Here is a 65,424-nt window from a genome sequence, read left to right on the forward strand (position 1 = left end):
CATGATCTCTGCTAGCCTGTTACAAACAAGCCCTCTGAGGCCAGGCCTGCCTCAGTTCTTGGCCCCTTTATCCACTTATGACTCTTTGAGCCACAGTTTTCTTATCCATGAACAAGGAAGGACACTTCTGGCCTCATATGGCTGGTACAATCCAATGACAAGTAGGACAGCATATAAACCTGGGTGCCCAGAAGGCAGACATGATCTTCTGTCTTGTCTGTTCCCTTCTCCACTATTTTGGGTCTGCCCATATAGGACTCCCCATACCTTTGTGACTCACAGTTTCTTCACAGAGAAAGCTACAGATGGCTCCCTGCAGAGCGAGGACTGGGCCCTCAACATGGAGATCTGTGACATCATCAACGAGACCGAGGAAGGGTAAGGGCCCTGAAGGGGAGGGGTATGGGAGGTGGTACAGGCTGTGACAGCCAACTATAACAGTACACAACAGCACTGATTCATACCTATGTCCCACCAGATGATCCTCCCTAGCCCTCCACTGTTGTGGTCACAAAGTCTAACCCTGCTGTGCAGTATCCTGCTCCCATGCTAAACAACAGCATGGCATTTTAAACATCTTTAGACCATAATCCAGTCTACTGCCTCCATCAGGTGGATGAAAAGCTCAGAAATGTGAAGTTCAAAGACACAGTGTGAGCCAGGTAGTGGTGACCCACGATTTTAATCCCAGCACTTGGGAGGCAGAAGCAGACAAATCTCTTGAGTTCAAGGCCAGCCAGGTCAACAGAACGAATTCCAGGATGACCAGGGCCACATAGAGAAACCTTGTCTCGAAAAAACAAAAAAACAAAGGTACAGTGTGTGGCCAACTGGCCCCTAGGTGCTGTGATACACACAGTGTCTTTGAACAGCAGCCCAGATGGCACACAGATCTTGAGCCCCTGCCTTGGTGCATCACCTCCCTGGAACAAACAAAGCCAGCTGAAGATTCACAGTGCCTTTCTGCATGCTGAGAGCTGGAGTCCTAGGACAGCCAGATTTTCTCAAAGAGCAAGAACATACTTTCTCTTCCCTAAGATTAGTAACCAGCAGGGCCACCAGGGAGTTCACAGAGGGCAGTCAGTGAAGCAGAGCAGAGCTGTAGATCAGAGTGGGTGCCTTCAGGCAACCAGGTATGGGGCCCTGGCGTTTGCTCAGAATGCTGAGCCCAGTCAAAGCACATGGTATGCGAGAGGTATTGGAGTCCTGTCTTCCTCTGCCTAATGCATGCAGGCCAACTGTGTGATGGGACCATGGACAAGTTGCATTACCTCGCCAGGACTTCTTCCTCAAAGGCAGAGATCTGTTAAATCCTGCCAAAACTCTAGCCTAAGTCCTTGAGTGGAGCAGAAAGTAGGGTGAGGTGCAGGGTGGTTAGTCGTGGCAGGCAGGGAGTGCAGCCAGATGAGGACATCCTCCCAGTCAAGTGCAGACTGAAGCAAAGGGGCAGGAGGCACGGAGTGCAGGGAAAACTGGGGGGAGACCTCCGTTGTGCTGTGTGACTCACACATCTACATCTAGATTCGTAGTGAGGGTGGGATGCAACTGGACAGATGTCAGTACCACCAGGAAAGAAGACAGGCAGACATGCTTACTGAGCCTCTGGAAAGGCCTGGCAGCTTTATGGATGGTGTGCCGTAAGTCACTGCAGTATTTTTGCAGACAGTGTTCCTGTCTCCGTGGTGAACTTGGGATGCACTGTGTTCAGAGTTTATTGGCTGTGTAGCTGTTCATTTGAGCACTTTAAATGTTCCAGACACTGCACAAGCATCGAGGAGCCAGCAGTCGGCAAGGACAGGCATGACTCTTAGCCTCACCAATCTTATTTAAACTTCCGTGTCTTTGGTGGATTCATACCATTGCCATACCCTTTATCTGTGTCATTGTGCACTGGTCCACTACCAGTGCTGTTCCCTTTTCTCCAGGCTACTCCATAAGTAGGAGTAAGTAACTTTCAAGCACTAAAATGGTCCACAGGTCAGCAACTGTGTCAGTCAGCTTTTCATAACTATAACAATGTTCTTGAGATGATTCGCTTATAAAGCAAAAATGTTTATCTCAGTCTTGATTTGGTTTGGTTTTTGTTTGTTTGTTTTTGAGACAGAATCTCACTGGCCTCAAATTCACTATGGAGCTGAAGCAGAAGTTTTTATTTTGCCTCACAGTCTTGATGTTGCACATCATGAGAAGTGTGTGATGAGCTACAACTACTCATGGCCAGGAAACAAAAGAAGAGTGACAGGGACCAGGGTTCCATGGTGTCCTTTAAAGTCACATATCTGATGATAAAAAGACCACTCAGCAGGTTCTAGCTTCCCCACCCCCCATTTATGTACCACACTTGGGATGGAACCCAGGGCCTTACACATGCCTTGCACATGCTAGACAAGCACTGCCCCTAGCCTAGGCCCCACCTCAAAGTTTCTGTAGTGTCTCAGCAGTGCTGCTGTGAGGATGAAAGCATTTTTTAAACATGTGGGTCTTTGGGGGACACTCAGGATCCAAACAATATAGCAGTGCTGACATCAAGGACTGAAGCCAGCTGCCCGTGGAACTGGCCAGGGAAAGTCAGGGAGCTGTCCGAGGTTCTCAGTACAGGTTGTTCTCACCCTTCTGGACAGGCTCCTATACCTGCCCTGGCCTCTCCACTGTAACACTGACCACCTGCACAGCTTTGCCTCCATGTGGGATCCCATCCTGGAGGCCTCTGCCTTTACTTCTGCTAAGGATCTTACCCAGGATTCCATACTGCCCCAATGTGGCCCTTAAAGGTCAGCACTGACAAGACAAGCAGAGTCAGAATAAACTTCAAAGCCTCTCTGCCTGGGCACCTGCAGTGGGCCCACTCTGCTGAAAGTCAGTGTTTAAAGGATACTGTCGGCTTGCTCTCTAGGAGCTGTCTTCTCTGCCTGGATAGGTTAGTGTTTCCAGACAGGACGCACTGGAGGGGAAAGCCCCTTGGAAGTTTCACGGATCATTAGGCCTTCCCTTGGGTTTGGAGCACAGGCAGGGTCCAACAAAAGCCTTCAGGGCAGAGCAGCTCTGGCAGTGCTAGGAAAGGGTTAGTCAGCAGGTGGGACAGAGAGGAGAGGTGACCCCAGGCTCTCTGTGGCCACCTGCTGTATGTAGGCACATCCAGGCTCCTGGCCCTCCATCTCCTCTACACTGTTGTCTCCTCTCTGTCCTTCCAAAGCAGCTTCTCCCCACCAAGCTCTCCCTGCACCTAAACCCACTCTCTCTGGCTGTCCTCCAACTTGTCCTCCCCATCCTTTATGGTTGGCTACCTCCTTGAGTGTCTTTTAGACCTACTCCATTCTCCTTCAAGACTACTTCTTCCTTCAGTTATCCCAGAATCCTTAGAAGTAGTGTATGTGCACACATGTACACATACACACATATACACGTACACACAGGTGCTTGGTTAGACTTGACTGGAAGATGGATAGTGGAACTGTCTAAAATGTGGCATTAGAACACTCTGCCTGTAGTTCATTTGTTCTTAGCATCAATACCCAGAAGGCCCTGGGAGCTGTGGGATACATGAGAAGTAGCAAATTCTGGAACTGCCCTACTTGTTGGATTCTGATACTGTCAACTAAGGAAGGCCTGGGATTCTGTATTTTTGACAAGCACTCACACCTTGCCCAACATGAGTCTGTGATGGGAGGCCCAGGGTCTATCTACCTAGTGCTTGGACTGAGAAGGCCGTGGTGGCAGCAGTATCCTGGTGTGATCAGAACCTGGCACACAGGTCAGGCACAGGGAGGAGGGAAGATCCTACCCAGCCTTCCAGCTTTGCAGAGCCTCCTGAAGTTGGGCCCTTAGCCTTCTGTGTTAGGGAAGAGGATTCTATGCCTGAGCCCATCATTCTTTTTGTCCTTTTTACCAGCCCCAAAGATGCGTTCCGAGCAGTAAAGAAGCGAATTTTGGGGAATAAGAATTTCCATGAGGTCATGTTGGCCCTCACGGTGAGTCTGTCTGTCATCCCTCCGTGATTGCTCCCATGGCTAGACCATGGTCTGCTGAAAGTTGCTTCTCCTTAGTTAGGTCCAGTGGGACTCCCATCCATGCTTGAATTTCTCCTCTGAGGACTAGGAAGAAAAGCACCATGGGGAAATTGTTTTCCCATCCATGCTGCTGGTGGAAGTAGATGACAAAGCAAGGGAGCTGGCAAGGAGTTCCTAACCTTAGTTAGGGGAGTAGACATACTGGGGCCACTTCCCTCTAAAACTGCACTCTGAAAAATGAACATAAAGCAAATGCCAGTATCTAAAAACAGCATTGGCCACAGTACTGAGCCAGGCCAACATGGGCCAAGCACCAGGCATCCATCCTGTCTTTAGGACAGCCTGGCTGGGTAGTAGGTGGGAGAACACCCTGTCCATGCCTCTACCATGTGGTGCTTAGATCCAGATGGTCCTGATCCCTGCAAAGCATAGGCAGCTCCTGCTAGGTCATGGGGAGAGAAGGTTGGTGCTTGGTCCTTGAGTCATAATGTTACCTACCAATAGGGGAAGCTCAAGTTGTCTCCGATTCCTCTTGGAGGACATCTGACACTCTAGGCCAGTGTTTCTCAACCTGTGACTCATGGCTCCTTGGGAGTGAATGAACCTTTCACAGGGGTCACATATCAGATATCCCGAGTATCAGATATTTACAATACAATTCATAAAACAGCAAAATTACAGTTATGGAGTAGCAACAAAAAAATTTTTATAGTTGAGAGTCACCACAACATGAGGAATTGTATTCAATGGTGGTAGCAGCATTAGGAAATTGAAAAACACTGCTCTAGATCATGTGATCTAAAAAGTAGGGTTATATTATAACAGGCCCTGGTCTAGCAGAAAGGGAGTCCTGTCTGTCACATCATTCTGTATGTCCCAGTGCAAGAGGAGGCAAGTCCCCAGATCTAGCACTGCTCCCATCCCCATGCCCTAGAAGATCCCTTCTGGAAGCCTCCTCTCCTCTGCTCAGCTTCCCTCTGGGGTAGAAGAGGAGCCTCACTGGAGTGGCAGCCCATTTCCTCTCCTCTGATAGAGTACTCTCTTGGCACCTTGACCTACAGGTCTTGGAAACATGTGTTAAGAACTGCGGGCACCGCTTCCATGTACTGGTGGCCAGCCAGGACTTTGTAGAGAGTGTGCTGGTGAGGACCATCCTGCCAAAGAACAATCCACCCACCATCGTGCATGACAAGGTGTTGAACCTCATCCAGGTGCGCTCTTCTCTTTGACAGGGTGGGGTGGCTTAGTGACCTCAAGGGGTTGGGGAGTGCCAGGGCTGTTGTTCCTCTGTCTGCTAGTAGACTGCTTCTGTGTGCAGCAGGACTTATCACTGTCTACTGATCCTGGTGCAGAAGGACAAGGAGGGAAGCATTTTTGTCCTCTGCCTAGGTGCCAGGGTGGGGAAGGCTCACAGAAAAGAAGGTGAGCAGTAGTTACCGGCCATGTCCCCTTGTCCCCTCTCAGTCCTGGGCTGACGCGTTCCGCAGCTCGCCTGATTTGACAGGTGTTGTTGCTGTCTACGAGGACCTGCGAAGGAAGGGCCTGGAGTTCCCCATGACTGACCTGGACATGCTGTCACCCATCCACACACCCCAGAGGGTGAGGAGAACTTTGAGTGGGGCAGGAGTTATCCTGAGGGACCTATAGTGCCCTTCCAGGAGGGCCTCACTTACCCTGTCTTTTGTCCCCTAGACTGTGTTTAACTCAGAGACACCATCCGGACAGAACTCTGTAGGCTCTGACACCAGTCAGCGAGGAGACCTGAGCCAGCATACCACCCCTCTGCCCACTCCAGCTGTTCTCCCCGGTGACTCACCCATCATGCCAACTCCTGAGCAGGTACACAGACAAGGTCCAGGGAGGCAGTGGATATCACCATCATGCCAACTCCTGAGCAGGTACACAGACAAGGTCCAGGGAGGCAGTGGATATCACCATCACACCAACTCCTGAGCAGGTACACAGACAAGGTCCAGGGAGGCAGTGGATATCACCATCATGCCAACTCCTGAGCAGGTACACAGACAAGGTCCAGGGAGGCAGTGGATATGGCCCTTAGCACTGGAAATTCCTTTGTCCTCCCAGAAGCCTACAGATGTATACTATTCTTCCTGTGTTCAGGATAAGATTTAGATAGATAAATCCATTCACTCAGGGGCTGGGGAAATGGCTCAGAGGTTAGGAGCACCGACTGCTCTTCCAGAGGTCCTGAGTTCAATTCCCAGCACCCACATGGTGGCTCACAACCATCTGTAATGAGATCTGGTGCCCTCTTCTGTGTATATAATAAATAAATAAATCTCTAATAAATAAATAAATAAATAAATAAAATAAAAAATCCCCTCAAAATCACATGGCTCATCGGAATCAGCCGAGATTCCAGTTCCAACCTGTCTGTACTAGAATGCAGTCCAGTACCTCTGTCATTTTCCAAACTCTTCCTTCCATGGAGCCCACTGTGCAGCACCACGGAGAGGAAATGGCCAGCAGGTAAGCAGTCCCTTTCACTTGGGCCACTCCACTTGTGGTAATAGGCTCACATAGAATTTCATCTGAATTGAGATTCTGGTTGAGGACACCTTAAAGGATCTATGTGCTTGCTGGGGTTGGTGACACACCTTCAATCCCAGCACTTGGGAGATAGAGGTAGATGGATCTGTGTGAGTTCATGGCTTCATAGTAAAACCCTGTCTCAGAAAGAGAAGGTGGGAGAGTAGAAGGAAGAGAGGAAGGGAGGGAGAGAGGGAAGGAGTAAGAGAGAGAAAGAGAGAAGAGAAGACAGGAGAAAGAGATGCACAAAATGAGAAAGTACATGTGTACTACACTGAGGCCTCCCACATGCCTCATGAAGAAGCTTGGAGGCCTAGCATAAGATTCTGGGGAAGTTTCCCTAGCCTGGGGCTAGCTCTAGAGAGTTACCTGCCCCAGACCAGGTGGCTATAATCTAGATCATCGGTCACTTGAGATGTGGTACTGGGCTGACTTGAGGCCTTCACAGACCTTAGCCCATCATCAGTGAAGCATACTTCACTTAGCTGCTGAGTGTGCTGGAGGTAAAGATTCACAAACATGATGCAGATGAGAAAAGCTTCATTCCAAAGAACTGTCTCCTGACCACTTGTATGCAGTGCACAGTCTCAGCCCCACAAAGAGAAACGTCCATGATATCTTATAGCAAGTTATGAAACCAAGCACCACAGCAAACATGACTAGAGAAGGTTGGCATGCTAAGCAAGTAATTAAAGCTGACAAAACTGTAAAACTACCCTCCTATCCAAAGCAATTATCTGCCTTGCTTCTGGTTTTAACTAGTTTTCCTAATGTCTGTGTATTAAGACTGATTGATTACTTTAGTGCTCTTAGAAGATTCTTGCTAAACAAAACTGAATATTTTTGTTTGATTTCATAGCCCCTTTTCCCTCTTGGGGCATGTTAAGATGTTGTAGTGTAGTGATGTAACTCCTAGGCTCCTTTGTGGTTAGGTCCCTTTGGGTTTGGATGTGGCAAATTGGTGATGAACAGCTTGTCCACTCACACCGAGAAAGTTATTAAACAAGTCATCCTGCCTGGCACTGTGGGGTATGCTGTTGGTCAACTTCAGTGGATATAGTACTTGTCTCTGCATGCCTGTTTCTTCATCCTCAAGCTCTTTAAAGGTGGCTGAGCCTACTTGTGATGGTATGTGTTCAGTGCTTGGCACTTATTAACTAGTCAGTAAATGGTAGCTGCTGTCATAATCATGAAATTAATTGTCACTCAGTCACACAATTTAGAATATACCAGTATTTCCTAAAATGTACTCTTCTAGCCACTAGACTCATGAGCTATCCCGTTATAAGGGAGTCTTGATCCACATACATTTGGGGGAGCCTTCATATGATTCTCAGCATTCAAAGTGGACACAGTGTCATGAGCATATAAAGTCCCTTGGGGTTCACAAAAGATACTACACAGTGCTCCTCACAATTTAATCTGTTTGAGGACACTGACCACCTTTATTGTTATGTGTCCCCAGGCCTGGAACCTTGACTACTGGTACAAGTACTGGATCTGAGTTTCATGTTCAAGTGGATAGCAGGCCTGGAACATTTTTTTGGATGAGCCTGGGCCCAAACATGGACCAGAGACAAGAAAGAACCCCAGTTCTCTTAATGGAGGGAAAGACATAGAGCCCACTCTGTCTTCCCAGACATAAGGGGCCTACAACTTTCCCACTCCCTTGGGAGAACTGCCACTCCCTAGAGCCTCATTAATTGCCATCTTGGCCCCAAGAGATGCTGGCACTCTTCCAACCACACTCACTGGCTTATTCCTCTCCGATTGTCACACTTCTTCCAACCTCCTCCCTGCACCTGGCTCCTGGTTTGGAGATGGCAGCGGTTGGTAGCACCCCTCTGAGGGGGCTGTGTGGTGGGATGCACCCTCTGCAGGCTCTTGAGTGCAGACCGTCCCCAGAAGTCAGGAGAGAAACTGCAGAGAAAGTGTTGGTGGGGCAGTTCTTGGGCTACACGTCTGTTCGAGCAGCACGGGCTCTAGATTCTGGCTTCTCTCCCCTTATTATGCTGCATTTCAGATTGGGAAGCTGCGTAGTGAGCTGGAGATGGTGAGTGGAAACGTGCGAGTGATGTCGGAGATGCTGACAGAGTTGGTACCCACCCAGATAGAGCCTGCAGACCTAGAACTACTACAGGTGAGCAAACAGCCTGCCTACAGGTTCAGCCCCCACCCAGGTGCCCCTGTGTGCATCTATACCCGCTTCTTCCCTGCCCACACTGCAATCTTTTAGTTTTGCTGGGAGCCCTGAGGCAACAGAAAATATTACAGAGAGGAACCTTGGATTTGCATCAGATGGGAATTCAGATCTTAATTCTGCTGCTTTCCAGCTTGAACAAAATAGACCCCCATTTTCTCCATCTGTATGGCTGCTTTGATACAAGTGGGAGATGATAATTAAATGAGATAGTACATGTGAAACGTAGTCCTACACCCAGTACTGATAGCATGAACAGCACTGCGAAAAGCTGGAAGGGCTGATTTCCACCTTTCACAGTGTTTGAGGGAGCAAGCAGAGGGACAGAGAGGTGTGAGCTTTGAGAGGAGTGAGCATCTGATCTTGGGGAGCTGAGGCAAGTGGGAAATGCTGGATTTTGCTCCCAGGTGTCATGTGATATTCACCTGATCCTGTCCCACATATGGGGTGGGGTACTGGAGTGAAGGGAGCTAGGCTGCCTTCTTCCTGTGGAGGACACTCAGGGAAGCAACCACCAAAGCTTAGGAGTCTCCAGAGTGCATGGAGGGACAAAATGTGTGTGCAGAATGCTCAGTGTGCTGTTCATGCACCGCCCTCCTACTAGCCTGGTCTTTATGTCCCTGTGACTGCTAAGAGATCCTTATACTTGGTAGGATGGGAGGATGGAGGAGGGTACACTAGGACTATCTTAGCTGAGTGGACTCTTGAATGTGAGAACTAGATGAAGAAAAGGGTTGATGAAGGGTTGTTGTTAGTTTTATTTGTCCCAGGCCACGTCCATCTGGATATGTGCAGTCTGAGATACTCAGAAGGCTGGAGCCAGCTGACAGGGTGACACAGAGTCAGTGCCTACATGATTGGTGCTCTGCATGTGTCAAGCTCAATGTAGGTACTTGATATACATTCACTCATAGCCCTGACCACACCCATTCACCAGATCAGGAAACTAAGGCAAAGAGAGGTCATGTAACATGCCTAGGGTCATGTGGCTGATAGGTAGCAAAGCTGGGATTTGTGACTTGGAGCAGCAGCTTCAAGCTGTGTTCTTCTGCTGTCCGGAGGGGCCCGTTAGGAAGCAGAGACTAATCCTCAGGTGTGCTTCATCATGGGAGGAAGAGAAGGGAGCCCAGGGATGTTGAAAGTCACCCTGAGCAGATGAAAAAAATGTAGGAGGCCTGACTTGGGAGTGGGTAGGGAACAAGGTCCACAGGAAGCCAAAGATTGGTGCAGAGCCTCATCTTTGATCACCACAAGAGAAAGTATGCTGGCATGTGGCTAGGGTCTATGGTCACGTGACAGGTACTGGGGGAAGAAGTGACCAGCCTTTCCAGTTGTCTATAAACCAAAGGAGGTTTTATCTTTTTCTTTATTTTTGAGTCAAGGTCTCATTATGCAGCCAAAGCTAGTCTTGAGTGTTCTCCATCCCCCTGCCTCAGCCACTGACTGCCAGGGTTACTAGCCTCACACCTAGCCTTTTAATATTTTTCTTTTTCCAAAGCAAATTTAACTGTGATTGAAAGCCAGTCAGTAACATGATGACTAAATGCAGTGTAGGATCCAGAAACAGAGAAAAGATGTTAGTAGAAAAAGTGATAAAACATGAACACGCAGTTTAGTCAATGCCGGTGTTGATGCCTTAATTTGGATCAATGTCTAACTGGGTGAAGACACATGGGGCCTCGGTGCCATCACTGCAGCTCTGCAATACACCTGAAAAATTGTCCCAAAACAAGTTTATCAAAAGGAAAAACAAAGTCAGTCAATGAGAATAATGAGGCAAAAACTCCAAATCAGGATATGTGGGGCAACAGAAATCACGACTTGTTCATACACCCCAGCCCCATTCTCAGGCCTGTCTTATCATCACCCTCTTTTGTTCTTCCCTTTGGTGAGCGTTTTTTGTGCATGATGTGTGTAAGAGGGAGGACGTGTGAATACCGTGGCATGCATATAGAAGTCAGAGAACAGCTGCAGAGAGTTGGTCCTCTCTTCCACTCTGTCTGAGACTGTCTCTCTTGTTTGTGCTGCTTCACCACATGTGCCAGACTAGCTGGTCCAGGAGTCTGAGGTTTGTTTGGTTTTTGTTGTTTCGGTTTTCGAGACAGGGTTTTTCTGTGTAACAGCCCTGGCTGTCCTGGAACTGGCTTTGTAGACCAGGCTGGCCTCGAACTCACAGAGATCTGCCTGCCTCTGCCTCCCAAGTGCTGGGATAAAAGGCGTGTGCCACCACGCCCAGAAAGTCTGAAGTTTTTTTTTAAGGAAGCAAACATGTTGACAGAAACGTGACTCTTCAGTCTGCATGCACTCTCATTAAACTGGCAGAATCATTAACATGGTGAGTTCCTATACTTTAAATGTTAGTGTGAAACTTCCAGAAGCTATGGATCACTTGAGGCCAGGAGCTCCAGACCAGCCTAGGCAACATAGTAAGATCCCATCTCACAATTAAAGAATGTAGTTACTCTGTAACACCCTCAGAAGTGATCTTGAAAACAGGTTTGTAGAACCCCAAAAGCTGTTCTGTGGTGCCTTGAAGACCTTCCTCCAGGACAGGCCCAGACTGAAATACCATCCATGAGGGAGAGCCTTGTCCTGTAGTGTGGCCTCAATGTCCCACTTCTCCCTGCAGGAACTGAACCGCACCTGCCGCGCCATGCAGCAGCGGGTCCTGGAGCTCATCCCACGCATCTCCAATGAGCAGCTGACCGAGGAGCTTCTCATGGTCAATGACAACCTCAACAATGTGTTTCTGCGCCATGAACGGTAGTCCTACCCCCACCCTGGGCCTGGCCTTGGCTTGTCCACAGTCATTTTCCCTGTTCAGGCACCAGCAGGCTACCAGGGGCATGTGCCTCCAGCTCCCTGCCCATCACTGAGACACCTGGGTAGTAAGGAGTCATGAAAGCAGGCAGCAAAGCTCTCTGCTTGCCTGGAAACAGGGTTTATTATCTCTCTGCCTCCCACTCTGTGTGCCTCTTTTCTGTCTTTCCCCACTTGCCCTGTGGTTTGCAATCAGTTGAGAGAGGCCTGGGCCCCTGAGACCAACAACTGGCCAGCTTCTCCTGTTCATTAGCCCAGTAGAATGTAGGACCTCCTCCTTGCCATCTTGTGTGGTAGACCCCCAATACCCTAGCATTAAGCCCCTAATTCACCAGTTTGTTCCAGTGCCAGCCACTGCTACTCCGTTTCTCAACTAAGTCATCACCTGAGCTGGCAGGCAGGTAACATTAGACCAGAAGATGAATTCAGAAGTGATGTCCTTTACACAAGACCACAACTCCAACAGAGTGCACACTAAGGTCTTCTCCATCCATCTCCTCAGCCCCTTGGTAGTCAGGGTTAGAGACAAGGGGCCACCTTGGAGAGCTACCCACACATTCCCCAAGTGTAGAGTAGGTGGATAACTGAGACAGTTGACAAAGCAGCACTCCCCTCTGCTTGCTGAGTGTCCCTTTCTTTTCTCTGTGTTCTTGTCAATTGTTTCTTGCTGACACTTACAGGGTGGCCCTATAACTGATCATATCCAACCATATCCAGTTGTTCAAGTGAAAGAAGGGTTCTGCTGGAGGTGATGGGGGCACAGTAAGGATGCACTGGATGTGTTAGGGAGGACGAGTATATCTCATCACCCTGGTAGCAACCTGTAATTTCAAAACCTCCTAGGGGTTTTCTGGGGACTGTGTCAATTTGACCTTTTGACTGGGGTCTTTTGTGTCATGTAGGTTTGAACGGTTCCGAACAGGCCAGACTGCCAAGGTAAGAGGCATGTCTTCTGGGACTAGGTCGCGCTGTATTGATAGGAAATGAGAGGGAAGTTCTCACCCTCTCCCTGAAGCCCTGCACAGGGAACTGGTGCTTTTTAGGCTCATAGAGAAGTTTCTTCTGACTTCTTATACCACTGTCCCTTTAAGGGAAATAAGGCTCTGCCACCACCAGCTGGTACCTCAGGGCCTTCCCAGTCTCCCAGGGGTATAGCCAAGCTGGAGCCCAAGTGGAGGGGGAGAATCTCCCCAGCTCCCATTCAGAGATGCCAGGGCCTGGAGGCAGAATCACTGCATCCAGAAAGGATCATCCAGGCATCTCCCTTCATCTCAGGCCTCCAGTGAAGCCGAGCCAGCCGCTGACCTGATTGACATGGGTCCTGACCCTGCAGCCACCAGCAACCTCTCATCCCAACTGGCAGGAATGAGTAAGTATGCTGAGGGCTCCAGCCAAGGGTATGTTACAATGCATGTGTAACCTCAAAGTTCTGAGGGTGCCTTCCTGTACTCCCCAGCAGTAGTTCATTGGTCCAGGTCTCACTTTGCTGGGATCCCAAGCCAAATCATGCTGCAGGGTTGGGCACTTGAGAAAAAACTTGTGAGAATGCCCTGGGAGCACCAATGCTTCCGAACCCCTTGGATCTAATAAATCCCACTGTGCTCTGACCATACCTCTGCACTGATATCCTCCCCAGGCCCCCACCTGAACAACCTGGGGCATCAGGACAGTCTGCTGCTCAGCCTCTGGAATTAGTTCCTCCTTGAAGAAAGAGTGGGAGGGAGAACAAGAGACTGCCAGAAACAAGCTTCCATCAGGGCTGAGCCAGAAGGCACTCTGTTTTGATGGTACTTGGGGGATAAAATCCAAGGCCTTGCACATGCTAGACAAGTATTCTGCCTCTGAGCTATACTCCCAGCTCATTTATTGATTTCTTTTGGTGTTTTGTTTTGAGAAGAGTAGATAGTTTAGGTTTTATTTGATTTTGGTGGCTTTTGATCATTTGTTTGTTTGTTTGCTTGTTTTTCAAAACAGGGTTTCTCTATGTAGCTTTGTCTGTCCTAGAACTCGCTCTGTAGACCAGGCTGGCCTCAAACTCACAGAGATCCGCCTGCCTCTGCCTCCTAAGTGCTGGGATTAAAGGTGTGCCACCACCGCCCAGTTTGACCCAGGTTGTTGCTAAATGTTTAGTGGCCCGTCTAGGTTAGCCTTGAACTTTCTCCATCTTCCTGCCTCAGTCCCCTGAATGCTGAGATTACAGGTGAGTGCACCTCCCTGTACTCTTGATAAATGTGAGCAGTTATCTCCCTGATCTTTTTGTTGTTATTTTTTTCCTTTGGTGTTTTGTCTTGTTTTGTGCAGTGCTGGGGATTAAGCCTAAGGCCTGAAGTATGCTAAGCAAATACTCTACCACTGAACTGTATTCCAACCCTTTAATTTTGAGAAAGAGCCTCACAAGATTCCTCAAACTGTCCTTGAATATGCTTCATTGTAACCCAGGCTAGCCTCAGTTTCTCCTGGGGCTGGGATTACAGACCTGCACCACCAGACCTGCTTCAGATTGTAATGTTACTTTAGGGTGTAATATTGACTGCTTGCTCCAAGCCAAGCCCCACTTTGAATAACTGATACTACACTTGTGAACAGTCGGATCTCATCACTGTCATGCTGACCAGCCTCTTCCACTAGTGCAGTGGTGATTCCCAACCAGACAATTATTTCATTGCTACTTTATAATTGTAATTTTGCTACAGTTATGAATCATAATATAAATATCTGATATGCGACCCCTGTGAAAGTGTTCAGCCCCTAGAGGGGTCACAACCCACAGGTTGAGAACTGCTGTTCTATGTCACAGGCAGCGGTTTTTCCTGTTCTCTAATCCTCACCACAGCCAGGAGAAGGTGATTGTACAACCACCTTAGAGATGAGTACACTCAACAGAAAGGAAGTCCAACTCCCACCACCTAACCCCTAATACTCTTCCAACAGATAGCCCTAGACCCAGATGGGACATGGAAAGAGCAGGTGGATATCTCACCTGGTCTTTCTGTCTCTGCAGACCTTGGCTCCAGCAGTGTGAGAGCTGGCCTGCAGTCTCTGGAGACCTCGGGTCGCCTGGAAGATGACTTTGACATGTTTGCTCTGACTCGGGGCAGCTCTCTGGCCGACCAACGGAAAGGGTAAGTTTCCTGTTCCATCCTGCTCTCCTGCAAACGGGGGCTCTCCATTGGTGAGAGCATCGTTCAGGATCCCTGAATCTGGATTGGAAGTGGGCATGCAGGAGAAAAGACACACAGTCCCTAAGTTCAGTCCAGCATGGCCTGGCGAGCACTGTGATCCATAGACAGAAAGGGATGAGCAGGAAAAGGATGCCAGCATCTGACCAAAACCAGAACCAAGGCTGGCCATAAGCCATGGGACAAGTGGCTAGCATTTGGCAGCACCAGTTTGGGAACCTTTGGCCATTTGTCCAAAACATTGTGTCTGGCTGGCCCACCATCTTATGTAATATGCAGCCAGTCCCAAGCCCCCAGGGGCAAGGAAGGCCCCTAGCAAAGCCTTAGGGGCTTCCAGGTCTGGACTGTCCCATAGCCACCCCTATCCCCAGAGGAGACTCTGGCTCCACTGGTGTATGTCTTTCAGTATGAGCTATCCATTTTCAGAGAGGTGCTGTCATCAGTCAGAGCCTATAATGGAGCTACTTTGCAAATGCCACTCCCTGCTTTGGCTGATCTCATGCTGGCTCCACACGTGCTTGTCAAAGGAAATAGTTTAGCTACTATTTTCTTATCCCTTTGCTTATGACCCCCTTGGCTGAGCTGTAGGCATCCATGGTTCTTACAACCAAGAAAAGTTCTAGATTAAAGAAGCCTCCTAAGTATTCCCACATGACTCCTTAGTGACCATTCCATCTTTGGAGGCACTGGCCAGAGGGAATTCCCTGTGCACACTGCAGATCCAGGTGAAATCTGACAGTCTGCAGCCAGCAGATCCATACTGAGGCGTGAACCAGGTTTGCCTTTACCCTAAGCAGTCTGGACTCCCAAGCCCAGAGGCTCTGGGACTAGCAGCTTACAATCGCCATGGAGTTAAGGATGCTGCTGAAGCTGCTATGCAGATGAAAGCTAATGAGTCTAGTGGGACCTACACTCAGGAGTGTGGCCTGTCCACATAGGCCCCAGGGTACAAAACAACTGGGCACACTGGAGAGTACCTCGTGTTGAACCGGTCTGCCAGCATGGCTGGGATACGCTGTTGCACCATCATCCCTCCATGGGGAAGGCACACATGCAGCCTGCCCTTCCGGGCAGCAGTCTTCATGTAGTGGTGTGCTTGACTGGTGGGGCAGGTAGCTCTTCAGAGGGCTCAAGGCCAGACAGGTTTAGGGAGCATTTCAGGTTCTAAGAACAGCACGTGCAGATGCTTGGAGGTAAGGTGAAAGGGCTGAGCTCTGGCCCTTCGCTGGGCACAGGTCTGAGAAAGGGAGCAGACACTGAGAGGATTACACAAAAGTTCTTCCTCATGTTGGCAATAGGGGCAACAGGGGCAGGGGAAGCGTTTCCTAGCAGATTTGTGCCTCTGAAGCTCCCTTTGGCCAGCATAGCCATTCCGCACCCTCTCAGGCCTTTGTGTTGCCTGTCCCCCTCACTACACTTGCACCCACCTCCTCTGTGCTACAGAATGCACCCACAGAGACAGGACTGGGCCCTAGCTGTGAAGTCCTTTTTCCTTTGTTCTCTTGCCTGGCTATGATAGATCCTCCCATGTAGTCACCTGGATAACCTTTTCTGCCCAGATAGTTTTCTTACCCTCCCAGCCTTCCTCCCACTCCAGAGTGACCTCTTACTCCCTGTACTTCAGTCACACCACATACTCCTTCCCTGTCTTCATCTTCCAGTAGCCAGGTGCCAGGCCCACCCCTCTCAGCCCTAGCCTTCCACCTGCCTGGCTGCCTGGCCTCCCTTTGGGGATGTGTAGAAGAGCTGTAACCAATCAGAGAGGTAGGGAGCCTTCCTGATGGTGAGCCAATGTCAGATGGGCCTCAGCAGCTTACATACTCATTTTGGCAGTAGAAGGGACTCTTCCATTCAAATGCACCCTCAAACAGAACCACAATTTATGAAATTCAGATGGGAACTGCTCAAAAAGGAACCTATGCAAATTCTCCATGGGCATAGGGTCACAATCTATTTCCTAGTCCCTCATTTCGGCCCGGAGTGGTCACAGCCATGTGTGATCTTGTTCCTGGTCTTTGGTCAAGTGCTGTTCCTAGATTCTCATGCATGATTGATGCAAATCATTATGGGGCACATATCTGAGCATAATCCTCAGTAGCAGAAAATGGAGCCCCTTCTTCCTGTCCCGGGCTTGGAGAGAAGGAGCCTCAGGTTAGGCCATCCTATGACCTGAGCCACTCCTGCCCAGGCCAGCCCAAGTCTAGCTTATCTGGTCCCCTTAATCCTCACGTTGCCTTTCAGGCCTTGTGTGGTCAGGCAGCATCTGATGCCTTGCTGCTTTGTATTTCAGGGTCAAATATGAAGCCCCCCAAACCACAGATGGCCTGGCTGGGGCCCTGGATGCCCGGCAGCAGAACACCGGAGCGGTAAGCATAGAGGTCCTGTTTTACCCAGAGTCTGCCAAAAAGAAGGGACTCTGGGCCCACTAGGAGCTCAGCATTGGCTTGGCACAACCCTTTCCCATTTGTCTTTCAGTTGGCCCTTTGTGGCTAATGTCATTATTCCCAGTTGAGAGCCAAGGAGGCACTTACCCAGCAAGGATTCAGACCCAATCCTGCCTCAGGAGCTGGTGTCCAATGTGGTCCTGGGTTCACATCCTACTTCATCAACTGCCAGCTTTGGGTCATCAAGCAAATTAACCCACTGGCCCTGTTTCATCTTCTTTTTTTTTTTTTTGTTTTTTTGTTTTTTGTTTTTGTTTTTTTTTTGTTTGTTTGTTTTTCGAGACAGGGTTTCTCTGTGTAGCTTTGCGCCTTTCCTGGGACTCACTTGGTAGTCCAGGCTGGCCTCGAACTCACAGAGATCTGCCTGGCTCTGCCTCCCGAGTGCTGGGATTAAAGGCGTGGGCCGCCACCACCACCCGGCCTGTTTCATCTTCTTTACCTGGAACTTTTAACAGCAATAGTAGTTGAGAGAAGCCTGTGAGAGAACAGCACTGTCACTAATAGCAGCATGGGCAGAGGGAATAAAATGGAGACCCTAGGGCTAGAGAGATGGCTCAGAGGTTAAGAGCACTGACTGTTCTTCCAGAGGTCCTGAGTTCAATTCCCAGCAACCACATGGTGGCTCACAACCATCTGTAATGAGATCTGGTGCCCTCTTCTGGCCTGTAGTCATACATGCTGTATACATAATAAATAAATAAATCTTAAAAAAAAAAAAAAATGGAGACCCTAGAACAATAGTCAGAATTCCCAGGCACTCTGTCTATTGTTTGTTGTAGCCTTGGTTGTCCTAGAACTCACTCTGTAGACCAGGCTGGCTTTGACCGCACAGAGATCTGCCTGCCTCTGCCTCCCGAGTGCTGGGATTAAAGGTGTGCACCACCACTGCCCAGGCTCCCAGGCACTCTTTTAAGTCCAATTAATTCCTTGACTGTGTGTTGAGGCCCAGATTGAGCATTCCGTGGCCACCCTCCTCAGTGGTAAGATCTTCAAGTATAATCTATAGTGAGCCAAGTCACCGGGAGTGTGGGGGAGCTAGAAACAGCACACCCCACTTAGGAGATAGAGGAGAGCAAGGAGGTCACAGAGGAGGAGTGTGGCAGATGGACTCTGAGGCCAAGTGGGCCTGAGAAGTGGAAGAAGAGGTCTAAGTGGTGGCTAGGACCATGGGCATTATCTTAGGTGAGGTAAAAGCCATTTGAAAGCCTTGGACACAGGAGAAGGAAACCAGAGCTCCATTAGGAGATCCTGCTCAAATGGGGCAGGATCTTGTGATTCCCAGGAACTCTCCATCTGCATTCATGTGCCTCCTATCTCCTTGCTTGGGGTCCATTTCAAGTCAGAGCACAACAGGCACAAAACACTGGGGCATGCTGGGCGGTGGTGGCACACGCCTTTAATCCCAGCACTCGGGAGGCAGAGGCAGGCGGACCTCTGTGAGTTCAAGGCCAGCCTGGTCTACAGAGCGAGATCCAGGCCAGGCACCAAAACAACACAGAGAAACACTGTCTTGGGGGGAAAAAAAAAACCCACTGGGGCAGGCTTCATGGAGTACGAGGGCCTCCATTGGGTATGACAGAGCACATCTGCACTGGGCCTTAGTGCCTCTGCATGCTTTTGAACCATCACTGTTGAGCCTGTGCTCTGTTTTGGCCCTATGCTAAATCCTCATGTTCCTCTCGTGGGAGTCACTGCACAGTCCACTCTTGCTATCACCCAGAGATGGAGGCATCTTCCCAGGAGAAATACGTCGCCAAAAGCATAACCAGTATTGTGTTTCCAGGCTCCACAGCTGCAGCCACAGTGGGAAACAAGCACAGCTCCACTCACTGACAAGCATGAGCATTCTTACTCTCTCTCCTTTTTACTTGGGCCAGCCATCTGTTGGATGCAATTTTTGAGGACCAAGCCAGCACCCACTCTCAAGGGCTTAAGTCTGACTAGAGGCAAGGCACATAATTCACTGACTACCTGGATGTGATTGCAAGATCAAAGTTCAAACTGGACCTGGTAGGCAGTGCCTTTGTCCAAGACTCAGCAGAACTGACAACTTGTGTGATGTTCATTGTTGCACCAAGGGCCAGATTCTCTCCTTCACTCCCTGGGGTGCAGCAGTGGGCTGGGCCTACTCTGTCTGTGTAGAGTGGACAGGGAGGTCAGTGCATAATGAGCTGGAGCCCCTCCACCACCCACCTGCTCTGGGGCCTAGAAAGCTTTCTCTTTGCTGTTGGTAACTATGAACCCGGTGGACAAAGCAACTTTTCTGTAACTTGGGTGCCCCTCAGAAGACCTTGGCCAGTCACCAGTCTGGCTGATAGCTTCTATTCTTCAGCTTTGAGTTTGCAGGCCACCCTTTGGGATTCCATGGGAATGGCAAGGAGTTTATTGTTGTTGTTGTTTTTGTTTTTAAGATTTATCTATTTATTATGCATATAATGTTCTGTCTGCATGTATCCCTGGAGGCCAGAAGAGGGCACCAGATCTCATTATAGATGGCTGTGAGCCACCATGTGGTTGCTGGGAATTGAACTCAGGACCCCTGGAAGAGCCCTTAACCACACTGAACCATCTTTCCAGCTCTCATTGTTGTTGTTGTTTTTTCTCTTCACATTACCCCAGTCTAGAAGCTCTGGGCTCCTACCACCCTGGTTCTCCCGTAGTGAGGCACCCTGGGTAGCTTCCTTTATCCCCTTGGCTCTGCTGCCATACCTGTGTATACACACACATACACACACAGTCACATATGTGCACATGAACATCTAGGTGGAAGAGGCTGCCAGCCCACCACTGGCCCTGAACTCAACCCTACTGCCTACCGCCCTGGTGAGGCTCTTTGCCTGAAATGAGAGAGTGGTAGTGTAAAGAACCTAATGATCAATGGTCAGACAAAGCATATGAGCAAGGACCAGGCCACAGAATTGGTACCAGGGAGCATGACCCTGAGCAGCCTCAAGAGAGAAGGGCTAAGGCTCCGATCCAAGCACTCCTTCCTCCAGCAGTCAAGGGACAGCAGTTAGCTGAGCAGGCCTGGCCTGCCAAGAGCACCTGCTGCTGGAAGGCTATCCCCCGCCTCTTCCCTGTACTAGGTGATAAGCTTGGGCCCTAAACTGGTTTGGTCAGAAACTCTAGCTCTCCTCTGTCCAAAAGTTGCCAAACAGGAACTTAGAGTTCCCAGCCCTCCTCTGTACAGGCTCTCTGCTGGACTTACCTCCTCCTAACAGCACTCTGGATGGCGGTTGTATTGTCAGGTGAGGAAGACAAATATAAGAACATTATGCAAGATGCCAGGAGTCACTCCAAAGACCATTGTAGACCATGTGTGCTCCTGACCTCCAACCAGATTGCCACTGTAGAAACTGTTAACAGAAAAAGACCCCAACCCCTGTTCCTTTTAGGAGCCATCATGTGAGAGCCCATGTGTTTGGGCCCAGAGTCAAATGTTCCCATCTAGAAAGCTGCCCCTGAGACCACCAGCCTGCCCTTTCTGGAACACTCAGACCCTCCTTCCTCTTGGATCCTACTGTTTCTGCTTCTGCCATTAACTGAATCTACCAAGGTGCCTGGAGACAGAGCCTCTCTGGCATTGCTCTGAGCACAGGTGACCAGGGTTTTCCTTGTCCTGGACCATGGCATAAAACCTCCCTCAGCTGGAACACCTCCCCACACTTCCCGTTGTCGGGACCAGATGTACATTCTCTCCATGTAGGGAATGGCTCCTATTTGCCCCTTGCCTACTCCAGCTGCTGAGAGCACAGTCCCTGCTTATTCTTCTGGATCTGTGTTCCTTCACCTACAGCCTGGCACCACTACAGAGTGGTCCTAGGCAGCTGGAACAGGTAATCCCAGGATGTGTACCCCAGCCGGAGGCAGAGGAAACTCAGGTCAGGGTGGGTGAGTGAATTTCAAGGACCATTCAGTTTCCTTCACGGCAACCAGACTACTGCCCTTCCCTGCCTCACTGCTACCTTCCTTCCAGATCCCTGCCACCCAGGCCCGCATCATGGAGGACATTGAGCAGTGGCTGTCCACAGATGTGGTAAGTTGGGGCTCACTCTTTGCCTAACAAGGAGGGATCCATTTGTCTTGTAGAGGGGCCTGGTATATAACTGGTGAAGAGAGATAAGTATTAATGTCCTCATCTGCTTCCCCAGTGTCTCCCCCAGGCAATAGCCTCCCTGTCCCAGATCACACCTCCAGTGTGAGGTCCCTACACGTGTCAGCCATCATTCGGGAGATGGCATTGGTTATAGACCAAGAGGAGTACTAAACCATGTCCCCACAATAGCCCCTGGAGACCTAAAGCCACTCAGAGGGAGGCATCATTATCACCCCATTTCATATCAAAAAGGCTGGGCTGGAGAGATGGCACAGTGGATAAGAGGATAAGACTATTCTTCCAGAGGTCCTGAGTTCAATTCCCAGCAACCACATGGTGGCTCCCAACCATCTGTAATGAGATCTGGCGCCCTCTTCTGGCATGCAGGCAGAACACTGTATTCATAATAAAATCTTTTAAAAAAAAAAAAAAAAAAAAAAAAAAAAAAAAAAAGGCTGATAACTGCAAGGGACCCAGCTCCTGGCCACCACGTTTCTAAAGGGGCATGACCAGAAGACAGAAGTCCTGAGCCTGGCATCAGGGCTTCTCCCCAGCTTCTGCCACCACCTCTGTGGACATTAAAGACCCAGTGACAGCTTGAGCACTTCCCTTCCAAAGGCTGCCATCCATAAGCAGCAAGACTTTGTTTTTACCCAAATTAGGCCAAGGACTAGGCAGGACTCAGGCCCTACTAACTAGGGCAGAAGCCTCATTCCATCCCCATGCCCCCCGTGTTCAAGTGGTTAATGGGTTATAGCTTAGCTCCAGCCATACTTGAGCACAGCTTTAGCTCAAACAGTGCCAGTGGGTGTCAGCCTTCCATCCATGGAGCTAGACAGTCCCGTCTCTAGATCCTGGAGGAAAGGAATGTGCTACTGGGCACCACACCTGGGCTTGATATTCTGTGCTTAGCTTCCAACAGCTACCAGCTTAGCCTCTGCTGCAGTTCCTTTCTTTCCTTCTTTTCTTTCTTCCTTCCTTCCTTTTCCTTCCTTCCTTTGTTTTTTGTTTTGTTTTGATTTTGTTGTTTTGTTCTTGAGACAGGGTCTCTCTATGTAGTACTGGCTGTCCTGGAACTTGCTGTGTAGACCAGGCTGGCCTTGAACTTACAGAGATCCTCCTGCCTCTGCCTCCTGAGTACTGAGATTAAAGGCATGTGCCACCATGCCCAGCCATCCTTCCTGTTTCTTTAAAAAGATTTAATTTTTTAAGATTTATTAATTTTTACGTGTATGAGTATTTTACCTGCATGTCTATATGTGCATCACATGCATACCTGGTACCTGAACAGGTCAAAAGAGAGGGCATCAGATCCCTTGGAACTAGAGTTACAATTGGTCATGAACTGCCATATCAGTACTGGCAACAAAACCCAGGTCCTCTGCAATAGCAAAAAGTACTCTTAAACACTGAGCTGTCTCTCCAGCCCTAATTTTATGTTTTAATTGTGTGTGTGTGTGTGTGTGTGTGTGTGTGTGTGTGTGTGTGTGTGTGTTCATGTGAGTGCAGTGCCCAGAGGGGCCAAAAGAGGGCATTTGAACCTGGTGTTAAAGACTGTTATGAGTTGCCTGATAGATGTGCTAGGAACTGAACTCTGGTCCTCTGTGGGAATAGTATGAGCTCTTTAACCACTAAGCCTCCAGCCTCCTTGTTTAAAGGAGAAAAAAGTCATGACTCAGAGAAACCGGAACACCTGGAGCCTGAAGCTCAGGAAGGAGTGAACCAAGGCCTGTGTCCTGACACTAGGGTCAGCTTAAGCACAACACCAGCACTGGTCCTGGTCAAGGGCCTGTCTTTGCCCACTGAGTGGGCAGGCTGTACAGCTCCCAGCAGTACTAACCTCTATCTCTTTCCCTCTGCATTCTCAGGGCAACAGTGCTGAAGAGCCCTCTGGTGTCACCAGTGAAGGTAACAGACCACCCCTTCTACCTACTCCTTCCCTGGAAGTGATAGTCCTGTCCCTGTCCCTCCCCAGCTCTAGCCTACAAGACTACTCTTTCCCATTAGAATTTGACAAATTCCTGGAAGAACGGGCCAAAGCTGCCGATCGACTACCCAACCTGGCCAGCCCTTCAGAGGGACCCCCGGGACCTTCTCCTAGCACAGCTCCTCGGAGGAAGACCCAGGAGAAGGATGATGACATGCTGTTTGCCTTATGAATGCAGGGTCTGGCACCCTGCAGCCCAGGGCCTAGCACTCTCATATCCACTGGGGCCCCTCCCTCTCTTGGTGTTAAGGCTGCTTTGGGGTGGTGTGTTAACCCCTTCTCTCCTCCTGGAGCCTGGGTGGCAGTAGGATGAACTGGGGGAACAGGTCAGCCCTCTACTGGGATCCTGACTGGTCCTGCCTCCTCCATCCTGCTACCCACTATGACTTTGCTGAGACCTGGGGCCCCAGACAAGCTGACCTGATGTGACCTGATTGACCTGGTGTGAGACTGCTTCCATGAAATTCCCCTGGTTCCTTCCCCAGGGAAGCCCATGGGAGCCCTCCAGAATCCACACTACCAGTCTAGGTATAGAGGAGACATTACCACAGCCTTGCCCATCCCTGCCCCTGCAGAGCGGGGCCCGATGAAGGCTTTGGCTGGCTGTTGGGGTGGGCTATGGTGGCCCCTGCTGAGCTGCCCACCATCCAGGTACGAAGTTGCACCCAGTGAGGCAAGACCTCACCAGTCCAGGTGTCAAGATGAGACCTCGGGGATTCTGGGTACGCAGAGCCCCCCAGTTCCTCCACTGCCTTTCCCCCATCCTTGCTCTGTTCCTCCAGCAGGGCTCCACCCACCTGAGGCTTACCTGTTGGTTGGTCCTCAGGTACAGGGAGAGATGCCTTTTGTGTCCTCAAATAAAAGTAGAAAGCCACCTGCCAGCGTGATCTGCTTCTGGCAGGAAGCATTTTGACCTCATGGTGGGCAGGGCCTGCTTTAAGCTAGAGGCCATCTGAGAGATGGGCATCCACACTCACAGCACAGCAGGGTGGTGCACACAGCCATACTCACAGATGAAACTCCTGTTTCACCACACAAATCCAGCCTCCATTTGTTCTGCATAGGACAGCCATCTGCCTCTTTGGTTCCTTCACATGTGACTACCCCCATGCTCTGCCCATCCTACAACAGTGGCATGTTGCTCAAGAGAGGGGGCCAAGTATTGGTGGACAGTGTTGGCGTGTTGGGGCAGCAGGCCACAGGGAGAATGCTGGTGCCAGCCATGACCCAGGTGCTCTGCACTGTCTGCACTGCATACTGGTGACTAGAACTTATGGCCACCTTGGCACACAACACTGGGCACTGGGCTGTGCACATCAGGTGTAGGCACCCAGACCTTGCCTGGTTCTACACAGCCCTCAAGAGGACAGAGACTAACAGTGGTCAGCACATAGGGTCTGGTACCTGTACTCTGAGACCTGGCTCAGCCCTCCAGGGACAGTTGGGTAAAGGAACCAGATTAGGGATAGCCTGCATGGGCCCTGGCTGTTCCATCTTCAAGCAGGGGAAGGGCCAAGTGCACATCCAGGCCAAGCCCATTTACCCCTGGCCTGGTCCCACAGCATCCATGGTACAGGTAGATAAGAAGGGCCTTGTTTGATTAATTAACAAGTCATGGAGGACAGAGACCCCAGTCCACTCCTCTGCCTGCTTCCTTCATTCTCTCCATGTCTGAACCCTTTAGGGAAACTGACTTTGTGATGATCAAAGCCAAGGCTGCTGCTTTCCTGTGTAAGCTAGAAAGCCCCAGGAAGTTTCCACAGACCACTCCAGAAGCCCAGGGCCCTACCAATAACTACAGCTACCATCTTGTCTATTACCAGGGTTTGATATTGTCTGAGTGATAGTTGTAGGGCAGACATGGTATTCAGTGCAGGGGATACATATGGGGACTTCCTGCCTGGGGACTTGTAGAAGGGAAGGGACAATAGGATTAGATCTGAGATAAAAGGGCCACTGCACTAAGTGGGAATCAAGGATCAACCAATCAATCCCCAGATTTCCACCAAGACAGGGCAAGGCTGCAGGGGTTCTCTCTCTCTGGAGACCACACAGACAGCAGAGGAGAGGGGATGCTGGCAGGAAACCAGGTACTGCCTGCAGACCTCAGGTCAGTTGGCAGTAACATGGCTTGGAGCACTGCTGTTCTCCTTCCTCAGCACAGCCTGCAGTTTTGCTGCCCAGTTCCAGGTATGTGTCCATTCAGGACAACTGCTGGAGACCTGGAGGGCAGCACCAGTCTCTCCTCCTGCCTTGGATGCCCCTTGCCAAGATCCCAGCAATAGGAGTGAAGCGGGGGCTGACCACAGGGCCTGATGCTAGCCCTGCTACCAAAGCCAGCACTTCATGAAGCCCCTGATAGCTGGAAAGCTGTCCTGCTCTGACGTCTGTGGGCCTGGCTTCAGGATCAGAGTCTCATTGTGACCACAAGATGGCAGCAGTGCTGTATGCACAGGAGTTCTTGCTTCTGTCCCTGCTTAAACACACACACACACACACACACACACACACACACATGCATGTGCTTGTACACACACATACATCCCCACACCTACCCTTGCTTCTCTGACTGGTGAAATAGGGAGATGGAGTCTGAAGAATCTGAAGTTCCTCCTTCAAAACTCAGCTAAGGACTTGATTCCCAGAAGCTTCAGCTCTGACACTGCTTGACTCCTGAGCTATAGGGAAAACACACCAGAGCCAGCAGCAGGCTGTGAGGCTGTGGCGAGGTAGAGCCCATCTCCTGATGGTCCTGGTAAAACCTGGTGTGCAGACTAATTTTTGTACATGTACTAGTTCATGTACAGCTGCAGCTATTTGTACATGCCGGAAGTCAGGAGTGGCACCAGGTACAGCCTAGCACCATTCTCAGAGCCCAGCTTCTCATGCTGTTCCCTTCTCCAGTAAAGAGAAGCAGCCTCACTGCACATTTTAAATTTTTCTTCCTTCCTTCCTTCCTTCCTTCCTTTGGTTTATTTTTTTTTCTTGTTTTTTCAAGAAAGGGTTTCTCTGTGTAAGCCCTAGCTGTCCTGGAATTCACTCTGTAGACCAGGCTGGCCTAGACCTCAGAGATCCACCTGCCTCTGCCTCCCAAGTGCTGGGATTAAAGATGTGCACCACTACTTCCCGGTTTATTTTTCTTTTTTTGAGCAAGCAAACTTCCTAACCTCCCTCCTTAAATTCTGAGTGTTGTGGTCTCAGGCATCATCTCATGCCTGCCTTGGTCCACTCTGACTACTTCTTGCTTAGTCCCATCACCACCAATCTGTTGCTGTCCCTATCTGATATCTTCCTGGCTATTCTCTGCTGGACCCCATGGCCCTGTCCAAACACCACTCCTCTCTCTACTCAAGCTCCTGAGCTCCCTCTGAGCCACTGCCACCCCCTCACTACCAGTGGCAATCTTGTCACTCATCTCACAGCTATAGGACAGGAAGGGAAGAGGAGAAAGGGCAGGTTTCGCTGTAGGCAGATTGATAGAGTGATGTCCACAACGTACTGTCTGGGCTAACTCCTCATCTGGGCAGTTCTGGGATTTGTCCCTGGAGGAGACCTCTCCACTTCCAGCATCAGAAAGCTCCACAGAGATCGTTGGTCCATGCAGTTCCCTTGCATGGTTCCCCAGCAAAGGGCCACAGCTGGCTGAACAACAGACATTTGTTCTAGAAGTCCAAGATCCAGGAGTGGCAGAGATGTTCCCCTTGGTTTGAAGATGGCCGTTTTTACCCTGTGTTGTCACAATGGCCCATGTATCTTCACCTTGATTTCCTCCTCTTAGAAAGTCATCGTTATATTGGATTATCCCCCTATCTAATGACCACATTGAACTTGAATCACTTCTTCAGAGGTGCCTCTCCAAATACAGTCACACCTGAGGACTTTAACATATGCATTTGGAAGTACATATCCTTCCCATGGCTATCACACACAGATTCTTTTCACTGTATAGAGCAGTGGCATGTAATACCTGCCTCCATCCCTGCCCTCATGGAGATTTGCAGTGACTGATAGATCATATTTGGCCCAGCCCCAGAGCCATGGGGACTCACCAAGAACCAGCCATGAGGCCAGAGCAGAGCTGGAATAGGAGACAGAAAGGACTCAAGTCTAGTGAGCCTGGCTAAGGCTTCTACCTGCTCCCTAGGATGGCCTACCCATCCAAAAGCAGCACCTACCAGTCAGCAAGCAAGCTTCACTGCCACCCATCTGGATCCCCATCTTCCCCATTCCTTGCTTAGCCAGTCTGCACTCTGCCCCTGCCAAAGACCGCCCTGCATTCCAATCCCCACAGCTGCATGCTGCAAAGGACTTGGGTTCAATTCCCAGCACCCACATGGTAGCACATAACTATCTCTAGCTCCAGTTCCAGGGAATCTGGAGCTTTCTTTGGGCCTCTGTGGGTACCAGACATGTACATAGTACATGGACATATATGCAAGCAAAAACACTCAGACACATAAAATAAAAATAAATCTGGTTTTAAAAAAGATTAACATGCCAGGGAAAAAAGCCAAGTGACAAAAACTGGAAGCCCTTCCCCACTCGGGCTTCGTATAAGGAGTGGAGCATACTCAAGCCGGTTTGCCGAGGAGACTTGAAGTCTTTTGGGATCATTCTTTTCCTTGCTCACTAGCCCTGCTCTCCTGGAACTCGCTCTGTAGGCCAGGCTGGCCTCAAACTCTGAGAGCCACCTGTCTCCGCCTGCCCAGTGCTGGGATTAAAGGTGTGTACCACCATGCCTGGCTGTTTGTCCTTTCTTAATAAATGGTGTCTGTTTATTTCTAACTATGTGTCCCTGGTGCAATCTTTAGTCGGGAGTGGGGGACACAAAAATCAGGAGGCAGGCAACCTCTGAACTCAGATCTCTACATATAACCCTATCTCAACCTGGCTTAGGGAAGAGACAACTCCCACCCAGGCTGTGAGCACCAGGGAGGCAGTGCAGGGCCAGAGCATGGGGACTCCCAGGCCTACCTTTTTCAAGCAAGTTGCCTTGTGGTTGGAGTCCTCCTGGGAGTCAACAAGTAGGCCCAGCTTCTGCCTCACACATCCATGTATAATACTTTTGGTGTGAGGCAAATCCTTTTTCCTTTCTGGGCTTCAGTTTCCCCATTAGTTAACCCACAGAAGTGTCCCCCACTCTGCTATTCTGCCCAGTCTGCCTTCACACTTCACTACTCACTTCAGGAAAGAATGAAACAGGTGGAAGATCACACCTGTAATCTTCATGTTCAGAAGGTTAAAGCAAGATGGTGGTTGTGAGTTCAAGGCCAGCCTGGGTTATATTATTTCAGGCTAGCCTGTGCTACAGAAGGATACCTGTCTCAAAACACAAGACCGGGGAGAACACAAGGCAAGAAGCCCAAGTCATCTGTGGAGATAGGAAAGCAGTGTTAGACTATGCTGCCCACCAGACCAAGAGAAGAAAATATCTATCAGCAGGCTTGATGGACATGCAGAGGGGAAGAGCCAGCAGGCCCCAAAAGAGAGACCAGCGGGGTGATGGCACATGCCTTTAATCCCAGTACTCAGGAGACAGGGGCAGAAGAATCTCTGAGTGAGTTCCAGGACAGCCAAGGGCTACACAGAGAAACCCTGTCTCAAAAAAAGGGGAAGTGAAATTCAGACTAGGGTACATTTTTTTTTTAAGATTTATTTATTATATATACAGTATTCTGCCTGCATGCCAGAAGTGGGCGCCAGATCTTATTACAGATGGTTGGGAGCCACCATGTGGTTGCTGGGAATTGAACTCAAGACCTCTGGAAGAATAGCCAGTGCTCTTAATCGCTGATCCATCTCTCCAGCCCTAGGGTACATACTTGCACCCTGGTCCCACCCCTAACAAGGGGAAGTAAAATGGACTATGGAGAGGGTTATGGGTAGCTGTTCCTACTGGATGCAGCCCTTACCAGAGCTTTGGGAAATTGCATTTAAAGATAAGTGAGGTCGGTGAGGCTAGCTAGGTCAAGGTCCAGTTTCTGCCTCACTTCAAGAAGGGACACTGGGAGCTGGAGAGATGGCTCAGTGGTTAAGAGCACTGGCTGAGAGACAGTCCGAATTGACCTACTCTGGTGATGGGATGGCCAAACACCCTAATTGTCGTGCTAGAAACCTCATCCAACTACTGAGGGATCTGGATGCAGAGATCCATGACTAGGCCCCAGGTGGATCTCTGGGAGTCCAATTAGCGAGAATGAGGAGGGTTTATATGAGCGAGAATTGTTGAGACCAAGGTCGGATAAAGCACAGAGACAAATAGCCAAACAAACGGAAACACATGAACTATGAACCAATGGCTGAGGGGTCACCAACTGGATCAGGCCCTCTAAGTGGGTGAGACAGTTGATTGGCCTGATCTGTTTGGGAGGCATCCAGGCAGTGGCACTGGGTCCTGTGCTCATTGTATGAGTCGGCTGTTTGAAACCTGGGGCCTATGCAGGGTCGCTTGGCTCGGCCTGGGAGGAGGGGACTGGACCTACCTGGACTGAGTCCACCAGGTTGATCTCAGTCTGTGGGGAAGGCTTTGCCCTGGAGGAGATTGGAATGGGGGGCGAGCTGGGGGGAAGGTGAGGGGAGCGGGAGGGGGGAGAACAAGGGAATCTGTGCCTGTATGTAGAACTTAATTGTATTGCAAAATAAAAAAAAAAAAAAGAGCACTGGCTGCTCTTCTGGAGGACCCAGGTTCAATTCCCAGCACCCACATGGCAGCTCACAATTGTAACTCCAGTTCCAGGGAATCTGGCACCCTCACAAAAACATACATGCAGGCAAGACACCAATGCACATGAAATAAAAACAAATCATTTTTAAAAAAATTTTTAAAGAAGGAACTCTGAGGGCATTGGGCTGGTATGTTCTAAATTCTGGGCCTGTGCCTGTGCATAAGACTGCATGGAGGCTGGGAACATCACTGTGTGCATTCCTGTGCACTTTTGTGTTTTTGTCTACATGATATTTCAATATGTTGAGCAGTTACTGTTTCTCCCTTTGGCAATTCAGTAATCAGACTGGGTCCAGTATTACCCATCAGAGACACTCTGCCTGCCCAGCCTCCATCTGTGCAGCCCTGCTGCCTGAGGCAGAACCCCTGACCCAAAAGGACAGGAATTAAGAATAACCAGACTCACTGGGCTACAGGCTCTGAGACACTCTTGCCAACCTTAACTTCAGCCTCATGAACATGCTCATTCATGAACCCCTAGGCCTACACTGTCCCTGAAGGCTTTGCTCCCAGCTCTGCAAACCGCTGAGCCTATGCCTTTCACTGTCTTCTTGCTTTACTGATATTATCTCTGTTATCCCCTCCTGGTACCCATGCCCTCACCCCTCCTCAGTCACTGCTGTGCCAAGAGCCCTACCCCTAGTCCACCAGCTAGCTACAGGTCAAGAGCAGACACCTATGTTTTCTCTTGTATTACACAAAGTGCAATGACTTGGAGGAGACAGACTGGAGCTGAGGATCAGGGATGCATTCCTGCCTCTGCTCTTCTATCAGGCTCCTCCTCGACCAGCCTTGGCCCATGTGCATGCTGCCATCGTAGATGTGGCACACAGGCACGCAAGCCTGCACGCCCTCTAGTCTCAGCAGCGTGAGGTGCTGCATGAGCACAAGAGGAGGGTATTCATGAGATCTGAGGTTAAATTTTCAAGATTTGACTTTCTTAAAGATTTATTTATTATGTGTGTGGATGTGTGCCTTTGTAAGTTCATGTGCACTATGTGTGCAGGTGCCCATAGAGGCCAGAGGGAATTGAAACTCCTGGAATTGGTTGTGAGCCACTGGTGTGGGTGCTAGGAGCTAAACCTGTAAGAGCAACAAGTACTTTTAACCTCTGAGCCATCTTTCCAGCCTAAAGGCTGAATTTTAAAAATTCATTTATTTCTTATGTGTATGGGTGTTTTTGCCTGCTGTAGGTCTGTGCATTACTTGCATATAGTGCCCATGGAGGCCAGAAGAGGGCTGGTCTTCTGGAACTGGAGTTACAGATGTTAGTGAGCTACCGTGTGCTGTTGAGCCATCTCTCCAGCCCCTGTAATTTTTAAACAGTTTTTAAAATTATTGTCATTACATTAGATGCACGTGCACACACACACACACACACACACACACACACACACACACACACACACTTACCTGAGTGCACATATGCTTAAGTGAGCATGTGGAAGTCAGAAAGGAAGGCTTAGGAGTTGGTCCTCTCTGTTCACTATGTGGGTCCTGAGATCAAACTCAGGATTTCAGGCCTAGTGTCTACAGGCTAAGCCATCTCACATGCCTGGCCATTGTTTGGGGCTTTGTTTGTTTGTTTGTTTTGTTTTTTGTTGTTGTTTTGTTTTGTTTTCCTTTTTTGAGACAGGGTCTCCTGTAGCAAAAGCTGACCTCAAATTGACTGTGTAGGGACAGGCAGTGGTGGTGCACGCCTTTAATCCCAGCACTCGGGAGGCAGAGGCAGGCAGATCTCTGAGTTCAAGGCCAGCCTGGTCTACAAAGTGAGTTCTAGGCCAACCAATTGACTGTGTAGCTGAAGCTGAGCTATACTCTTGACCCTTCCTCTTCTACCTCCTAAATTGAGGTCACAGACATACCACCTTGCTGGGCTGAGGCCAGAACTTCCCCTGCATAAAGGGAACAAGAAAGTGAGTGGCATTGCATGAGCTGTCATGAAGCAGGCAAAGCAGTGGGAACTGGCTCAGCATGTCCAGGGCAGCTATTGGATGACACGGAACCAAATCTGCCCAAGTTGTGAATTGTGCTGTCAGATCTGGAAACTTAAGAAGGGAGGAGCTAAAGCCTCTACCAGGAAAGGGGCAATGACCACACCATCCCCGTGTACCCTGGAAGAAGGGCAGCAGAGCAGAGAGCCAGAAAGGAAGCCAGGAGTGGTGGCATACATCTTAATCCCAACCCTCAGCAGGCAAAGGTGGGTGGATCTTTGCGAGTTCAATGTCAGTCTGATCCTCAAAGCGAGTTCCAGGACAGCGAAAGCTGCACAGAGAAACCCTGTCTTGGAAAATCAAAACAAAAACAAACAGAACCAGAAAGGAGGAAAAGAGAAAAGAGACAAGACAGCACCAGTGAGCTGGGACCAAGCAGAGTCCGCAGGCTCTGAGATGAGCTGCTGGATGGGAGAGAAGATCAAAGCCAACCAGAAGAACGTCTAAGGTGCCATGTCACTTTGTCCTCTAAGTGGCTTGCTGTCAACCCTCTCAGTGTCCCCAGATGTTCTGCCTACAAATATTTGTCAAGAGTGGCACTTTGTGGAACTGGAGAAGGGTGACAGTTCATTCCTGAGTCAGCATAGCACAGAACAGGAAGCCCTGTGAAGGATTGGGGTACTGGGACTCTATGGTGAAAGCAGAAGTTACTCTCCCCTCTCCAGACCTCCAAACTTCCTGGAGGAGTTGCATAGACACTGGGCACTGACCTCCCAGGATGGGAACCTCCATGCAGTCAGGATGCTCTTTTTTGGGAGGAGGGGGGTTCAAGACAGGTTTTCTCTGTCCTGGAACTGACTTTGTAGATCAGGCTGGCCTCAAAATCACAGAGATCTGCCTGCCTCTGCCTCCCAAGGCTGGGACTAAAGACATGTACCACCACACCTGGCTGCCAGGATGCTCTTTTAAAAATATTTTTTAGCCGGGCGGTGGTGGCGCACGCCTTTAATCCCAGCACTCGGGAGGCAGAGCCAGGCGGATCTCTGTGAGTTCGAGGCCAGCCTGGGCTACCAAGTGAGTCCCAGGAAAGGCTCAAAGCTACACAGAGAAACCCTGTCTCGAAAAACCAAAAAAAAAAATATATATATATATTTTTTATTGGTAGGTATATATGTATATGTGTGTATATGTATAAATAGGTGCCTGTGAGCATAGTGTATGTTTGAAAAGGCAATTGATTGCCTGGAGCTGGAGTTACAGGTGGTTGTGAACCACTTGATGAGGGACCTGGGTAATATGAACCAAATTATGTCCTCTGGGGGTGCAGCATGACTTCCTTTTTTTAAAAAAAAAAAAATTTATTTAACTTTATTTTATGTGCATTGGTGTGAGAGTGTCATATTCTCTAGAACTGGAGTTACAGACAGTTGTGAGCTGCCATGTGGGTGCTGGGAATTGAACCTGGGTCCTCTGGAAGAGCAGCCAGTGCTCTTAACCTCTGAGCCATTTCTCCAGTCTGCAGGGTGACTTCTTGTAATGACTGAGCTATCTCTCTTTTTTTAATTAATTAATTAATTAATTTGTTTGTTTGTTTGTTTATTATGTATACAGTGTTCTGCCTGAATATATGCCTGCAGGCCAGAAGAGGGCACCAGATCTCATTACAGATGGTTGTGAGCCACCATGTGGTTGCTGGAAATTGAACTCAGGACCTCTGGAAAAGCAGCCAGTACTCTTTACCACTGAGACATCTCTCCAGCCCCTGAGCTATCTCTTAAACCCCCAGGATGCACATTTGACCATGCTTAATTTTAAAATTGCATTTATTTATATATTTATTTATTTATTTATTATTTATTATTACTCACTTACTTACTTACTCATGTGTATGTGTGCATGCCTGCTATGGAAGGCCAGAGGACAATTTTCAGGACTCAGGTCTCTCCTTCTGCTGTGTGGATCCCAGGGATCAAATCCAGGTTATTGTAAGTCATCAGGCTTGACAGTAGGAACTTTTACTAACTGTGCCATCTCACTGGCCTTAACCATGTTTTATAATACCTAGTCCTCAAACCTCAACAAAATCAAATCTTTTACCCAAGTTAAAGACTCCAGTTCTGTCCTAGCCAAAACTTCTGGGTCTGGCTCCTGTAACACCCAGAACACAGGCTGTTTTCCTCACACAAGCCTAAAGTCCTGTGCCTCCACCTAAAGGCTTCTGTACAAGATATTTGTTGTTCCCTGTAGAACTTGCCCCTCCCACAAATTATCTCACCTGTCCTTCGGTGTGTCATCTCCTCCAGTCCAGTCATTCCTAACCTCCTGACCAGACATTCACCCATCGTGGAATTCTCTGTGGTTACAATAGCAAGATGAATGCAAGGATCATAAGATGGCTTATTACACCTTAGACATGTGTGACTCATCGTGGCTCTGCGCCACCATCCCTGAACCTATTGTCCATATGAAAACAAGTTGGAGGCCCATTGTGAAGAGGAGGAGGTGGCAGTTGGGAGCAGTGCCTGTCCTATTATCAAGTACTTCACACTCACAGACTCACCCTCACATACAGGGAGGAGGGCTGTTGGACAGTCCTAAAATGTGATGACATGGGTAAGAGAGGGAATGAGCTCCCTGTGTTTGTCATGGACCTAGGTTGGCCTGCTGAGACTTGGGGCCCTGGGAGTTAAGGAGCCTGATTACTGCTCTGCTGTTTTTGTTTTGTTTTGTTTTGTTTTGTTTTGTTTTGTTTTTTTAAAGATTTATTTATTCATTAGGTATGCAGTGATGTGCCTGCATGTATGTCTGCAGGCCAGAAGAAGGCATTAGATCTCATTATAGATGTTGTGAGCCACTATGTGGGTGCTGGGAATTGAACTCAGGATCTCTGGAAGAACAGTCAGTGCTCTTAACCTCTGAGCCATCTCTCCAGCCCCAGCTCTGCTGGTTTTTAATGCAGGGAAACTGCAGGTCCAAACATGTCCCCTGAGAAGCACAGAACCCACCCCCACAGCAAAACTATCTTCTCAGGAGCAACCAGAGATTGGCCTTTGCCTTGACTGGCAACTGGCAGAGATTCACACAATCATAGGCTGGCATAGCACAACAGCCAACCTTGGAATCATAGGCCCAGGTCTTATTGGCACACCTCCAATGTCAAGGCATTTACCATCTACCTGGGAGTCTTTCTCTCAGAAACCCCCAACTGTGCCCACAAACTAAGCCGTAAAGGTCGGTTGATGTGATGTTTAGTGGTGTCCATAGGGTTCTAGTGTGGGCTTGTGGGAAAGCTCTAAAGATGGACAGTATGATTATGTGTTTTACCATGAGTTTCCTTTATTTTACTTATTCCTATGTGTACCTGTTCCTGTATGTGTTCTTACGTGTATACATGTATATGCATGTGTGTCTCTAGAGACCAGAAGTCAATGTCTAGTGTCTTATCCAATCACTCTACATCTTATTTTTCAGGACAGGGCTTCTCACTAAACCTGTAGCTGGCCAACTGGACTAACCTGGCTAGCCAGTGAGCTCCAGCCATCCTCCTGTTTCTGACTCCCAGCACTGGCTTTAAAGACATTTTTGAGTTTAGATTTATTTATTCTATCTTATAAGTATGAGTATTCTGCCTACGTGGATTATAAATACCACATGTGTGCCTGGTGCCCACAAGAGGTCAGAAAAGGTTATCGAATCCTCTGGAGCTGGAGTTACAGAAGATTATGAGCCACCATATGGGTGCTGGGAATCAAACCCAGGGCCTCTGCAGGAGCAACAAGGGCTGTAGACCACTGAGCCACCTCTCCAGCCAGCTAGCACTGGCTTTTCACAAGGGTTTTGAGAATCTAAACCTATGTCCCCACGCTTGCTCAGCGAGTACCTTACGACCAAAGCCATCTCCCCTGCCTCTTTACCACAGTTTTTAACAACATTTCCTAATGTACAAGCTGCATGACTTGTAACAGGCTATGAGACGGGGTCTCACTTTGTCACCTTGGCTGGTCTGCAGCCCACAGAGATCTGCCTGCCTCTGTTTCCTGAGGGCTGGGATTAAAGGGTACTGCTACTAGGCTGACAAAGGAGTGCTTACCCTGCTTGCAGGAGGGAGAGGCAAAGCCCTGGGGTCCATCCCCAGCACCATGGGCAATGGGCAAAGAGAACTAACCCAGTGAAGGCCTATCCCACCTCTTCTGTCCTGCATCACCCTCCTGTGCTGTGGTCTAGTGTGCTGTGTTCTGGGGATAAATTCAGGGAAGTCACTGTCCTTGACTCTGTAATTGATTGATCATCAATGATTAACTGATTTATTGATGGAAACCTGTAGAGCCCCTGTGCCCATGAAGGCCATCCAGGATGCTGATCTTCTGGGGATTGGCCCTGATGACCCGGCTGACCTCTTGAATGACAACAGCATAGGATGATGTAAGGCTCAATCTCTGTTAGCCTCTGGGGAATGTCAGATGACAGAGCAGCATATGTTGAAGAAGAGGCGAGATGGTAGGAGTTGTTATAACTGAAGCCACCACCACCCCAGGACCATACCCAATGGACACAGCCAACTGAAGGGCACAAGGCATAGGCTAGCCCAGAGCCTCTACCAGCCCAGGCTATGCCAAGTCATTTAGAGGGTTTCTGTCTTTCCCTATCTTTTCTTTCTTTCTTTTTCTTTTTTTTTTTTTTTTTTTTTTTTTTTTGGTTTTTCGAGACAGGGTTTCTCTGTGTAGCTTTGCGCCTTTTCCTGGAACTCACTTGGTAGCCCGGGCTGGCCTCGAACTCACAGAGATCCACCTGGCTCTGCCTCCCGAGTGCTGGGATTAAAGGCGTGCGCCACCACCGCCCGGCTTTTTTTTCTTTTTTTGTTGTTGTTTGTTTTTTGAGACAGGGCTTTTTTTGTGTGTAGCCCTGGCTGTACTGGAACTAGCTTTGGACACCAGCTGGCCTAGAACTAACAGAGATCTGCTTGCCTCTGCCTTCCAAGTGTTGGGATTAAAGGCGTGCACCACCATCCAACTTGGTTTTTTGTTTTGTTTTGGTTTTTTTTTTGTGTGTGTGTGTGGTTTTTCGAGACAGGGTTTCTCTCTGTAGTTTTGGTGCCTGTCCTAGACTAGCTCTGTAGACCAGGCTGGCCTCGAACTCACAGAGATCCACCTGCCTCTGCCTCCCAAGTGCTGGGATTAAAGGCATGCACCACCACTGCCCGGCTTGTTTTGTTTTTTGTTTTTCTTTAGTTCAATCTATTGTATATGTCATATGAGAGACTTCTAATTTTTTATTAGAAATTGTAAGGGGGGACTTGGGATGTAGCCCTGGCTTTGATAGAGGCAGATGGATCAGAAACTCAAGGTCATCCTTGGCTATCTAGGGAGTTCAAGGCCAGCCTGGGCTTTATGAAACTTTGGCAAGAATCTATTGGAGCTGAAGTACAACTACTTCTTTGATTGGAGCATGTGAGCTCCATCAGGCCATAAAAAATAAATCATCCTGATCTATTTTCAGTGTGATGTACATTTACAGTTCATCAATGAATAACAGAGAAGCGGAAGGCACTAGGCCCCGTCATCCTCATCTAGTGCTGATATTGCTTGCTTAGGTTGGAGATGAAAAGTTACAGTCAAGCCGGGCGGTGGTGGCGCACGCCTTTAATCCCAGCACTCGGGAGCTAGAGCCAGGCGGATCTCTGTGAGTTCAAGGCCAGCCTGGGCTACAGAGTGAGATCCGGGACAGGCACCAAAAACTACACAGAGAAACCCTGTCTCGAAAAACCAAAAAAACAAAAACCAAACAAAACCAGAAAAGAAAAGTTACAGTCAGTTACATGACTAAGTTCACTAGGAGGAAAGGGGGGAACTGGACCCCCAAGAGGATGGGGGATTTGAGGTGTGGGCTATGCCAGATGAGTGGGAGAGACTATCACTCTCTGGAATATCAGCCTATTGAAAAAAGAGGGTAGGAGTTGTTTGTGATTTAGGACCATAAAAACCACTGTTTGTGCGAAAGTGGTGCCAGCCATTTTGCCTTTTCTTTAGGTTGATGTTCAGCTTTGCGAAGTTGAAAAATAAACTGCTTTGGTTTTGCTGCTCTGTCTCCAGCACTCGACTTTTTTTTTGGGGGGGGGGGTCGGTGAGACAGGGTTCCTCTGTGTAACAGTCTTGGCTGTCCTGAAACTCACTCTGTAGACCAGGCTGACTTCGAACTCACTGAGACCCACCTGCCTCTGCCTCCCAAGTGCTGAGATTAAAGGCGTGCGCCACCAACTGGCTGCAAAGTTGAAAAACCAACTGCTTTGGTTTTGCCACTCTGAGTCTTCATCACTCACTTTAAATTTTTTTTATTTCATATATGATTGCTCTATCTCAATGTACAACTTTATGCCAGAAGAGGACATCAGATCCAACTATAGATAGTTGTGAGCCACCGTGTGGTCATTGGGAATTGAACTCAGGACCTCTGGAAGAGCAGCCAGTTCTCTTAACGGCATCTCTCCAGCCCTTCCAGCACTCATCTTATGAAGTGAGGATTACTGTTTTTCATAAGGCTACAGTCCCTGCACACCAGCACCTGTCACATGGCCTGTCCTCCCTTAGAGCCCCTGAATTCTAATCTAATATTCTTGTATCACTGATCAGTTTGATGAACAAGCAACTTTCCCAAGGTCACATAGATAGTAAGTAACTCATTTGGGATCAGAAAGATCTAGAATCTCTGGGAGTATCCAGCAAACACTCAAGTCCTCCAAAAATCTCCCAGGAGCCTCTGCTGTTGGGCACTAAGGTGGGCACACCTGTGCAGGGAAGCCACCTAGGAAACAGGAGGGGACAGCCCCAGGCCTCTCAGAGCACAGTGATGGTACTACATAGTGGGAAGAACTGAAATATCCCCACCCAGGGTTGCCTGCCCGAACTGTGGAAGCTGAATTGCATCTGTGGAAGGGAAAGCAGATGGGCTGGTGAGGCTGAGGAAGAAAGAGGAAGTGCAGAGAGGAGGAAGGGGTGGAGACCGCAGCACTGAGGGGAAGAGCAGGCTGTGTCTGTGCCCATCAGCGGCTGGCTCTAGAGGGCTTAGGGCTCTGGGCTGCTAAAGCTACTGCTGACCCCAAGCAAAGCCTTGGTTTTGAGTTCTGGCAACATAAAGGAAAAAGGGGCCGGCAAGATGGCTCCTGGAGTAAGGGCACTTGGCACCAAACCTGACATGAGTTCAGTACCCAGAACCCACATGGAAGAAGGGAACCAACTCCAAGTTTTCCTCTGACCTCCACATGCATAAATGTAAAATAAGGAGAGGAGAGGAAGTCATGTTTAATCCCACAGTTTATTACTAACGGATTCAAAGCCAGGTCTCAGGTTGGTTTTTCTTCTCTTGTGTTTTCTGTTTGGTTGGTTGGTTGGTTGAGACAAGATCCGGCTGTTTAGTCACACCGTTCATTGCTCTCATCTCCTCCTCCAGGAGCCTTCACTATGTCCTTCACACCCACGAAGGCCTGTGCCTGAGTCTCGTGAGCAGCAGAGTTTGACTGAGGATGCAGGTGAACACTAGTGTGCTCATCACAGGCAGCTGTGTTTAGTTTAGTTAGCCACCTCTACCTCCAGCTCAGGGCCCACATTCCTGATGAAAACTGACTCAGCACTTCCAGTAGCCTCTAACTGCCCATAGCTCCTCAGGCAGAGGTGGAACTTCCTGAGTCCCTCCCCAGTCGCTGCTAGGGTCTTGGGCTGGTTTGGTCTTGTGCAAATCATGTTCCAGCTACTGTGAGTTTACATGTGCAACTGAATTGTAATGCACAGCAAAGACTATTCCCCCACAGACATCCACTCCCTCTGGCTCTAACAATCTTTCCAACCCTTCTTATGAGATGAGTCCTGGGATTGGGGGAAGGGTATCCCATTTAGCCCTGAGCATTACACAGTCTCTTATTCTCTGCTCATTAACCTGTTCGTAGTTCCTGTGTTAATCTCCATCTCCTGCAAAAAGAAGCTTCTCTGATGAGAGTTGAGCAACACACTAATCTATGGTTATAAAGATAAGAAATTAGGAGGTAGGCCGAGGGTGGTGGCAAAGCCTTTGATCCTAGGACTCCCAAGGAAGGTGGATCTGAGCCAGCTCCTCCTGAGCCCCACCAGGCATCACTTTCACAGCAAGTGGGTCTAAAATGTTTTTTTGTTTTGTTTTCTCTACCAGAGATGGAACATGGAGCTTTGTGCATGCTTTAAAAAGTACGACTTAAAATTTTTTGTGTAAAAGCCAAGGATAGGATTAAGTGGAAAGAAAAGTCTAGTTGAGCAGAGTCTTTTGTTTTGTTTTGTTTTTAGCTTACACAAAGCAACTGGTTAACAGAAAATAATTTGAGAAGTGCTTTTCACAGACAGCAACCACAACGGCCCTCCTTCCTTCAAGTGCTGTCAGAGGGGATGGGGGTGACATCCTCAAATGCCCAGTCTTCATGCCTGAGTGTGCAAGAGCTCTGAGGGCTGACTTGGCTCCAGGTCCAGGGGTCTTGGTCCTGTTTCCTCCTGTGGCCCGGTGTTTGATATGCATGGCAGTGATGCCCAGCTCTTTGCACCTCTGGGCCACATCCTGGGCAGCCACATGGCTGCATACAGAGAGGACTCATCTGTCAGCCTTTCCCTTCATTCCACCAGTCACCCGCCTATTTCTGAATGTCATCTCCAGACTCCTCCCTGATGAACAGGGGTTTGGGGTTTTTTGTTTTGTTTTGTTTTGTTTTTTGGAGACAGGGTTTCTCTGTGTAGCCCTGGCTCTCCTGGAACTCACTTTGAACACTAGGCTGGCCTCGAACACATAGACCCTCCTCCAAGTACTGGAATTAAAAAGGGGGAGCGATGGCTAGGCCTGGTCGTGCATGCCTTTAATCCCAGCTCTCAGAGGCAGAGGCAGGTGGACCTCTGTCAATTCGGGGTCAGCCCTGGCTACTGAGTGAGTTCCAGGGTAGCCAGGGCTACACAGAAAAATCCTGTCTCGGAAAAATAAAACAAAACAACAAACAAAAAAAGGCGTGTGCCATCACGTTCGGCCTATTGACTTTAAGACTAGCAAGTGTGTGTGGAACTGCAGCTGGTTCCCACGCTTCTGAGGCTCTAAGCAGGGTCCCCAGACAACTTCTCCTACACATGCTTCCACGGCTCAGAGAGGGGAGGAGGAGGGGCGAGGGTGCAAAGTAAGCCGGCTGCTCCCAGCCTGGGCCGACCCCTACCGCCACTCTGCAGTCCTCAACAATCCATTAGGACTGAGCAATCCAATCTGGGGCTAAGCCTTTTCTGCTGAGTCAAGGTCCGGGACAGCGTGGTGCTGAGTCACGGTCCCGGGCAGCGCGTTGCTGCTGCTGAGTCACGGTCCCGAGGTCTGTTTTTACTGAGTCATGGTTTGAGCTGCTCCGGATTGAGCCCTAGAGGCGGAGTCCTGGCAGGAAGGAGTCCTGGCAGGAAGGTGCTGGCCTAGCACCGCTGCAGGGCAGCCCACGTCGGTTCAGGCTCAGATCCGGCACTTGGAGGCGGGAGCTATGGAGGGACATAAAGCCAACAGCTGGCTTGTGTATTTGAAACACATCAAGGTGACAAAGCAGAGGTAAAGGAGAGCGCAGAGGACAGAAACAGCAAAGCCATCCCTCGAATGCACAGGATTTGGGTACAGTCTGCGCTTATATAATGTGTGTATGTAGACTTTAAAAGAACAATTCCCTAGTGTTGTGAATTGAATCCAGGGCTTCAGACACGCTGTTAAGTGCTCTACCATGCATCTGCACTGACATCCCCGGGCTTTACAGTTAGAGTCTGAGTGCTGAGGACACAGGTCTGTTGGCAGAGAGCTTGCACAGTAAGCAAGAAAGCCTTGGGTTTGATCCCCAGCACCACCACCACCTGTGGTGATACAGCCTTGTAATCCCAGCTCAGAGGATGGTAGCAAACCCCTCTGGTTACATGAGACCTTGCCTTTAAATTAATAAATCAGTTTGAAACAACAATCCCCAAGTATGCTTTTTTTTTTTTTTCCCAACACAGGGTTTCTCTGTGTAGCTTTGCCTATCCTGGCACTCACTCTGTAGACCAGGTTGACCTAAAACTCACACAGATCGACCTGTCTCTGCCTCCTGATGCTGGGATTATAGGAGTACACTACCACCACCCAGCCAAGTACACCATATTTGCATTCTAAAAATGTTTTAAATTGTATTTATTACTCGTGTGTGTGTGTGTGTGTGTGTGTGTGTGTGTGTGTGTGTGTGTGATGGAGGGCACTCAGTGGAGGTCAGAGAACAATTTTGTTGAGTCAGTTATCTCCTTCTAACTGTTCAAGGGTTCCAGAGATTGAACTCAGGTGGTCAGGATTGCACTTACACCCACTGAGCCATCTTCCCAGCCCCTTGATGCAATTATTTTGTGCTAAAGGCTAAAAAAAAAAAAAAAAAAAGAAAAAAAAAAAAAGATTGGCTCTCACTAAGTAGCCCTTGCTGTCCTGGAACTCAACTATCTCTGCCTCCTGAGCACTGGGCTTAAAGATGTTCACCACTGTTAATAAATAAATAAAAAGCTTAGTTGAAAAAATAATAAGGTGCCAGGAGGTGGTGGCACATGTCTTTAATCCTGGCACTTGGGAGGCAGAGGCAGGAGGATCTCTGTGAGTATAAGGCCAACCTAGTATACAAAGCAAGTTCCAGGACAGACAGGGCTACACAAACAAATCCTGTCTTGGGGGGGGGGGGAGGACAGAGACAGAGAGACAGAAAGAGAGAGAGAGAGGAGAGAGAGAGAGAGAGAGAGAGAGAGAGAGAGAGAGAGAGAGAGAGAGAGAGACCAAAGCAGAGCATGTTGGCTCATACCTATAATCCTAGTGCTTGGGAGTCTAAGGTAGAAAGCAAGTTAGCAAGTTCAAGGGTAGCCTGGGGTTACATAGTGAAAACTAGGCCAGGCAGGACTACAAAAACATGGTATTTTTTCAAAACAAAACTATACACACACACACACACACACACACACACACACACACACACACACACACACACAAACAGTAACAAAGACAGGAAATTCAGCCTTAATGCGGAGGAAACCACCCACAGGCCAGGAGGAAATCAGTGGCCTCCTAGAAGTCAGGAAGTAGGGCCAAGCAGATTCTATTATCTGTCTTTTCTGGTATACGGACCCTTTCTTCCTGCTCCTTCACCCAGCTTACCCCATAGCTTCTTTGCCTTGTGATGGAGTCCCTTACCCCTTAGCATAACTCACATAAAAGTGCCTGACTCCAAATGTTTTTTTTTTTTTTTTTCTCAAGATGGTTTCTCTGTTTAGCTCTGGCTGTCCTGGAACTCTCTTTGTAGACCAGGCTGGCCTCAAACTTACAGAGATCTGCCTGCCTCTGCTTCCCAAGTGCTGGGATTAAAAATATGTTCCAACTGCCCAGCCAAATAGTTCTTGTCTCTACTTCCTTGAGTGCTCCTGCATCACACACTACTTCTCCCTGTTAATCTGTCGCATCACTTAACTCCCAGACCGGAATAAGAGCTCTGTACCTAAAGCACTTTGCCTCCACTTACAATAGAATGAACCAGCCAGGCGGTGGTGGTGCACGCCTTTTAATCCCAGCACTCGAGGCCAGCCTGGGCTACAGAGTGAGTTCCAGGAAGGCACAAAGCTGCACAGAGAAACCCTGTCCCCGGGGGAGGGGTGGGGTAACAAACAATACAATGAACCATATCACTTGACTTTCCTGTTGTTTGCAATTGTACAGTAGTGGGAAGAAATTGTCACCTAGGCATAACTTAGTAAAGAATTTAAGGGTAAAGAAAAGTGGTCTGCAGTTATCTCTTTGGTGAGGGTAAATTCTTATTGAATGAAGTATGTCAACACAGGATATGGTTTTTGTGCTTAAAAGCTCACCCTGAGAAAGGCTCAGGATCCTAAGCACCCAGCATGTGAACTGGCTGGGTGAGTAGTTTTCTCTGGTGGATACTTCATAACAGGGGGAGGTCAGAGGACAACTTTGTGGAGTTGGCTTTCTCCCTTTATCTTTACTTGGGTTCAAGGGATCAAACTCAAGTTGTCAGGGTTGCTTGGCATCCTCTTTATCCATTGAGCCATCTTGCCAAATAAACAAATGGAAGGAGTCATAGGAAGCTGATATTCACAGCTTGTAGTGGAGAACAAGGTTTGTCAGATGCTAATGACTTTCCCATCCTAGTGCAGAACCCTCTGGAAATGTCTAGATTAGAGAAAAACTAGGACTGAATGGTGGAAGGGGAACTGGCTCTCCCTGGCCACGTGTCACAGTGGACACTTCCCCTGTTCTTCCTCTGAGCCATGCCCAGTTTTGAGCTTCTCACAGATACTACCTGACCCAGCCTCCCCCACACTGAGTGGATGTTATTTTTAATTCTCATTTTGTCAAATGAGGAAGTGAGGCTTAGGAGGTTCAAGTGTGCAGTTACTTGTCAGGACCCTGCTTTGAGCTGCAAACCCTTGCTCGGAGTCCGTTTCATTAGTGTTTGCATTGTCCTAGGAGTTCCTCCTTCATGCACAGTCAAGAGAAGCCAAGACTTGGAGCTATAGCCAGGTTCCACATGGCTATATAGTCTTTGTGGTCTAGGGGTCCAAACAGCAGACCTCCAGCCTGTCTGATGCTGAGGGAGGCTGGGTGATGTTTAGAAAGGTGTGGCTCTATCTACACCCTCAGTGTTTAGGCCCAGTGGGTTGCTCTGAAGAGGAACACGCAGGATGCCAGGCACACATGGCTCCACATTTTAGGTGAGTGTGTGGCCTCCAGGTAGGAGTTGAGCCCAACTTTCTAAGCCTCCTACATTAAGTATGCAGACAATTCCTGTGTGGTGCCACCAAGCTCTGACTCTGGCAGGTGATGCTTGTGTCATCTTGCTGCCCAATATTAGGTTGTTTATAGCTAGGTGGGGTGGGGTGTCTGGAGCACTGGGATCTGAAGGGCAGGCCCCCTAAAGTGACTGGGGATAGGAAAAAGCAGGGAAGCCTAGCTTCATGGAGCTATAACTGAACTGTAACAAACTTTACATATGTACAAAGTGTGGTGAGTTCAGGCCCCATAATTTTCAAAACCATCCCCACTGCCAAGGTTCTAAGCATATTTATCACTCCTAAGGGTTTTCTCACCTTGGTAAGCCCAGCCTTCTACCAGGTAGTATATCTGATTAATTTACTTGACATTTTCTAAATTTTTATATTAGCTTAATACATGTTTTATTTTATATATATATAGTGTTAACTTATATTAGTTATATATTTTTATACATGTTCTTATGTAAATGGAATTACACAGCAAGTGCCTTTTTGGATTTTTGACACAGGGTCTGTGTAGCCCTAGCTGTCCTGAAAACTGAAGTATAGATCAGGCTGGCCTTGAACACACTGAGATCTGCCTGATTCTGTGTCCAGAGTGCTAGGATTAAAGGCAAGTGCCAGCACACCTTTTTGTCTTTATCCAGCATAGCTATTTTGAAGACTTGGGTGTTGAAGCATAAATCAGTAGTCCCTTCCTGTTTATTGTGTTCATGTTTACTATCAGGGACTATGGGGGTCCAGCCCCTCGATAGTCCCCTCCCAGGGTCTGGGAAGAATCTACAATCAGCTGATAATTAATCTTTGATGAAAAGAAATGAATCTATGTACACGAAACTCCTTAGTTCATACACTTTATTATTCTGTGATAGTTCTCTCTCTACACAGCTTCTATTCTGCTCTCATGTCTAGCTCCTTTCTTGCCTGATTTCTCTCTATATTTATCTACTGTCCCCTCTAGGTTCTATCTTAATTCCTTCATCTAGTTCTGTCCCTTCTAGGTTCTCATCTATCTAGTTCTTTCCCTCATCAGCTCCTCTCCCGTCTCCCTCTCTCTCATCTGGCTCTTCCTCATCTTGTTCTTCCCCATCTGGTTCTTCCTCTCTCCCATCTTGTTCCTCTAGTCCTCTCTTCTAGACCTTCAACCTAGTTCTTCCCCATCTCAGTTTGTTCCTCTCAAGTTCTTACCCATCTAGTTCTTCCATTCTCTTTTCTCTTCTCTGTCCTGTGCCCTGGAGGTCCTGGTATATAAAGCCAGGCTTCCAGGGTCAAACGGAGGGGTGATAAGAATCACATTGAGAGGCACTAACCGTTAATTATCATTTGCAACCCCAAAGGGAAGTGACCAATGGGGAAATGAATTAACTAAAGGCTAAATTCAGGTATTATCTAAGAAGAGGGATCTTATGTGCTCAACCATTAAACTCTTAAACGTGATTAGTAGAAAATGTTGAGAATCTATAAGTTGCTAGGTCAATGGGAGAAAATAGAACTGTCTTCTTTTTTCCTGTGGCTCCTATCTGTCCAAGCTACCTGCCGTTTTTCTGCAGGGTGGGGGAAAGTGTGCTCAGTCGCTAGGCAACCTGTGTACATCTGGATGCCTTTGGTGATAGTTAAAGGGAGATCTGGAACTAGAGGTAAGGTTTGGGAAAGCAGGAAGTAAAGCTTAATTGGCACATCTGCAAGGCCTTCTCAAATGGGTAGCCTGGATGCTTAAGTCTGTTCTTAGAGAGTACAGAGGTATCTCTGATAAGGTACTTTCCTCCATCTGGGGATGGACCTGGCCAGATGCTGCCAATGATGGTAATTACAGGGAGGCTTGAACTGGGGTTCTGGCTGAGCATAGCTGTCAGCGCAGAAGGTTTTCTAAATATTCCTGGAAGTGGTTAGGTAAGGAGTTAGCGGTCTATAAAGTTAGTAAGGCTGTAAGAAAGGAGGGTCCGAGCTGAATTGTGTAAAGTTATTACTTAACGTCCACCTGACCTAGGTGGTGTCTCCTTGTGGAATTTACCTTAAATCAGGACTCTTGCATGTGGACTGTTATTACTGCTAGTCCTTGAAAGTGGCCAAGGGAGATATCTGATTCCAGAGAAAGCCTTTCCTGAGGCTGTTCTCCAAATACCTGGAATGTGTATGTCCAGAGAGTGATCAGTCCACACTGTTAGCCCTCCTTAGGGAAAAGTCAATTGGGAAAACTATGAAGGCACACATGATTTTCATAACAGAATACAGCTGATATATAACAAGCCAAGTAACACCAAAAACTCCTTGGGATTTGGCTTCCTCTGGAGGAATTCTCTGATTCCTCCAGGTAGTGACTTTGCCATAACCAGCTGAGTTCTTATGATATATTCCTACGGCCTGCAGCAGTTTACATGACAATCTGTTTATCCAGTCACCTGCTGAGGGATATATAGGTTATCTCTGTTTGAGACTATGACAAATAAAGATACCATGAACGTCCCTGAAAAAAATCTCCAAAATCTAAGTCCTTGCTTGGGCAGTAGGTGTACATTTCATGCTTGAAGAAACTCTAACAGAGTGGTTTGGTCTAGGACCTTTTTCGCTTTACCTCCTAGGCTCTCTGGCTGGAAATAAAACAACAAAAAAAGACAAGTGAAGCTGTGCCTGGTGAAGCATGGCTTTAATCCCTCCCAGCACTCAGGAGGCAGAGGATCTGTGTTTGATTCCCAGCACACACATGGCAGTTTACAATAATCTGTGACTGCAGTTCTAGGGGATCTAATACCCTCTTCTGGTCTCCTTGGGCACCAGGTGCTCATGTAGTATACAGACATACCTACAAGCAAAGCACTTATATACCTAAAATAAAATATTTAAAATAAAAGACACTTTAGAGGGCTTTCTCTGGGGTTGGAAAGATCTAATATTTTTATTCATTACGATGATGCTAGGCCTGTTTTGGGGCAGATGAGGGAGGGGAAAGCACAGAGCTTTTGGGGACCTTATTATCTTCAGTTCAAAATAATCATGTGCTAACACAGCATATTATTAGGGCAATATTCTAATCACCACAATGAAAGTTTTCAGTAGTAATAGCAGTCATTCATCTTCTTAATTAAGCCCTTCTTGTAAGTGTGGAGTGATCTCACTGTGGGCTGAATTTGCATTTTGGTGTCTTTTCTTATCCCTAGTGGGTATATGGGTGGTAACTTGGATATTTGTACACTGTGTGAAGGTGTATTGCTGTAATTGGTGTAATAAAAAGCCGAACTGCCAATAGCTAGGCAGAAGAGTATAGGCGTGACTTCTGGACAGAGAGAGAACTCTGGGAAGAAGAAAAGCAGATTTGCCATCCAGACATGGAGAGGAAACAGGAGGTATAAGATAGGAGAGGTAATGCCACATGGAAGAATGTAGATTAACATAAATGGGTTAATTTAAGTTATAAGAACTAGCGGGACAAGTGTAAGCTAAGGCCAAGCTGTCATAATTAATAATTAGTCTTTGTGTTGTTATTTTGAGCTGGCTGTCCCAAGGAAAAAGCTTCCTACATATGGTGCCTAACATGGGGCCACATATATCCACATAAGGCCTGAAAAAGCTTAAAAAAAAAAAAAAGTTCCTAACACAGAAGATGCCACTTCCCGGTGACCAGTCTCTCTGGTAGGTGTGGTGGCATACAGAGGCACAGCTCTTTTCAGAGGCCCTACTGTGAAACTGAGCACTTGAACAGCTGGCACTGGGTACAAATATCTGCCCCAGGTGAACACAACAAATTCCCAGAGTTGGGGGTGGGTAAATTCGGCTCCAGGGCCAGTACTCATCAGCATGAGGCTAGGTTCTCATGGAACTGAGGGGGGCAGAGCCAGCTACCACAGCCTCATGGCAGTAACCTAGCAGTTTAAAGTTTGGCTCACACAGTCAGGGAACACTGCAGAGGAGCAAAAAAGCCAGGTCCAAACACAGAAAAACTCTAAAAAGGTACAAATGCTTTAAAAGGTGCTTAGGTGCTGAAGAAAGAAAGTGAATATAGAAAGTCGTAAAAAATAGTTTAAAAATAATAAAATCTTTAAAGAGAAAGAAAAAGTAATATAAAAAGAATAAGCCACATAAAGATGGGAAATACACAGAGTGTCCGGATCCTGTATGGTGTTTTGTTGCTTTGAATTTTTTAAATGCTAGTGAACAAAAAATGACAGCTACTGAGAGATACTGGATTATGGAAACTGCTGAATTAAACCAGCCTATACATTTAAAGATGTCTTAACTTTAGAATGTAAGACAAGAAATACATTGCATTGGGGAAGAGGTTATACTTTTGTTTCCATAGGAAACAAAAAGTTAATGGATTTATCCAAAATTAATAAGGATCAGATTTGACTGGGGGAGACCACCTGATGATCTTGGCTGTAGACATGAGGAAGAAAGCCAGGAAAGACTATAGGACAGGTAACATGTATACTGATCTCTCTGCACGAGAACAGCTCTGAGACTGGATGAGACATGAAAAGTTTTGTTGGCTACAGAGTCCTCATGACTTTTTTTTTTGGTTTTTCGAGACAGGGTTTCTCTGTGTAGCTTTGCGCCTTTCCTAGAACTCACTCTGTAGTCCAGGCTGGCCTGGAACTCTTAGAGATCTGCCTGGCTCTGCCTCCCAAGTGCTGAGATTAAAGGCGTGCGCCACCACGCCGGCATTTTTTTCTTCATTTTTTTTTCTCATGACTTATTATTACATTCCATCCTTTATTTTTTTCTCATGACTTATTATTACATGCCATCCTTTTATATAACATAGATAAAGATTTATATTACAGTTTGGTTATGCAGTCCAAGTGGACTTATAAAGTTGACAGATGCCTTTTGCCTGCTAAAACATAAAACAAAAAATCATCTTTAGGGTCTAGAGAGGTGGTTCTGCATTTAAGAGCACTGGCTGCTCTTACAGAGGACCCTGGTTCAGTTCCAAGCACCCACATGGCAGCTTACAACTGTCTATATAGTTCCAGTTCCAGGAGATCTAATACCTTCACACCAATGCATATAAAATAGATAAATTAAATAAGCAATAAAAAATTATTTTAAAAAATCACGGGCTGGAGAGATGGCTCAGAGGTTAAGAGCACAGGCTGCTCTTCCAGAGGTCCAGAGTTCAATTCCCAGCAACCACATGATGGCTCACAACCATCTATAATGAGATCTGGTGCCCTCTTCTGGCATGCAGGCATACATGCAAGCAGAACACTGTATATATAATAAATAAATCTTAAAAAAAAAATCACCTTTAGTTGACTTTTACACACTGCACATTTCATACTTGTGTTTATATATATATATATGTATATATATATGTATATATATATATATACATGTATGTTACCTTTAAAAGTTTATGTGTTTTCATGCCTTTAATCCCAGCACTCAGGAGGCAGAGGCAGGCAGATCTCTGTGAGTTCGAGGCCAGCCTGGTCTACAGATCAAGTTCCAGGACAGGCTCCAAAGCTACACAGAGAAACCCTGCCTTGAAAAAAAAAGTTTGTGTTTTCAGGGGAAAAAAAAGGACCAGACACCAATAATGACAAGTATCCCAGGTGATCCAGCCTCTCAGAATGCCTCTGTTGCAGTTTCCTTAAAATTCTGCATCCAAAACAACTTCAAAGCTGCTAATTGAGATGGTTCAGCCTCACAGACTACTCTAGCCAGGACTTCAGATAAGCCCTACAATTTCCCATCACAGAGAGACTAAATAAAAAATAACAGCTAGCTCTCCCAGGACTTGATTATTATCCCAATTTTCTCAGGGTCCCCTAAAGATGTCATTATCTGGGCTGGAGAAATGGCTCAGAGGTTAAGAGCACTGGCTGTTCTTCCAGAGGTTCTGAGTTCAATTCCCAGCAACCACATGGTGGCTTCCAACCATCTGTAATGAGCTCTGGTGCCCTCTTCTGGCATTCAGGGATACATTCAGGTAGAACACTCTATACATAATAAATAAATAGATTAAAAAAAAAAAAAGATGTCATTATCCCTGACAACAGGAAGAAATCTAGAGAACACAACACCCACATTCTCAAGAGTTGAGGTAGGTGGTTTCTGGTAATTTGGTGGATGTTTGTCATTGTTTAGCATGGGGTTAGTTACAAGTTATTATTGGTCATCAGGGGGAAAAACTAAACACAGGAGCTTAGAATCAAGGATCTCATTCTGAAAAGAAAAAGGGGCATAAACGAATGGTAGGAAAAGAAGGGTAGATTATTGAATCTATTTATAAATTAAAAAACAACTATTAATCTCAAATACTTTACATTGGTATGGATTTTTGTATATTGATACATATTTAAGGTTATTTTTGTTATACTGTATATATGTTTCTACTTTTTTAAAATATTATACCTATGCAACTCATTTTAAAATGTAAAGTTCTATTCCTTAAAGGTTATTATTACAAACTTTTAGGATAATTAAAAAATATATGTTAGTAGTTAGTCATCTATAACAATCAAACTTGTAGCCATGTAGGTATGTTTTCAAGGTTAAACAGATATGTTTTAGATAGATAAATGGTCTTCAAACTATCTATCTACAGAGACCTACAGAATATGGCATTTAAGTTGTTTTAATAACATAAGGTTTTTCATGATGAGACAAGCTTGCTCCTGGTAGCACCAATCTACTTCAGAGAAGATGATGGGCATCAGGGAAACTCTATATGGAGTTAACTTTCTTTGTGGCAAAAGTTAGCCACTGGGAAAAGAAACTGCCCTTGCCTCAACTGCTGACAGTATGCTATCTAAACTGGATGAGCAGGACACAAAAGAAGGCAACTGCTGAACTTTGCCAAGACAAGGTAGGACAGTCCTTCAAAATTTCTGCATCACATGCTTCACAGAAAAGTCTGTCAGATATTTTAGGCCTGTAGGCTGAAGATGGATGCCCCAACATTGCAGAGGAACCTTGGATGACTGTCCATGCAGCCAGCTGTCTTTGTCATTTCTATAGTCTTGGAAATTGTTTGCTCTGCACTTCCTATTTACTCAAATAATATTTTATCCTTCTTGGGTCTCTGATGGGGATTGAAAACTAGATATACTGTTTTCCTTGTTACCAAATTCAGAAAAAACTTATGTAAAAGATGTAGTTTGTAAGGTTGAAAACATAAAAGTTTAAGTTGTTTTTCTAAAAAGATGTTTTAAGGTCTAAAAGATATATTTAGGATGGCAATACAAGTTATGATAGAGAATGGTTTAGCTATAAAACTTTGGGCTCATCAAGATAAGATAGATAATTAAGTAATTTCTCAAAATTTGCCAAATACAAATGGATTGGACTTGTAAATGTAATCTTTACTTGATAATTGTTTTTATTGTATATAGTTTTACTGTGTTACAGTTAAAACCTTCCCTTTTAATTTAGACAAAAAGGAGGAAATGTTGTGGGATATTTGTACACCATATGGAGATGTATTGCTTGTGATTTGTGATAAAAAGCTAGGCAGGAGAGTCTAGGCAGGACTTCTGGGCAGAGAACTCTGGAAAGAAGAAAGGTGGATTTGCCATCAAGACATGGAGAGGAAACAGGAGGTACAAGATGGAAAAGAGCTAATGCCTTGTGGCAGAATGTAGATTAATATAAATAGGTTAACTTAGGTTATAAGAGCTAGGGGGACAAGTGTAAGCTCAGGTCGAGTTTTTATAATTAACAAGTCTTCATGCTATTTGTGAGCTGGTAGTCCTGACACAAAAGCTTGCTACAGTAACTCTTACATCTTTGGTGAACTGGTTGTTCTTCCCACTTCCACTTCCAGAGTGCTGGGTTACAGGCATGCACCTACATTAGCCTCTGGGCAAAGGTGGTATTCTAGGGGAGGCTAGCAACCCAACAGTCTTGCTGGTTCAGGGCTGGAAGGTACTCCTCTGAGTCTGGAATACTTGATGTGGGTGGCAGTGAACAGAGTGAGAATCCTCTGCCAGAGAGGTGGGCTTGGCTAGATCTCCAAGGAACAGGTGTCCCCAGATAAAGGCCTTGTGCTTCACCCCAGGGGCAGCAGGAGCCCTTGACAGGTGTTGAGCAGGGGTGGGCAGCTCCCTCTGTTACCATCTCTGTGATGTCCTGGGGCAGAAGAAAGAAAAAGTGGGGATGAAGAGGAGGTCCACTTCTCTGACCCAGCTGTCCACCTGCTGTCTATGTGAGGGTTTGTCATGGGGCTCTCTACTTTGGGCAGCTGTTTCATGAGGAATGCTCTTTTTCTGTCCTCCATCTGTGGCAGCATAGATCTGTCTGCCTGTCAGAGGGTCTCTACCTTACTTATGGACCCTCCTGTCATCGGAATTCCATGTCTTGGTATCAGGCTATTGGGAGTTTTTCCAGCTTTGGGCTGTCTGCCCTGTATATGTAAGCTGAAGAGCCTCACTAGAGTCCCCTCCTGGTCTGTCTCAGGCATGGTATAGTCAATATGCTCTCTGTGAGGATTCTTGTTTGAAGATACCCACACAAATCCCCTTACTGTCATCTAAATGGGGCAAAAGACACAAAGAACTCCATCCCTGGCCCAAGACTCCAGTCCCTGCTGGAGCCTGGACTTTGTTTTCCACACCAGCCTGAAAGCAGAACCCAACCCGGACTCCCCCTCCCGCTCCCCTCCCACCCCCCTTCCTGTCCCCCTCCCGCCCAGAATGCTGAATTGCAGTTTCCTCATTGCTTTGCAGCTGCTTTTATGCTGTGTCATGGTTGGGAGGGGGGATTTCACACAAAGGGAAGGCAGATTTTGCTGAGTCACCCTCAGCCTCCCTCTGAATAGTTAGTTGGTACAAAGGGCAGCTTTAGCCTCGGGCAGGAGGAAATGAAAGTTCTAGCAAGGTACAGAAGCCTCTTGTTTGGTTCTAAATTGTAAAGCCCTGTCTGAAACACTTCAAACTGCATGCACATGAGCGTGCATACACACACACACACACACACACACACACATACACACACACACAGTTGCTGCTGTTTACCCCATTCCTCTGTCACAGAAAGAAGCTGGCAGTTCCATCTGAAGAATGGAAAGCCTTGAAGTTGCGGCTGATCCCTCTTAGGTCTGTTCTATCCTGGAATCCACCGCAGCAGCCTGTGAAATGGGCTGGGGGAGGGTGTGTGTGTGTAAGGCTGGGCACTCCTGTAGCAGGAGTTCCCCAACATTCTAGCTTCCTGAGGCTGACTGTGCATGTCAGCTTGCGGCTGTGTCCCCCATCTTTATAGGAGGTGGGACAGCATTTCCCTGTCCTCTTACCCCTTTCCTCATCCATAAACTGTGTCTGGACCCATCATGCACTTTGTAATGACCCTGGATCCTGAAGGATGGTCCTGGACAGTCTCACAACTGCCTTCGGAATTTCTCTCTGGTTTTGATGTCAGAGTATAGACATCTTTGAGGGGTGGGTATTCAGCTAGCCACTGCAGCAGGAAGAAGGGCATGGATTGGGTGGGGTTTTTTGGGTGCATGAGGCAAAGGAAGTCAGGAAGCTGAGTCAGTGTTGGCATGGTTGCGGGGCAGGGGCTGGGAAAGGACCAGAACAGCCTGGTCTGGTTGCTTCTGTCCCCAAATTCTGAGTAGCCTATCTTCTAGCTACATCTGGGGCTCCCAGAGAACAAGCCAGGCCCCAGGAGTCAGAACCTCAGGGTAAACAAAAGTTGTGTCGCTAATGGGTCAGTGCCTCCCTCTTTGGGTGCTCCAACTCCCCATGTTGAAAAGAAGATTCATGTTGTTTCATTTTCTGCGGTCCTTGGAATAACAGAAAAATAACAGAATAATTTCTTTATCTACAGATTTTCTATTATTCCCCCTAAAACTCCTGGACCCTCCATGATAGGGCTTCAGGTGGGGTGGTCAGGAGGGAGGCCTGGCTTCCTCTTACCAGGGCTAACATTCTGGTTCTGCTGTCAATATAGCTGAGTGACAAGGAAGTTCCTTGACTTCACTGTTCCTCATGAGACTCAAGTAGACGAAGAGACATGTGGATGGCCATTGGACAGACCTGTGGGCTGCTGTGGGAGTGAGCCGGGCTTCTGCACTCAGAAAGTACTCCACTTGTGGCTAGGGTTGCACTTTGTGATCATAGCTTGGTTTCAGCCCTTCTGGCAGCTTAGTGCCATGACATCCAAACACAGCATCCCCATTCCCTCAGGAGCCTTTGTGCAGCCACATTCTTACAGTTAATATTAACCATCTGACACGTGCCAGTCACAGGTCCAGCCCTGAGGATTTACAGCACAAAGTGGACAGCGTCCCTGCTCGCCTGCTCTCCACCCTCCCTGGGGAAGATGGCCCTCTCCAGAACACCTACAGAAGCACCCGCTGGTTGGCAGTAGTCATAGCCACTTGTCCTGTCTACACTATTCGCAGGCAGAAGATATGCCACCTGCTCTCCAGGGACTGTGGAGTCCTCCTGTTACAGTGAATTCACATCCTATCTTAAGCCTCTGTCCTGGTCTGTAAAGTGGAGTTCTCGAGAGTGTGAAATGAGTTGTCTACGTGCAGTAGGTCTGCAGTTCCTGGAGCTGCTCTTCTGTTGTCACTGCTCACAGTGGCACAAGTAATGACACAGATTCTTGGGCACATGCAGGTGAGGCTTTGGCCATCCCTTTCCCTCTATGGGGGAGTCCACCCTTGACAGGCAGTTGCCAATCTTCATTCGTCTTTTTTTCAGAGCTGATGACTTGCAACCACTATTTCTAAATGATATCCTTAAAAATAGAAGAAACAAAGAATGGAATCCTTGTTAACATCAGAAGTCAGTTTTAGGCTGGAGAGAAAGGTGCCTCAGAGGCTGACAGTACTTGCTGCTCTTCCAGAGGACCTGCATTTGGTTCCTAGCACCCACATGGGCAACTCACTACCACCTGTAACTCTAGTTCCTGGGGATCCAACCCGCTCTTCTGACCTTCTCAAGCATTTGTATGCATGTGGATGAATGCATTATACTTGGGTCCAAACACACACATAAAATACTTTTTTTTTCTTTTGAGGCAGGGGTCCTCCTTGTAGTCCTGGCTGTCTTGGAACTCACTCCGTAGACCAGGCAGGCCTCCAATCACAGAGATCTGCCTGCTTCTGCCTCCTGAGTGATGGGTCTAAAGGCATGAGCCACTATTGCCTAGCAATAAATATTTTTTAAAGAAGTCATTTTTAACCCAAAACAGGACAACTAGAACTCTGAGTGCCTTGAGGAACCACTCAGTACTGAGCCCACATCATCAGGAATTCAGGTGATTGTCCAAGCCCTACCCTGCTAAGCCTCAGTGGGTATCTGTGATGATGGATGTGTCCTGACTTCAAGGTCTCACACTGGTAGGCATCAGGAAGTCATGGTGTAGACCAGGTTCTAGAACAGTGCGGAGGAGGCAGCCAGACACTCAGGTGCTGCTCTCCATGAGACCCTAGGCAGCACACTTCATTCAGGTTTCCCCATCTGTGAAACCTGAGCCATCTCCCCAGCACTATGATGTATAGGGATGAACCATGGTGCTAGCAAACCAAGCAGGACTGAGTGTCCATAAGAGAGTTGAGAAAACCAGCTGTCCTCAGAGTTCTGAGAAGACAGATTCAGGTAGACTCAGGACCCTGGTGGGTCAGTCCCTAGGGTTGCCCACCAGCATCTCACTTTGACAAACATTGTCTGTTAGTTCTGGAACCTTCTAGATTCTTTTTTTTGTTTGTTTTGTTTTTCAAGACAGGGTTTCTCTGTGTAGCTTTGCGCCTTTCCTAGAACTCACTCTGTAGCCCAGGCTGGCCTTGAACTCACAGAGATCCGCTTGCCTCTGCCTCCCGAGTGCTGGTATTAAAGGCGTGCACCACCACCGCCAGCCCCTTCTAGATTCTTGAGGGGCTACTCCTGTCCTGTCACTGAGAAGAGAGAATTCTGGAAAGAATCCAAATTCTGCCCAGAGGCAACTCATTCAGAGTTCCTTTTTTTTTTTAAAGATCCTGCGGCAGTGCTTGCCAGGGTCATATGACTTATTCCCTTGCAGACCAGGCCAGCCCGCCCCGGGGCAGGGTGTTGCAACAGGAGCTCAGCTGGGCGGCCGCCACGTGACCCGCTTACTTAAAAGGCTAGTTCGGGCAGCTGCTCACAGTCGTGTTTCCTCCAGAGTTTCCGCAGACAGCCATTGAGTGGAGCCTGCCGGAGCGGAGCCATCTGAAGCACAGCCCGGAGCCTAAAGCAGACAGAATCAGCCTGAGCCAGCCCAGCCCAGCCCGGTGATGGAGCGCCCACAGCCCGACAGGCAAGCAGCTGCGTGGGGACGGGAAGTGTGGCGATCCTCGTGCCCTGTTCAGCCAGGGAATGCTGTGGGGCCAGGGGACGAATTACCGCCCAGTGTACCTGTAGCCGTGGGCAGCTGGAGGGAGAAAATGTGATTCATCCCTCTGGCACCCTGTGGGTGACGGGATGGGAGTGTCTTTGTGGTATCCAGGTTTGACGGTTGGTGAGCACACTGCTGAGTCCTGGAACCATGGACTCACTATTCTATGCTTGGCTCTCCCTGTGGCACGGAGTGCTCACTTGTCAGGCTGGACATAACCTTGGTTGTGCAGTTCTCAACCTTACAGGAGAATTGCAAAACAGCAATAGCAGAACTAGAGGGTGTTTAGGCTGCTTTTTGTTTTGTTTGTTTTTTGTTTTGTTTGTTTTGTTTTGAGAGAGAGGGTCTCTTGGAACTCGATATGTAGACCAGGTTGGCCTTGAACTCAGATTAGCCTCCCTTTGCCTTCTGAGTGCTGGGACTAAAGGTGCTCCACCACCATACTTGACTTTTTCTTCTTCTTTTTTTTTTTTTTTTTTTGAGACAGAATTTCCAGGCTGGCCTTGAACTTACTTTGTAGACCAGGCTGGCCTCGAACTCAGAGACCTGCCTGCCTCTGCCTCCCGAGTGCTGAAATTAAAGATATGCACCACCATCACTATGTTTTATTTATTGTGCATATAGGGTGGCTACATATGTGCCATACTAAACATGTAGAGGTCAGAGAACAACTTCAGGGGATCACTTTTCTCCTTCTACCATATGAGTTCCAAGGAAGAGGGGCATGGTGGCAAGTGCCTTCACTGGCAGAGCTAGCTCACACTGTCTACCTCTAACTCCTGTGCTTTTAGCGTTAAGGATTGGACTTAGGACTTCAAACATTCCAGACAAGCACTCTACCACTAAGGTGCAACATCACCCCTTTTTTATTTAAAGGCAGTGTCTTAACTAAGTCCTCCAGGCTGGCCTGGATCTCTCAATCCCCCTGCTGCAGAACTCCTTTGACTGCTTAATGCAGACACTTTGAGTGTAATCTGGGTGTGTGTGTGTGCAAGGGGTTTTTTTCTTTTTTCTTGACTGTCCTTCCTACATAGCCCTGATGGTCCTGAAATCCACCATGTAAACAGACCAGACTTCAAATTCACAGAGATCCCCCTGCCTCTGCTCCTGAGTGCTGGGAGTAAAGGTGGGTTATGAAATTTGTAATAGAAACTTTTTGAAAGAAACCTTCACATTAGGTCTAAAAGCTTATCAAGGTGTCTACCCTTAGCCAGGAGTGGTGGCTCATGCCTTTAATCCCAGCACTAAGGAGGCAGAGGCAAGACAGATCTCTGTGTTCGAGGACTGCCTGGTATGCAGAGTGAGTTCCAGAACAGCCAGGACTACACTGTCTCAAAAACCAAAATAAAATAAAATAAATCAACCCTTGAGCATGGTCCTCAGACTGATGTGACTCCTCTCGGTGGTCAGGCCATACTTTCCCTCCCCTTCACTGGGAATAATTGGGACAGGAATTCTCCCTGTGGCTTGGGGGACTATATCCCATAGTATTTAATGACTGATGATTATTTGCAGGGTTAAGGCCATGGCTTGGCCTAGTAAAGACGTTGTACCTATTCTGCAGGTACAACGTGTGAAGATGAACATTCTTGGTTTAGCTTGAAAAGAACCACCACAGCCACCCCACTGACTCTCCTCCCTTCCTCCACAGCATGCCCAAGGATCTGTCTGAGGCCTTGAAGGAGGCCACCAAGGAGGTGCACACCCAGGCAGAGAACGCTGAGTTCATGAGGAACTTTCAGAAGGGCCAGGTGACCAGGGAAGGCTTTAAGGTATGTGACATGTAGGTTGGCCAGATCATTGGGGGAGGGTTTAGCAGGTATGCCCAGGGCTCATGCTAATAATTTAATGGAGAGGTTGGAGCCAAAGATGATGAGGGCTTGTCTAAGGAAGTCATCCTATTAATTTGACACTAGCTCAGAGAAGAGAGGAGAGGGTCACAAAGCAAGTTCTTGGCCTGCTATGTGATGCTGACAGAGGAGCCTGGATAGCAGGATGGTGAACACTAACTCTGTGTTGGTAACTTTAGACTCGTCTCAACCTTAGGAGTAGATAAGGGGGAAGCCCAGAGAGGTTAAGAGGCTAAAGAGTCAGTTTAGGTGGAAATGACCAAAACCAAACAGATGGCCTAATTTCAGAACATGTACTCTTGACCTGGTTAACCCAGGGCATTGCATGGGTTGGATAGGTTCTCTCTCACTGACCTATAATCCTAGTCCTTGGGTTATTGGACAGGGTCTCACTACATAGTTCAGGAACTCTGAATGCTCCTGAGTCAGTCTCCTGAGTATTTGGACCTTAGGCATGTACCACCACACCCAGATCTTTTGACTCAGTTCCATTTTGCTTCTGAAGGCGAGGGGAAGTTTGCCTTAGCCTTGCAATGTCCTGTCCTCACGGCGAAACTGTCTAGCTCATTTAACTTCCCAAGCTCATCTGAGAAATGGGGTTTTGACAGTGGGGCTTTCTTTATTGTGTACCCAGCATACACAATAGACTGGTTTTGCTGTTTCCTGGCATAGTGGAATTGATGTCAGTAGAAAATACCAGATACGGCTGGATGGTGATGATGCACACCTCTAATCCCAGCACTCAGGAAGCAGAGGCAGGCAGATCTCAATGAGTTCGAGGTCATCCTGGTCTACAGAGAGAGACTAGGACAGCCAGGGCTACACAGAGAAACCCTGTCTTGAGAAACCAAAAAGAGAAGAAAAAGAAAACAGCAGATACACAGTGGAGAACACTGAACTGGGTGGAGAGGGAGAGGACTGCAGGCTGGTGGGGACAGGAAGCCTTCCAGAAGGCAGTCATGTAGGGGTCTTCTAGGGACCTGAGAAACTGGCTCTGATTTTTCAGCTGGTGATGGCCTCCTTGTACCACATCTATGTGGCCCTGGAGGAGGAGATAGAACGCAATAAGCAGAACCCAGTCTACGCCCCGCTCTACTTTCCTGAGGAGCTGCACCGAAGGACTGCCCTCGAGCAGGACATGGCCTTTTGGTATGGTCCCCACTGGCAGAAGACCATCCCTTACACACCGGCCACACAGCACTATGTGAGGCGCCTACACGAGGTGGGGCGCACTCATCCTGAGCTGCTGGTGGCCCACACATACACCCGTTACCTGGGTGACCTCTCAGGAGGCCAGGTCCTGAAGAAGATTGCGCAGAAGGCCCTGGACCTGCCCAGCTCTGGTGAAGGCCTGGCTTTTTTCACCTTCCCCAACATCGACAGCCCTACCAAGTTCAAACAGCTCTACCGTGCTCGCATGAATACTCTGGAGATGACACCTGAGGTCAAGCACAGGGTGACAGAGGAGGCTAAGACCGCATTCCTGCTCAACATCGAGGTGAGCTTCACCACTCCTCCAAGCCACACTACTGTTATTGGAGGGAGGGTCCTGAAGTCACAGTTGAATACAAGGTTTTCAGAGGCTGAAATGCTTCAGGTGGCATTTGCTTTTGGAGATTTTCTATACAGCGACAGAGGTATCTCACAACTTTCTGCAAATGCCTCAATACAAGGAGGAGGAAAATGTGGGTCTTGTAATGATTTTTTTTAAATTTTTTTTATGTTCATTGATGTTTTGCCTGTATATATGTATGTTTGAGGATGTTAGATCCCCTGGAGCTGCAGTTACAGACAGTTGTGAGCTGCCATATGGGTACTGGGAATTGAACTGGGTCCTCTGGAAGAGCAACTGGTGCTCTTAACGTTTGAACCATCTCTCAGCCCCTAGGAAAGTGGGTTTTGAGCAAGGCCCTGAAAGATAGAGCTGTATGGGTATAGTGTCCTGTTGTGGTGCTACGGTGCTTAGGGTTCTAATTCATGACCTCCTGGCTCCCCACTTTCAGCCTGGGATCCCTTAAAAGGTCCGCCAGGCAAGCGCCTGTTAGAGAATTATCCTTTCAGATCTCTAAATCCAACCACATCTAGACCATCCATGTCCTTCTGAGGATATGAAGCTGGGGGTGGGGTGGCACATGCCTTTAATCCCAGCACTCTTTGGGAAGCAGAAACAGGTAGATCTCTGAATGAGGTCAGCCTGGTCTACAGAGCGAGTTCCAGGACAGTTAAGGCTACACAGAGAAACCCTGTCTGAAACAAAAAGAGTCAGCCCAGCAGAGAGCTGGATCTCCATCCTGACTCTCAGTCAATCTCAAGCAAGGCCTACTCCAGGAGCTGTGGTTTCCTCACCTGCAGAAGCAGTCTGAGGCTCTCCACGGCATACCCCTTAGCAAGGATGAGAGACAGCAGGATGTATGCTGCTCAGCGACCACACAGTCATGTGTTGTTTCAGAGGAGGCAAAATGGCTCTCCTAGTGGGCATACATAAAATCCTGAACTCCAGATTTAGGACAGCTGTTATTACTGGTGGGGACCAGGTGGAGGTACAGACACATTAGGGAAGCACAGGCAAGGAAGCTAACTGAACCTGGCTTATCTCTCATAAGGCAGGTGGAAGTCACATGGGTGTGTGATAGTTTTCTTAAGTTGTGTCATTTCCACAATATTTCATAACATGCTTCAAGCTCTGCCTTCAGCTGCGGCCACCACTGAGTCTCATTAACATGGCAATATGTCTTATCTTTTAGCTGTTTGAAGAACTTCAGGGACTGCTGACACAGGACCACAAGGACCAGAGCCCCTCACAGATGGAGTGGCTTCGCCAGCGGCCTGGTAGCCTGGTGCAAGGTAAAGGTGCCCTCTTGCCTCTGGCTCTTCATGGCGGGAACATAGCTGTCTCTGGGATTTTTTTTATTCTCCTCTTTTCTGAATGTTATAAATTAGAAATAGGGTACAGACAAAAGGAACAAGGGTCATCCTGTAATGTGTGACTGGGTGAGCTATAAGGCTTTTTTCTACCTCAGTTTCCCCACATTGGGAAATCAGGTGGTTGGGTTGTAGTATATTGGCTGAGGTGTACAGAAATCCCTTAGAAGTCACTGGCACAGAAATCCTTTCATTTAGGACCATCCCACCCCAGCTTTTTTTTTTTTGAGGCAGTCATACTGTGTTACCTAGGCTGGCCTCAAACCCTGGGATCAAACAATCCTCTTGCCTCAATCTTTCACAAATAGCTGGGATTGTGTTTCCTTTTTCAGACCCACTAAAGGCTCCTGGAAGGTGCCCATATGAGGCAGGGCTTTGGGGACCTATTTTCAGTGCTGACCCTCCAGGGGACACTAGGAAGACATCTGGACCTTGGGTGCCAGCCCCTCTCTCCTGTGCCTTAGCTAGAGCCATAGCAAGACTTCCAAAAAGACCAATGACACAAAATGTGCCTTCCCTGAGCCTGTCACCCCTGGGACAGTGTGGCACAGGGAGTGGGTGACGAGAGGATGGGCAGGGCAGGTTATATGAAGCTGTCTTGCTCGATGCCATCCTAACCCACTTTTTGCCTGAGGCTTTCCCAACTGGGACAGGATCCCATGGCCCTGTCGCTAGAAGTATTGTTTCTGGTGGCTGAAATGTGACCAGTCCTGATGGGAGTTAGCTACCTGGTTGGGTCTGGGGACTTTTCCCTTGATAGGACATGGTTGAGCATGGAGGAATGAAGAGCTTGCGAGTGAGTGCCTAGCTTGGAAGGTGTTCAAGCAGTGGCTAGTGGACACTGTGTGATGTAACAAACGTGTCCTTGGACAGACACTGAGTCTCCTTTACTCTGTGTACTTTCATGTCATATACCCCAGGCTGCATGTGTTTGACCTTTTCTCTTTCTCTTTCAGACCCTACCCCTGCAGAGACACCCAGAGGGAAGCCTCAGATCAGCACTAGCTCATCCCAGGCACCACTTCTCCGATGGGTCCTCACTCTTAGCTTTCTGATGGCAACAGTGGCAGTGGCAATTTATGCCATGTAAATGCAAATATGCTGTGAACTCTGTCCATGAAGGGCCTTCTCTCTTTTGGGGAGAATCTTGCCTGGCTCTCTTCTCTGGGGCCTCTAAGAAGCTTTTGGGGCTCCTAGCCCCGACCCTGTGTCCTCTTTCTCTCTGCAATGGAGGGAGACGCTTGACACATTTTCCCCTCACCAAAATCACATCCAGCCAGTGGCCTGAACTTTGAAACCAGCAGCCCCAATTGCTGCAGCAGAGCCCAAAAGCCGTGGCCTGAAGGGCAGCTGTTGTGAGCCCGGTGCCCTTGGTTGTCGGCGTCCATGTTAACTGCCATGACTGCTTTTCTCTGGTGTTATGGCCACTTAGATGTCAGTGTGTAGAGATGTTCTGTCTTGTGTTTCGGTCTTATTACTTCCCCAGTTCCACCTGAATGGTGGTATTTTGTTGTGTTGTTGTTTTTTTTTTTTCTAACAAAGTTGGGCTGTCTTTTGAGGGGTGGGTGAGGAAGAGGTATTTAATAGTTGTAACCTTGGTCTCCAACTTCTATGTGAAATAATAAATGACATCTAACAGTCACTGGAAGTGTCTTCGTGTTTCTGCTGTTTGTGTTTGTGTGTGTGCAGGATGCTTGTGTGTGTGCATGTGGGGGTATGTGTTTGTGTGTGTGCAGGATGCTTGTGTGTGTGCATGTGGAGGCCAGAGGTCATTCTCAGGGTTTTTTTTGTTTTTGTTTTTTTTAAAGATTTATTTATGATGTATACAGTGTTCTGCCTACGTACATGCAGAACACCAGAAGAGGGCACCAGATCTCATTACAGATGGTTGTGAGCCACCATGTGGTTGCTGGGAATTGAACTCAGGACCTCTGGAAGAGCAGCCAGTGCTCTTAACCTGAGCCATCTCGCCAGCCCCAATCTTGGGTTTTTAAGGAGTAACTACAGCAATAGGAAAAAAATCCAGCATGAACTGAGTCCCCACCTTTCCTCTCAGTGGTGGGAACTAAATCCAGAGCTTTGTTCATATTAGGCAAGACTCTGAGCTACATCCTCAACATCTACTTGTGCAGTGGTGAATGAGTATTTTATACTCCCGTGCACATGGTGCTGAAAACAGATCTAGGACCCTGCACATGCCAATGTAATGCTGTCCTCCTAAGCCACAATCCCAGCTTGCCCTGGGCCCTTTAATGGTAGGTGGATGGACTAGAAGGGGGTTAAGGTACTGAATAGCGTTAAAGAAGTAAGAATTACAAAGGTTAGTTAATGTAGACGTCTTGAGACCAGCTATATCCGCAGCAGGCAATTATCAGAGTTAGAATTCTATCTTACAGAGACTAGGCAACAGGTCCTATCCTCAGGGGCTGGCTGGAGCAAACAGTGACCATGATTTTGTCACCTTCAGTTTTCTCTGGCTAGAGATATGGCTTTGAGCCATTCCAAATATTAATGGTTATTCAAGTCTTTATAGATAGACACAAAGCAGGGACAGGCAGGAAAACAGCCCAGCCACCCTCACCTGTCTGGATCTGGCTCCACGTCTCTTGCCAACGGGTCAAGAGTTTCAACATAGGGGGCTGGAGAGATTTTTGGCTCAGTTCCTAGTACCATCCATTACAGGGGCTTGTTGTCTTTCTTGAAAACTGTTGTTGCCTTTTAAGCAATGTCTGTCCTAATCAGTAACTGCAACTCTACTGCTACCAGCAGCGAGTTGGGCTACAACACCGGCAGCCTGAGAGGATTCTGTTCCCTCAGGCATGGACTCTTTCAAAGCTAGAAGGGAACTCATTTAAATCTCTGTCCCTCTAAAGAACTCAAGATTTAAAGGTTGAGGTGGCATTCTGCTCCTCAGAGAGGCTGAACAGCAAATAACCTCCTTTCCTTGCTCAGCTTCCCCACCTGGTTCCTCCCTACTTCTTCCCGCCAGCTCGTTGCTGACTCAGCCTCCTGACTGCAGGTTAATTTTATTTAATCAAACAAATGTAACACATCTTTGCATCATTAAACAAATGTTCCAAAGCATAAACAAAAGTAACACACCTTAAAACACTATTCTACCACAGGGGCTCTCACACCTCCTGATGCACAAAAAATCATGTAGGCAAAACACTGTAATATAGATAAAATAAAACAAATATCTTGAAATTAAAACAAACAGTTGGGTGATGGTGGTGCACTCCTTTAATTCCAGCACTCAGGAGGCAGAGACACGTGGACCTCTGTGAGTTGGAGGCCAGCCTGGTCTACAGAGCTAGTTCCAAGAGTCTCGAAAAACAAAGAAGCAGCCGGGCGGTGGTGGTGCACACCCTTAATCCCAGCACTCGGGAGGCAGAGGCAGGTGGATCTCTGTGAGTTCGAGGCCAGCCTGGGCTACCAAGTGAGTTCCAGGAAAGGCGCAAAACTACACAGAGAAACCTTGTCTTGAAAAACAACAACAACAACAACAACAACAACAACAACAAAAAAGATAGGGTTTCTCTGTAGCACTGGCTGTACTGGAACTCACTCTGTTGACCAGGCTGGAATTCACAGAGATCAAT

At 47.9% G+C, this 65,424-nt stretch overlaps 2 protein-coding genes and 1 long non-coding RNA gene across 3 annotated transcripts; 2 read left to right on the plus strand and 1 right to left on the minus strand.

Moving 5' to 3' along the window:
- Positions 1-287: 287 nt before the first annotated feature.
- On the plus strand, positions 288-24,157 carry Tom1 (target of myb1 membrane trafficking protein). Its single transcript, XM_059264264.1, has 14 exons — positions 288-378; positions 3,890-3,968; positions 5,069-5,218; positions 5,472-5,606; positions 5,700-5,846; positions 8,581-8,697; positions 11,387-11,520; positions 12,480-12,513; positions 12,853-12,946; positions 14,579-14,699; positions 17,047-17,122; positions 21,177-21,236; positions 23,165-23,204; positions 23,304-24,157. The coding sequence occupies exons 1-14, from the start codon at positions 341-343 to the stop codon at positions 23,453-23,455; spliced, it is 1,377 nt and encodes a 458-aa protein (XP_059120247.1). The 5' UTR covers positions 288-340; the 3' UTR covers positions 23,456-24,157.
- A 28,437-nt stretch (positions 24,158-52,594) lies between these two features.
- Positions 52,595-56,576, minus strand: LOC131911859 (uncharacterized). The gene is made up of 4 exons (XR_009379442.1): positions 56,463-56,576; positions 54,605-55,433; positions 53,705-53,829; positions 52,595-52,820 (listed from the first exon to the last, which is right to left on the minus strand). It is a non-coding gene; the product is annotated as an uncharacterized LOC131911859 (long non-coding RNA).
- A 2,099-nt stretch (positions 56,577-58,675) lies between these two features.
- On the plus strand, positions 58,676-63,464 carry Hmox1 (heme oxygenase 1). The gene is made up of 4 exons (XM_059264265.1): positions 58,676-58,822; positions 59,907-60,398; positions 61,645-61,744; positions 62,779-63,464. The coding sequence occupies exons 1-4, from the start codon at positions 58,703-58,705 to the stop codon at positions 62,910-62,912; spliced, it is 846 nt and encodes a 281-aa protein (XP_059120248.1). The 5' UTR covers positions 58,676-58,702; the 3' UTR covers positions 62,913-63,464.
- Positions 63,465-65,424: the final 1,960 nt, after the last annotated feature.

This window comes from Peromyscus eremicus, chromosome 5 (genome assembly GCF_949786415.1).
Source record: "Peromyscus eremicus chromosome 5, PerEre_H2_v1, whole genome shotgun sequence".
NCBI lineage: Eukaryota > Metazoa > Chordata > Mammalia > Rodentia > Cricetidae > Peromyscus > Peromyscus eremicus.

Bases quoted from the DNA above. Each gene is read 5' to 3' on its own strand.
- Tom1 (XM_059264264.1), top strand. From the start codon at position 341: ATGGAGATCTGTGACATCATCAACGAGACCGAGGAAGG. The intron at 379-3,889 runs GTAAGGGCCCTG...CCTTTTTACCAG, and splicing joins ATCAACGAGACCGAGGAAGG to CCCCAAAGATGCGTTCCGAG. The intron at 12,514-12,852 runs GTAAGAGGCATG...CCTTCATCTCAG, and splicing joins GAACAGGCCAGACTGCCAAG to GCCTCCAGTGAAGCCGAGCC.
- Hmox1 (XM_059264265.1), top strand. From the start codon at position 58,703: ATGCCCAAGGATCTGTCTGAGGCCTTGAAGGAGGCCACCAAGGAGGTG. The intron at 58,823-59,906 runs GTATGTGACATG...CTGATTTTTCAG, and splicing joins TGACCAGGGAAGGCTTTAAG to CTGGTGATGGCCTCCTTGTA. The intron at 61,745-62,778 runs GTAAAGGTGCCC...TTTCTCTTTCAG, and splicing joins GCCTGGTAGCCTGGTGCAAG to ACCCTACCCCTGCAGAGACA.